The 72089-nt window shown below is 40.9% G+C and overlaps 5 protein-coding genes across 5 annotated transcripts; 2 read left to right on the top strand and 3 right to left on the bottom strand.

The window, feature by feature from the left end:
* Positions 1 to 18798: 18798 nt before the first annotated feature.
* Positions 18799 to 20521, top strand: LOC147858793 (uncharacterized). The gene is made up of 2 exons (XM_087325685.1): positions 18799 to 20062; positions 20207 to 20521. Exons 1-2 carry the CDS (start codon positions 19640 to 19642, stop codon positions 20519 to 20521), a joined length of 738 nt encoding a protein of 245 aa, XP_087181811.1. The 5' UTR covers positions 18799 to 19639.
* A 7828-nt stretch (positions 20522 to 28349) lies between these two features.
* On the bottom strand, positions 28350 to 29931 carry LOC147858794 (uncharacterized). The gene has a single exon (XM_087325322.1). It carries the CDS (start codon positions 29680 to 29682, stop codon positions 28960 to 28962), a length of 723 nt encoding a protein of 240 aa, XP_087181448.1. The 5' UTR covers positions 29683 to 29931; the 3' UTR covers positions 28350 to 28959.
* Positions 29932 to 38997: 9066 nt separating this feature from the next.
* Positions 38998 to 41087, bottom strand: LOC147858795 (uncharacterized). Its single transcript, XM_087326004.1, has one exon. It carries the CDS (start codon positions 40912 to 40914, stop codon positions 39376 to 39378), a length of 1539 nt encoding a protein of 512 aa, XP_087182130.1. The 5' UTR covers positions 40915 to 41087; the 3' UTR covers positions 38998 to 39375.
* A 3263-nt stretch (positions 41088 to 44350) lies between these two features.
* LOC147858796 (uncharacterized) lies at positions 44351 to 46239 on the top strand. Its single transcript, XM_087326189.1, has one exon. It carries the CDS (start codon positions 44418 to 44420, stop codon positions 45357 to 45359), a length of 942 nt encoding a protein of 313 aa, XP_087182315.1. The 5' UTR covers positions 44351 to 44417; the 3' UTR covers positions 45360 to 46239.
* A 1024-nt stretch (positions 46240 to 47263) lies between these two features.
* LOC147858797 (FG-GAP repeat-containing protein) lies at positions 47264 to 56292 on the bottom strand. The gene is made up of 13 exons (XM_087325632.1): positions 56138 to 56292; positions 55080 to 55241; positions 52769 to 53020; positions 52568 to 52687; positions 52371 to 52451; positions 51449 to 51556; positions 50585 to 50677; positions 50070 to 50123; positions 49763 to 49966; positions 49114 to 49239; positions 48972 to 49037; positions 48188 to 48475; positions 47264 to 48072 (listed from the first exon to the last, which is right to left on the bottom strand). The coding sequence occupies exons 1-13, from the start codon at positions 56198 to 56200 to the stop codon at positions 47605 to 47607; spliced, it is 2085 nt and encodes a 694-aa protein (XP_087181758.1). The 5' UTR covers positions 56201 to 56292; the 3' UTR covers positions 47264 to 47604.
* Positions 56293 to 72089: the final 15797 nt, after the last annotated feature.

The following is a 72089-nucleotide window of genomic DNA, read 5'->3' on the forward strand; positions in this document are numbered from 1 at the left end:
CTGTGTTAGCTCCTCCAGAGCCGCTCCTCCGGATGGGCCTCTGACCATGTCTTCGATGCCGACCTTGACTCCGGCCAGATTCGGGTCTCTTCCTTACTCCCAGCCAGGACCGAAACCGGCTCCTCGAGCCTCCTCCTCGGGACTGGCCCCGGCCCCGACGTGCTTCCGTCGCTCCAATCGCGTTGTTTGTCGAAACGGTTGCAGACCCGTTTTACCACGGCCTAGTCCGTCGTGAGCCCTTCGTCCATTTCCAATAGGGGACCCACCTTTTCCCTGTCAAGCGCATCCACCGACTTGACAAACAACAGTACTCAACTTGTTTCGAGCACCGTCCGGTCTAGCGTCGACAGCCACGCGAACCGTTTTTCGAACTCCTGGAGGAGCACCGACGTGTTCCTCCCTTTTCTAGGGCTTTCCACCCACGCCATGAAGTCCCACCTCGACAGCCGGAGCGAGTCGTCAAACCCGTACTTCTCGAGGAGCTGCAGCTCGAACTCCTCCCAAGTTTGGCATCCGGCCAGCACCTCGAGCACCTCCGCATGGATGCCCGGCGTCACCACCCGAGGGAATTCGGACAGCCGCCTGTCCACCGGGATATCCCTCATGATCATCTCGGCCTGGTAAGCCTCCAAATAACTTGTGGCGTCTTTCCCTCCGAAACGGCCTATAGAGCCGACGATCGATTCAATGGCTCTATCGAGGGTACCCGTTCCCTCACGAGCGCTCACCAGCCGGTCGACGACCACTGCCATTGCCTCTGCTAGCTCCGATCCCCTCATCTTTCGACTCCTTTGCCGCCCTTTCACGTCGGGTTCACCAAATATGTCGCGTTGTTACATGCGTACGTGTAGAAAGGGGCGGGTCCACGGGGGTCTTGGACCGAGGAGCGAGAGAGAGAGAGACAGAGATAGAGATTCATAGACACGTAGAAGCGAGAAGCGAGAAGGAGAGATATAGAACGTAACACTTAATTACAATGACAAGAGATTACAAACTCCGACGGTTACAACCGACAAGGCGGCGACGGACCCAACACGGGGACCCTACTCACGCACACCGACGACAGTCACACGACTCCTAGAAACAAAAGGGGGAAAAGGAGAGACTCTGCTGGAAGCACATGGGGTGTCCCCGAAGCAGAGGTAGCGAACTCCCGACACCCGCAGAGAATGACGGCTGGCCGAGAAGAGAGAGGCTTCCCACCCAGATCTGCAGCAGCACCCCTCCTCCCTCGCGCGCGATACCCCTTTTTCTCTTGTCCTATTCCCTTTATTCCCTGTCCCTCTGGCAGCGATACGCACAATCCCCCCCCCTAATAAATGCGTGCGGCTTAGTATTTATCTCCACCGATTCGTGTACAAAATACCAAGTCACGCGTCCATCCGTGTAAGGGCCGGTTTATGCGCTTTCTCTCCGTTTCCACCTATGGCCGGTTTTCTTCACGACAGCGGTCCCCAATTTATGTCTCATTTCTGGAAACGCCTCTTCCAGACACTTGGAACTTCTACAAAATTTTCGATAGCCTTCCATCCTGAGATAGATGGACAAACGGAAGGAGTGAATAAGATTCTAGAGCAATATCTTCGATGTATGATAAGTTATTAACAAGATGATTGGATCAAATTTCTTCCAATGGCTGAGTTCGCCTACAACAATACTCTCCACACATCAACTAGTGTAACACCCTTCTTCGCAAACTATGGGTTCCATCCACGCTTTAACATAGCTATCCCGGCTGGTTCTGTGAATCCATCTACTGAAGAACGAGCTTGTCTGATGAAAGAAGTGCACCATGACCTATCCCTTGAACTCTCCATTGCTCAAGAACGACACAAAGAGAAGGCTAAACGACATCGGCGGGATGCACCTAGTTTTAAAGTCAGCGACATGGTCTGGCTATTACAACAACATATTCCGACTACTCGTCCATGCAACAAACTTGATTACAAAAAATTGGGTATGTTCCAAATTGTTGACAAAGTCAACCCCGTAGCTTTTCGTCTTGCTCTTCCATCACACTACCGAATTCACAATGTCTTCCATGCATCTCTTCTTGAGCTCTACCATCCATCCTCAATTCCAGGAAGAAGCATGGAGCCGCCACCCCTTGTGGCATTGGCAACCGGGGATGAGTATGAAGTCAAGACCATTCTAGACTCGCGCAAGAGCCGACGAAATCTCCAGTATTTGGTCTTGTGGAAAGGATATCCCATTTCTGAGGCCACATGGGAGCCTACAAAAAATTTACTCAATGCCCCAGATGTGGTTCATGATTTTCATCTCCGATATCCTCACAAACCTGCACCTTCTTGAAGTTGGCGCTTAAGGGGAGGATAATGTCATGAACATCGAGTCGAATTCAAGCCTTAGGTCCTTGTATATATATATTTCTCCTAGAAAGACTTTAGACTTTAAACCTTTGTATAAAGAGCGGTATGTAAGACCGGGTATGTAAGACTTAGTATGTAAGACTCAATATGTAAGACTTGGCATGCAAGAATCAGTATGCTTAATATTATAGTATGTATGACTTGGCATGAGCATGCTTATCATGCATCACTATATGTATAAAAAGGGTTGATCTCCCTTGTTAATATCAAGGAGATCAACACCAGTCATGGAATAGATATTCGTACTCATTGTCATCAACTTATCTATCTCTCTATCTCATCAACTTACCCATCTCTTTGTCTTCCAATTGTTCATCCGTGACAGTGAGTCCCACACACTCCCTTCCTCTCTGTATTAATCCTCATAATACTTTCTTCCTCTATCTCTAGTACTAAGTCCCTCTTTGTCTTTAGTATTATTCCTGACACAAACTCTTCAGAATCAACTGATTGTTCTAGATTGTCCTCATTAGCATCTTCGGTACATGCAACTGAATTATAGATTTGTTCGAACTATGATACGTCTTCTAAGTCGACAAGGTCCCCTGCTTCTTCATCTATTGATCCATTGGTTCTCTAGATGTCATCTGGAAACCTCTCAGTTTCATTGATATGCTTTGCTCCAACTTCTTGGTCTTGATCAGGATAATCCCAGATACCCTGGATCCTCATTTTGATGAAGTTGAATTGTTCACAATCCTTCTCCAATGCAACACAATTCTCGAACATCTTTAGTGCACATGCTGTAGTAGTGCCTGTCAAAAAACAAAATCATAGTCTATAACTTAATCTAAATTAATGTGATTAAACTTATATAATATACCTGTACAGGACAACAAATAAGAACCTGATCATTTGGGTTTGAGAAGAGCTCGATTAGGCGATTGATTAATCTTTGCCGTTTTTGGTAGGGGTTCACAAGGCTCTTCTTGCAAGATACATGGCGTAGCTTCTTCGTCACAATTGGGCACATGATATAATTGACAACATTTCTTTCATTGATGTGTGCCTGAGCCTTCTTCTCTGTACTTCAATCGTAGCAACCCATGCTAAGATGTTCAATTGCACTAACCATCCGATTGTTCAAAAACATCTTGTAGCTTACCAATGCATATGTTTTGTTGCATGACATCGTGACTTCAAAGAAATAGTGACTGATAATGATTGACCCATGATATGAATATTACGATCCTCCACAATGGTGCAAAGGGTCAACCCTGCCAAGTCTTTCACCATCTTCTCTATGTGGGGATATTTGTATGGCACATCATTGTACATGGATCTTGTGAACCGGAATCCATACGGTATGTCAACAATAAGTATATCACCCACTTCCCCATTAAATACACCATAATATAGTTGTCGGAAAGGGTTGGCTCTATGCAAAAACTTTTAACAGGCTCTAAATCCTCTAGCACTTCTAACTCCTTTCCTTTAGTCATTCTCTTTTCATAGTTTGCACATTCCAAGTGCGTATACGCCTTCATTAGTGTTGTCTACTTTTTTTGAGTGAGGTGGTTTCTACAATTATCGATTTTATTCCGGAAATACCACGATAAACAAAGATTCCATTAAAAGTATAAAGACACATACCCATTCTCTAAATACAATGAAGAACTCTTCCAAAGCCTTATATGATGATGATGTTATTGGGCATGCATGTTCTACTTCTTCCCATGTTGGCAGGTTCAATTTCTTCATCATCAATTCTTGCTAAAAAAGGTACAAAATATGAGGCTAGCCATCAAAGCAAACAACAAGTCAATCAAAGAACAACATATAACTTACTTTTGCAACTTGGTAACCATCTCATCTAAGCTAAACTCTTTGGTGGCCACTCGAGAAAGTATAGATATTAACAATATGTTATCTTTAATGCCTTGGAGCAACCACCAAGGTAGTAGCTTCATATCTTCTGGCAACTCTTCAATAACCAAGTCACTTTTTCGTGACTTCAACTTCATCTCCACCCGCGGATCTAACTTCACCTTTTTGGCTCGTTGACCTTTCACTTCTTTATGCTCATGTTCACGAAGAACCGGCCGATCATTGTAGCAGCAACTTGCACAATTTGCATCACAAAAGCTTTTTGATATGATCAATATCTACTAAATGCTCTCCTCCAATGACCAAGTCATCCACATATATTATGATAAATACATGTCCTCTAGATTCGCTCTGGATGAACAGAGAATTGTCAGACTTTGACATTTTAAAGCCGATTTGGTGAAGATATTATGTTATCTTCGAGTGTCAAGCTCTAGGTGCCTGCTTGAGGCCGTAGAGAGGCTTTTTGAGTCAATAGACAGCAGTCGGATGCGTACTCGACTTGAATCCGGGTGGTTGTACCATGTACACCTCTTCTAACTCGGCTTAAGAAGAAAGGCATTTTTGACATCCATATGATGGAGGCGCCACCCTTTTTCTGTTGCAAGCGTGATCACGGTCCGGATGGTTTTCACCCTACCACCGGGGCAAAGGTGTTGGGATTACGGTCCCTCCGGATGGGATGGTCGGATGTCCGGATCCGGGTGATGAAGACCCCGGCTACGGAGCCGGATGATGAAGACCCCGACTACGGAGCCGGATGATGAAGACCCCGGCTACGGAGCTGGATGACGAATGTACCCGGAGAGAGAGATCCGGATGCGGGGACATATTTGTGAATATGTTTGCCAAGGGCCCTTGAGGCTATATTTGTAAATAGCCCGAAAGTCATATGTGTATAAATATGACTTAGGGCAAACAGTTTTGTGTTGTTACTCATTTTTCTGGTTTTCCACTCAAGGGGAGCTAAGTGAGCAGCCGAGAGAGAGAGAGAGAGAGAGAGAGAGAGAGAGAGAGAGAGAGAGATAGACGAAGAGGTCGTTGCCTATGTGTGTTACCGCCGCCTGTGGCGAAGACAGTGAGCTCAAGGTTGTTGCCTTGTAGCTTCACCATTGTACATCTCTGTTTATAGTGATAGTTGGAGTTTGAGGACTCCCGTGGTTTTTCCCATTTAGGGTTTTCCACGTAAAACATCCTGTGTACTCTTCTCTCTATTGTCTTCGTGCATTTTGTATTTCCTGTTTTTCTGTGAGTTGATCCTATTCCTCGGTGGTGGCCGAGCACTGTGTTCAACAAAAGGTCTCTTCATAATCGACCCCATGTGTCTACGCATACCCTTTCGCAACAAAGCGGTCCTTATACCGATTGACGGTGTCGTCGGCATTATGCTTCACCTTGAATATCCACGGACATCCGATTGCCATTTGGTGGGGTGAAGAGGGGAAAAGATCCCATGTATCATTTTTAGAGAATTCTTGCATCTCCTCATTCATCACTTCGACCTCTCGCGGGTCCTTAGCAGCTTCGGAAAAAATATCAGCTCCCGGACTGTCACCACCTTCATCATGAATGCATAATGATATGCTATGTAGTCGTTGTAGCCGAATCAGTTGATCACGTTCTTCTCTCGGGTGGATCGACAGAGTTGTTCACTCATCTTCGTGAACACTTTCTTGGCTCCTAGTGTCCTTATGATAGTTACATCCAATCCACCATACTCATTCTTGAGTGACTGAGCTGATTCGTTTCCATTTGAGTCTTTGTACTCAGGCATTCTGGCCTTCCCTTTGTCTATTTTTGGACTTTGGCCACGACGTACTTGGGTCGCTTGGAGGCTCATGTGGTTCACTTAACCTATGTTACCATACGGGATGTACGGGACATGTAGAGTGTGATGAGCAAGGGTCGAATCCTATAATGTTGTTAATGTATGTGTGTAGATGTGCACGAGTGAAATTGAGAGTGTGAGTAGATACGTATGTGAACACATGCACACACGTGTGCATGTGGATAAATATGAGGAGGAGTGAGTGAGTGACTAGTGTGAATGGCCAAGGGGTCTTACACCTTTATGTATCTACCCCTCTTGTAACTATTTAAACCCCTCTGGGGGAATGAATGAAGGACACAAGGAACACATTTCTCTCTCAATCTCTCAATCTCTCTCTCTCCCTCTCTCTCTCTTCCTTCTCCTTTACGTCAAACCCCTTGGGAGGGGGCTGGAGCCATTCTAGGCACCACCCCCCACCCCTCAATGCTTGTCAACATCTTCATGATCTCTCTCACCATCATACCATTGATCATCTTCATTATTACACCATGTCTATCTTCATCATCAATCATCATCATTATCATTATTATTAACCCTAACCCTAAAACTTATAACACTATTTTGGCGACCACTAAGGTGACCCCCCTTTGGAGACGAAGTCGAAGACTTATACGCGACAGAGACATGGCAACGATGAAATGTGCGATAATGGTGATGATGTGCGAGAAATCAAATGGACGATGTGTGGGAAATGGTGATGGTGATTGGAAGTCGTCGAGGAATGCTAGCACGGTGATGTTGTGCGAGAGGAAGTCACAAAATGATACGCGATGGAAGTATGTGCAAGAGAACCCCAAATGGAACCAACGAGAGTGTGAGAATGACAATGACGTATGTGCGAGTGTGCGGTTAACAACAACATGCGTGTGTAGGAAAGCGTGGTGCGAGAGACAACAAAAAAGACAAAGATGAACAATGACACGACCGGACAGATAGCGACGGAGAAGGAACCGGCATAGAAACTTGGTATACAAGTAACATAGAGGGAACCGGTGCCAACACGACCAGAAAGAGAAGGCCACCAGGAGACTACGGAGGAAGACGTAGTGTGTGGAGAGAATGCCAGTAGGAAATGCTTAGAATGCATAGGAGATGGTTCCAAAAGAAGCAACGCGGAGATAGCCGAGACCGGAATTTGGAAAAGAAAGCCAAGGGGAAGAAATACATACGACCCGGAGACAGGAACCAGTGGAGTCCGCTCTGGAAAAAACGACCAAACCAATTAAAATCAAGCTGCACCGACAAGACAGGGACATAGACGACCTAGTTAGGGTGAACACAGGAACCACGAACGAAGAGGTGGAAGAAGAACCAGCCGAAACCCTCCAACATCAGCCAAGGAAGCACGACACAGAGTAGCAGGGGAAAGAATCGGGTCCGACACAGGACAATACCCTGAAGACCTGTTCAGTAGTGGTAGAATCCAGGACAAAGGAAGAGCCGGGAATAAGACCAGAAGCGATGACAGAGGTTCCTTAGGAACCGGTTACACAAAGTCGGACCTCACTGGGTCTTCAAGAGCAGCATCACGAGGAACACTGTCCGGAGCGGACACTAGAACCACCGACCCAATGGCTCAGGGAGGAGCATGAACCAAGACCGGAGCTAGTGTAGCAGTTTGCTGCGCTAACACAACACGGAACATGCCGCCAATGGTTAAAATGGCTTGGAGAGCAAGTAGCCGGGGTGGCCGATCGAATGGAGGATGAATAACGGTAGGCCATAAGTCAGGAGAAACGGTTGCTAGCCACAACCGAAGAATTAGAGAAGGCCCGAGCATAGATCCAGAGCCTAGAAGAAGAGTTAAAAAGGGCCAAGGAATACGCGATCGTCATGGCCAACATGAGCCAAACTACAAGTGCAGTAATGGAACCGGTGCAACCGGCTAATCTACAGAAGGAAACTCCGAAAACAGAGGCACAGCCGGTGGGGAGTATAGCCCCGGAGAAAGATGCAAAGCAAGAAAAGGAAATGTTAAACTTAAGGGAAGCGCTCCCAACTCAAGAAGCATTGTAGGAAAGAGAGAGAGCACAAAAGTAGACAACCGAAGAGGAGAAGCGGAGACTAGAGGAAAATCTCCGGAAAAGTCACGCAAATAACAACAGGCTGAAGGAGGAAAGAGAAAAATTGTTGCAGGAAAAGGTTAAGCTCCAAAGAATGGCGGAAACGGTGTCGTAGTGTAATTCGCACACTACGTGAAAAATTACATTTTTGGTTTCTCCGGATAGGATATGGAGTACCTAGTGAGAACCGGAAGGAAGAATCGATGAGGACTGAAACCGGTAAGGAGACCGGCAAGAGCCGGATGAAGAAGGCCGGTGAGAGTCAGTGAGAAACGGATGAAGAGGACCGGTAAGAAGAATCCGGTAAGAACCGGATAAAGAAAACCGGCGAGAACCGGATGAAGCAGAACCGGCAAGAGCCAGATGAAGAAGGCCGGTGAGAGTCTCTCACCAGATGAAGAGACATATTTGTAAATAGAAGAAAGTATAAATTATATATTACATGCATAGGGCAAGAATCGAACCTTGCACCTCCATGTTAATAATGTTAAGCCTTATCATTATACTAGCGTATTATGAATTTTAAAGTTATACTAAACTTTATCCCATGTAAAATTTCTAGACATGCATGGTACAAAAAGTTATTCATGCATAGACACTCGAGTTAAAAGAAAAGATGAGATAGAAAGCTAATCATGCACATGCAGTGTGCATGAAAACTAAAGATAGGAAAAGCATGATGCTTGCATGTGATAAACTTAGACTCTTCCAACACTATATAAGGAAGAGAGAAAGATGTATAGAGGTTGTTGATTATTTTACAAGGATTTTGATCAATCTAATATATTCGTGGGATTCACGATTTTTTTCCATCTATTTCTCTCTTACATTCTAAGTATCAATTAATACACTATACTCGTGGGATTCACAAGGTTCATATCTTCTTTCAAATATTTCTCTTTCTTGCAATCGATTCATAAGGAGCCTTATCTCATATCCGTCTTTCTCCTAGTCCAAAACCTCAGCAGTTCCCACCCGACTCACGCAACGATCTGGAGTCGAAAGGCACAACAACGGAAATAGAGCGGCTTAAGGAAAAAACCTGGCAGCAAAAGGATCAGGAGGATCGGGCACGCTCTCAAATCAGCCGACGCCTTAAGCAAAAAACGGAGGATTTCGAAAAATTGCACCGGGACAACAAGCATCTAGACGCAGAACACAAGAAGCTTGGGTCAGAATTTGACCGGCAACAAGAAAAGATGAAAGAAATCCGAACGGAGATGGCCAAGTTAATAGAGGAGTTGGTGAAGGAACACACCTAGGCGGTTGCTACGACAAAGGCACTGGTAGAAGTGGCGAAGGAAAGAACGAAGTTGAACCGAAAGCACTATGAAGAAACGAAACGGGCAAAATTGGCCTTGGATAGGGTCCAAACCACCTACCAAAACCAATTGCTGAACTATGAAGTGCAAGCTCAGGCTACCGATGCTCTCATCAAGAAAATGAAGGACGAAAAGAAGGTTCTCAAGGACAGTATCAAGCTCGGTATGGAACGAATACGGATGATAATCACGACATGGAAGAACCGAACAAAGGCAAATATCGACGATTGCTCGATGACTGTGTGGATGCCATGGTCACAACAGGCAGCAAAATTACAAGTGCTCCGAGCAGATGCGGAGAACCGGAAAAAAATAGGGACAATTTCTACAAGTTGGACGAAGAAAGTATAGTCACCATCCGGGAGGAATTGTTGGACGACTTCTTCTCCTTGGCTGAATCCCACCTTGAAGTTGTTCGGAGGATGATGGAAAGGCTTGAGGATGATAAACTCGGAACACAACTTCAGTTCGAGCGATACGAATGGGAGCGCCGGCGGTTGGAAGCCAAAAAACGGAAGGCGGCAATAAATATAAGTGATGAGGAACCACAACCGCAACAGGAGGGGCTGCTAAATGAAGTCGGAAGGGAACAACCAAGGGAAGCCGGTGTGGATTAGAACAAGGTGGTCGGGTTGGAGCAACAAGCAGGTACCAAAAAGAGTGTGAATGTCAAAACTGACGCAAGAATGGAGATGCCTCTACCGAAAGAAGCTAGAGAGCAACAACAACAATAGAATGAAGAACCACTCGAACAGGTGCAACAGGAGCAACAATAGCAAGAAGAGCAACAATAGAATGAAGAACCACCAAAGCATATTGGACATACTCGACGAAGATTGAGCCATATTTGAACCATCTCATCATCCTCCATGTTGACGCTTATTGAGCTGAGTGAGTCACAAAGCTCCTTGATCTTCAAGGTGTATCTTGTGATGGACATATCTCTTTGTTGGATATTATTCAACTCTTGGCGGAGTTGACGCTTTCTTGCGGTTGTATTGGCTGCGAAAATCTTCCTTAGATTCTCCCATGCTTCCTTTGGCGTCTCGGCTTCTCGAATGTAACCATGGTCATGAACACATGTTTCCAAGCAATACATCACTCGGCTTGCAGCTGTCATGAAGTAAGAAAGCTTCGCATTAAAAGTCTACAATAAGATAAATACGTAATTAAAATAAAATAAATTTTGATAATATTAACAACACACTATGATAATATTATACATTATATGTAGTGGCAAATAAATAAATAAATAAATAAATAAATGTTACATTACATGGACGAGAGAGGACTTAAGCCAATAAACTCCACCTTATGACACTCAAACCTTACCATTTAGCCTATCATATACGTTGTTTTATTTGAAGTATTATTTTCTAAACCATGTAATATACTACATGCACACCATATAGCATATCGCATGAACCAACAACCCCAACATTATGGCATTTAAACCTTACCATTTAGCCTATACTTATAACATATATAAAACATATGTGTAGTAGTATTGTATGGTTTAAACCATGAAATGTACAACATGTGCACCATATAGCACACATGCAAGAGCCTCTCTGCATGTGCACCATATAGCACACATGCAAGGGCCTCTCTACATGTGCGCCACATGGCCCACATGTAGAACCATCTCTTCCCTATAAAAAGAGAAGGGAGTATGGTCACAAGGGAATTTGAAAAGAATTGAAATCGAAGAACTATATTGTATGATATATCAAGAGAATCAAATAGAATTATATTACATAAGAGATACCATAAATTAGAGGAAGAAGGAAAGAAGTTTAACACATAAGAGAAGCTTTAGCTTGGTGGTTGTGGTGCTCAACTCTCAACAAAAGGGAGGTGGTTCGAGTCTTATCTTCATCGAAATATTGAAGTGAAGATTGTTGTGGCCTATTCTTATCAAGAAAGAGAAGAGCAATTACCTTATGAGACAAAGTTCGACGATTTAATGACGCTCGCAATCACTTTTGTAACTCTTTCATCAAATAATTATAAATTTCTTTTATTCCTTCACATATCATTCTATATCCTATCTTATCATATCTTGTTGATCTCTATTTACTCTATCTCTACTCTTTCGTCTCTTCCGTCCATAATCCCAGTGATTCCTTCATCACTTTCACGATATCTTTTGTCTATGTAACATTACGCTTCTAGGCGAGCCACGCCACGACACCGCTTGCTCCCATGTTAAGTAGTCGGCGTCTTTCGGGTCGGATAGATTTTTTTGTGCTCCTTTGATGTAGCTCCAATATCCTTGACCAACAAGGTATTGGTGCATCTTGTACTCCCAAGATGCAAAGTTGTTTCTAACTTCTCGCTAGGGAGAAGTCTCCCCATTTGAGTATTCATTATGTCGATGACACTTTCTTTCTTCTTTTCCTCATCTTTTGAACACGAACTATATAGCGACACTACGATAGTGGATATCCGGATTTGTTGTCGGCGTATCGAACACACAACACGAGTGGATGGGCTAGATCGAGCTACCAAATTGCTCTAATACCATGTAAAGATTCGGGTATGATTTTGTGCAGCGGAAGAGATATGTGTTATGTGTATACATGAGAGGAAAGAGAGGAAAGAAAAGAAAACGCAAGATAGATAAGAGAGAAAAAATGAAGTAATCAAGAAGAAGATTAACAAGGAGAATATCAATTATAAAATGTAGCATTACAAGGAGTCACAACCGACACTATATGAAGTAGGAGGAGGGTGCTTTATATAAAGTCATCCTCTCTCTTCATTAACTCACTACAACATCCACTCTCTCTTTAGAACCTTGAGGAATGTGAAGATTAATTAGTCATGGGGAATATGGAACTCATTAGTTATGTGTCATAGAATATGATTCTATAATACATAATTAATGTGTAGAGAGTAGTGGTGTGACTTTTAACCTTTGAATGCTCATAGATTCTCAAAGGGTGCGTTCACACACAAGGCTAGGTTGAGCTTGATTCTCAACAAAAACATACAACTTAACAAAAAATTACATGTAAACATATATTCTTCACATAAACTCACACAAAAACAAATGCATACACATAAACACAAACACCCATTCATACATACATGTTTGCATATGAATGTTCATTCATACACACACTCACGTTGTCGTGAAGATTTTCGGCAACGGTGAGAAAATAGGGTAGGGCGAATAAAACAGGGATGTGCAATGATTTGCACATGCACATGAGAAAATGTATTTTATATATATATATATATATATATATAACATAGAGAGTTCATTAATCATTATGTTGTCCTAGATAATATATATCAAAGTATCCACTTCCACATGAGATCATTTGAGTTCAATTGACACAACCCTCCCTCCTTGACAATAGAAGCATAATTTGTTCCATCAGTCCAAAACAATCATCGATACCGCGAAACCCTTACATATACTGGTTATGATTTAGTGAGTTCTAACATTTTAGTCCAAACTTTGTTATTGGTCAGCTCTCACAAATGTGAAAAAGGTCAAGGCAAAAGAATGGTATTAAAAAGAAAAACAAATATACAACAGTTAAACATGTAGATATTGATAGTTATGTGATCAATTTAGGAAACTAGCATACATATTATTTTTCATTCACTACAAAATGAGCAACCATGCAAGATAATTAATCCTTAGCACCCCCATAATAATAAAAACAATAGAGGCTAACCATGAGACAATCTATTAAGAATGTCATGCTCTTGCAATAATCGAAAGATGCATTCTTTTCCTTCTCCTTGCAAAGAAGAAAGCCACCTTACTAAAATAGAAACATGGCGAGAAATGATTTCCATGATCTAATGTTGGTATGACACATATGCCTTATATCCTTGTACACACAGTCTTTGTTGTCATCGGCATTCCTCTGCTTTCCCAAGTTTACCCCTCAAGTTGTTGTCAATGGAGGTATGAAGCTATGGAAGAAACCATGTGTAATTGCCATTGCTTCCCACATGATAATACAAGTTTCCTTTCATTTACTCATCTAGGTCTCAAGCATAAGCCGTTCACATTTGACATTTTCCAATTAATCTTATTGTATTTCGTTGTCGATTTAAGGACTTTCATATAAATATATTAGATAAAAAAACAAAGAATGGCAGCCCAAACCTACAATATATCCATCATACATCTTGAATTTCCAATAGAAATCGATCTTCTTGCACACAATGTTCATGATTTTGTATATTATGTGTGCAACAGAAATTTTCCTAATGCAACATAAATGTTACCGCCATCACATCCACCAAAGATGTCTTTCCATCATTTTGACCCAATTAAGGAAAGCTCCATTTCCTGCTGGAAGAAAATGCTACAATTATCCAATAAAACTCTCTCTCTCTCTCTCTCTCTCTCTCTCTCTCTCTCTCTCTCTCTCTCTCTCTCTCTCTCAAAGGTTTTGCAATATCCCAAAGGTCAAAAGTAGAATAAGCCATTAAGTATAACGTTTCAAGGCTCTACAACAGTAACCTCTACTTCCACTCCAGGTTCAATTGTGATGGAGGTAATCTATTTAACAACCTCAAAAGAAATATGGAGGTCAATTACTCTTTTATGCACTCAGAGCTCAAACCTGCCAAAAATATCTGTTCCTTCACCACAAGGAGACTTGTGAGTTGTAATGTGAAGCACCTTGGTAAGCATTCTGATAGGTCTTTCATTTTAAGCATCTTTTCCTTGGCAACATGAACCAAATCAACACAAACTTGTTCTAAAATTTTAATACTCATTGAAGAAAGAGTGATAGGAATCTTGTGTAATGCCTCATGTGGTTCTTAAAAACCCAACTTTCCAGGCTTCACAACTGATGGCATAGTCATTACCATTCAGTATAATCGATCCCCCGAGACAGACACCAATAAGGTCGCTTGTTGAGTGGCGGAAAGAGAAGCTATTTTTGCCGAGATCTCTCTCTCTCTCTCTCTCTCTCTCTCTTCGGTTTTGGTCTTTCTTGAAGTGTTAGGTTCTTTAGTTTCCCTCTCTTGGGGGATTTAAGGTTTGTGGTTGATTAGGTTCTTTGTTCATTAAGGTTTCTTGAGCAAAAACGCTCTTAGGGTCCGGTAGTCTCTCTGGGTTTCTTGAGCTCAAACCGCGAGCCCAAGAGGTTCCCGACATGAGGCTTGTCTGTGGATGTTCATAGTGTCTTTTGTCACTAATATAGTCCAATCGTGATGTCCTCGAATCTTTGTTGATTGTTTTGTCATTCTTTCTCTCTCTCTATCGGATTCTCTATATGTGCATGTGTTCCCTTCACTCTGTTGGATATTGCCATGGTCAAATATTTTCATTTTCCTAATGCTAAGATATGCATGATGTTGGATAATCATATATGTATCTCTCTTACATCTAATTGTAACTATTGACATCCCCCTTTTCTGTTGACTTCGTCTCCTCTTCTATAGAGGGACTTAGAGGTGATGGTCATACCATCTCCATCATATGCAAGTATAACATTGATGTTGTATTGGCCACATTAAGTACTTGCTTACAAGTCATTGACTTTGGTTTTTAAGAATATTCCTTAACACTCATCAATTACATCATAGTTTATTCCTCAACTACATCGTAATGATTGGCAATTAATTTTGTAATTACAAATCCATCGGATTGTCAACAACGAACTACTCCATAATTTAAGCATGAAATGGTCTATAATGCCGATAAGTTCAATTCTATGCATTGAGCTAAAAGTTTGCATTCCATGACCAACAAATCCACTCCATCTCGAGGCCAATGTTCTAATGACCAACAAATTCACTCCATCTCGACTCCTTGACACCAATGGCTTGTATATTTTCACCCATGATACACCAAAAATCTAGTAGATGTCCTAAAAGACGTAGTTTGTCCAAGGAAGTGACGACTATTTTCCTCCTGGATGTGGAGCTTACATTCACAAGTTTCCTTACATTCTTTGAAGAAAGATCACAATCATGATTTTAATATATCAAGGACAAATCATCGACTCAAGACATAATGTGACAAAAGCCATCCTAGTGGAGGCTAATACCTCTAGATCTAACCAATTGCATGCAAACTCTCTTCCATGTAAGTTCTCCATTTCCCATCTCCTCGAGATGAGAGCAAAGAAGAATTACGTCACTAAGGACCCACTCGAAGTACCTCACTTGATGCAATTACCCACAGATCCATCAACTGCCACCATCAACACCTCACAAATGAAGGAATGGCTTGGAGAATTGCCCAATTTCTTTAAATATGGATGATTTGTGCTTCCCATTCTCCTTTTCCTACAAACAATTGTTCTCATTGTATGCCCTTTTGACTCAATAACGAGGTTATGTATCATCATTTCACACTCCATGTCCCAAATGTGGGGTGACACGCCATCTACTTCATTGATGTCGCCTATCGTAGGTTTTGTAGTTGCAAAGATAATCTAAGAGGCAACCAAACTTGTTTAGCTATAACATGAAATTTGGACAACATCAATGGAGGAAGGTCATTCAAAAAGGAATGAAAATTGAGTCCATTCTTACCATTGCGACATTCATTGTCATCCTTACCAAAAGCAAGATCATAGTCATAGTCTAATCATGCTAGAGGAAAGGGGATCCCCATCCACCCTTATAAGCCAAAGATTGTTCCTCTAAACCCCAAACAACAACTTTAACCACCCATCAATAAGACAATATTGTCACAAGAGGAATTATTGGGGAGCATATCCTCTTCTATGCTCATGACCACCTCACTATCAATGTGGAGCCATCAATACCAAAAAATGTGGGGGTAGACCACAATGGAGCTCATATAGATCTACACAAAGGAACTTGATCACCAACTCTAAGTGCAGCCAACAAAACCTCAAGCTTGTATTGCCTACATATTGCCCTCCACACATTTTATGTGTGGTCCCATCCTTGGTGACCCTAGGTTTACATTGTGTACCGTTTTCTTCCACCATAGAGTTTGTGGTAAATTTTGAAGAGCATCTAACCTAAATCAAAATCTTCATTCTTTTAGGTGAAAAAGTGAACACTTGAATATGCAAGACACTATGTAGTATTTTTCTTTGGCATAAACTTAATAGAATGTGTCACGTGTATCTTAAAAGAACTCTTCTGACCACATCGATTAAATCGAAAAAGAATGAAATTTATGAAGATATGGTTCAATTCTCATAAAACTAGCACAATATGATTTCGGGTGTATGGAGATATGTGTTTCTTTCTATGTGATATGTCTACACTTAATCTTCTCTTATTTTGCCTTAATGTTATCGTTACCTAATAAAACATGAGAGAGAAGTATTCGATCAAATAAGGTTTCGGAATTACTTTTCAACAAAAAAGCATAATTAATCATCTTTAAAGAAAAATCGAGGTGCAAAGTATGCATTTTAAATATCGTAGAAACAAAGTGTTATAGCTACCTACATAACACAAGCTTATAAAGGATTCATATATGAGTAAGACACAAAGAGTATGTAAAGATGTCACAAGTGCATAGAGACAAGTGACTTAGTATGAATGCAACACACAAACATTTTCAAGAGATGAGTGTAATTCCATAACTCATAGATAGATAGATATATTAGGGAAAAGTACCAGGATACCCCTGGAAGTTCTTCTATTTACCAGAATGCCCCTGGAAGTTCCAAATTTACCAAACTACCCCTATGTCTAAAAAATTACACTTTATAAAGTAATTATACACTCAAATCTTTGGTAAATAGGGCTAGTTCGGGTTCATTTCTTCCATCTTTGGTAAATAGGGCTTGTAGATTTGAGTGTATAATTACTTTATAAAGTGTAATTTTTTGGACATAGGGGTAGTTTGGTAAATTTGGAACTTCCAGGGGCATTCTGGTAAATAGACGAACTTCCAAGGGTATCCTGGTACTTTTCCCTATATTTTACTAACACCCACGAAGATCGAATATGAACTAATAATGGAGACAACTAAGGACAATCATTTATGTAAGACATACAGACAAAGGGCAAGGGTGCTCACTTGATATGAATATTGATCACTCGGTGAGAAGTGACTATGCAAATGTACCCCTCTCTGTCTAGATTCCTCTCTAAATGAGGCCTTTTTGCAACGCCAATGTATCATGACATCGAAAAATGTGGCGGCTCATGCTTCGCATATTATACTACATATGGTGCACCTAACTACAAAAACCATATTTTTCACTAAACAAGGAAACCGGACACATCAATACATGTTCGAGCCCATCTTGTTGTTTTCCATTTGACTTAGCTCTGACACATTGCGATGTGAGATGGGGCATTGGGGCACATGTGATGAGAGTAGTCAGCTATGCACAATTTGCCCAAGAACAAAACAATGTGCACTCTCCATTCCAACATTCATTGGTAATGTTCTTGAACATCTTCGAGAGTCGCTACTCACTTTCATATATATTACGTGAAATGTAATATTTTTTGTGTCATTGGCCATACATGACCTTGGAAGACGATGATAATAAGATATATATATATATATATATATTATATAGGTATGTATATAAAGCAAAAAAATTGCATGCACCTTAGCTTGTGTCAATCCATGACTTGAAGCATACATTCCAAGTCTAGTTTCATGTTTTTGGTGGTAACTGTTGAATGTTGAGACATTCGATGTGTCGTCAGTGTGGTTGCGTGACCTTAACAATCATAGTGGCTGATGCAATTGTTCTCGGCCCGGGACATCGAATCGCTAATAATTATAGGAGTGATTCATGTGGTGGTTCATCCTCGTACTAGGGCTACGAACGTACACAGATGAACTAACCCATTACCGACATGATGACCCACAATTGTGGTGGCGAATTGTGGGGGGATGAAGTGACGGATCTTGAGTGCTAGCTAGCGAGGCAAACTGTGATTCGAAGGGATGTCTGAAGGAATTGAATGGATTGTTGTCATGGTTTTCATGATTGAGAGAATGTTTGGTTATTGGGTTTGTTGGTTGGTTCTTGTTGGCAAGTGTTGGGGGATCATATTGATGGAGTAAGCAATGGGCTTCCCATTCATTCAATCATAGCGCTCTCTCTCTCTCTCTCTCTCTCTCTCTCTCTCTCTCTCTCTATATATATATATATATATATATCATATATGTATGCATATCTATATATGTATGTATGTATGTATGTATATGTATATGTATATTTATACGTATATGTATATGTATATATAACTATATAAAGGGATGGATCATTACATAGAAGTGATAGAACACACACATAATACATGTATACAAACATATATGTTTATATATATACTTAACCATGGCTTAATCACATCATCCCACTGCTTAATCCCATGATTAAGATTCAATCTATGGCAGCCTAATCCTGTGACCATTCCATTGGTTAGTCCCACTATTAAGGCTCAACCCCTGGACTTAATCGCATCGATCCATTTGTTAAACCACATCATTAAGGCTTAACCCATACATCATTAAGCCCCATCCAGGGGCCTAATCACGCATCATTAACAGCCCTAATCCCAAATGATGCCTTCATGTTACATCGTTAAGCAGTAATGGCGGGCAAGAAGAAGGCCCGATCAAGCAGCGGCAGCTCATGGTTCCTTGCGACTAGTGCAATATTAAAGAAGGCTTTCTCAGCGCCCATAATCACAACTAATCCTAACCCCACCAGTAATCAGACCAACCCCACTAATCATCACACTAATCACTCTTGTAATCATTCTGATCGCACTAATCCACAGTTCCATAATCAGCCCTGTGGCGCCCCAGAGATTAAGGGATTTAGTGGTGATGGTGATGATCAACAGGTACTTCCTCCTTGATCCATCTTTCATTAATCCATTTGCAATATTGATCACCTCAGCCATTAATCACGATCAGAAGATCAGTTAATCCTCACTATCATCATCATCATCATCATATCACTAATTATCATCAGAAGAGATTCACACATCATTAATGCCTATAATTGTGATGATTATTCGCTGCAGAAATACGTTAAACCCACATCGTCAGACTCCAAACGAAATCGATGGATCTTCCGCTTCTATCGATCGTCCTCATCATCACAGAACCAGAACCAGAACCAGAGTCAGGATCATAATCCTAATCCTAATCCTAAACTTAGCAGAAACGGTAATAAAGAATTACCACCACCACCACTGTTGATTGGCGATGATGAAGATCAGAAGATTAGCTCCAAATATGGTGGATCACGGCAACAAATGCAGCAAAGACAGCAGCAACAGAACCAGGCGATGGTGGCGGTTGCGGCGGCGGCGGCAGAGGCGGCGGTAGCAGCTGCAGAAGCGGCTGCGCATGTCGTGAACCTCACCACGCCCAACCTGCGCCACCGCCATAGCCAAACCCGATCTCAGAATGACATAGAAACCCCGAAATCACCTGCTTATCGCCATAGCCATAGCCAGATTCATCAGATTCATCGTAATTCCTTCAACATTAAGGCTACATCTAAAATGATCGATCATAGCAGTTACAACAATCAAGCCCGCAGCAGTGAAAAATCATCATCTATTATGAGTCAGACATGCGAAGCTCGATCGGTAGCAGAGGCCACTGCATCCGCCACAATCACCGCCGCCGCCGCCGCCGCCATCCGAATCCAGGCAGCATTCAGAGGATTTCTGGTATGGTTCCAAAAATAATTCATGGCTGAAAGAGGCCATCTTTGATTGTAGGGTTTTAGGGTTGAATCCGTTTCCAAATTACATAGGTATAATCAAACATGTCCTTTAATTATTTCTGCCAAAACAAAAAAAAAAAATCGGTAGGTTAGGAGAGATATGCGGGCCTTGATACGACAGAGGCGATTGGCGCGGTGGCGAACCGACAGGCGGCGGGCGGCTGATTTGAGCGATCTGTCTGCTGAGCGGCAGGCATCGGCGGCCCTGCGCTGCGTGCAGGCGTTGATGAGGACGAATGCGGCGGCGGAGGCAGCAGGAAGAGGAGGAGGGTGGAGGAGAAACCCTAATCTGCCACCGCTGGCAGCGATCGATCGCTCCATGAATAGCAGTAGTACTCATCAATCGTATGGTTCCCACAGCAGTGATCATCGGGTAAAGCATTTTGCGATCATTCAGATCTGAAAACACCTTCTGCTGTAAAATTCTGTGTCCAGATCGATTCTGCGTCGGTCTGATTTGTGTCGCCTGCAGAGGAGGAGCGGCGATCGGAAGGAGGAGGAGGAAGAAGAGGTGGAGGAGGAGGAGGAGGAGGAGGAGGAGGAGGAGGAGCGGCTGCGTGGTGGGCGCCAGGAATGGGATGATCGGATGCAGACATTGGAGCAGATCAAAGCGAGGGAGAAGGCGAAGCGAGAGGCGGCGATGAAGAGAGAGAGGGCGATGGCGTATGCGTTCTCTTCGCAGCAGGTAATTCTGTTCTCAAATCACAGAGGTTTAGGGTTAGTTAGGTTAGGGTTTAAGGTTTAGGGTTTAGGGTTTAAGGTTTAGGGTTTAGGGTATAGGGTTTAAGCAGAGGATGAACTTGGAAAAACATTTGCAGCAGAGGAAGGAGGAGGGGGATGGATGGGACGGCGGCGGGATGAGGGGCATGGGCTGGAATTGGCTGGAGCGATGGATGGCCACGCGTCCATGGGATGGTCGCCGCCGCCGCCGCCGCCGCCATTCACCGGCGGCGGCGCCGCCTATACCGGCCGGCCGTTGGTCGGCGCCGGTGACTCCACGACAAGGAATCCCGCCGCCGCCACAAGGGAAGCCATTAGCGCACGTGGCTCCTCTACCGCCGCCGCGAGGGAAACCATTAGCGCACGTGACTCCTCCGCCGCCGCCGCCGCCGCGGGGGAAAACATTAGCGCACTTGACTCCTCCTCCTCCGCCGCCGCACCAAATTAGGGGCTTTTCCCACGACGCCGGCGGTGCTCCTGTATATAGCTCCCTCCATCACGCCGCCGCCGCCATCCCGAGCTACATGGCGCCCACCGAGTCGGCGCGTGCCAAGCTCCGGCCGGACACGACCCACGAGCTTCTCCTATATCGGTGGCGCTGCCGCCCGGCGTCCACACGGGCCTCGAGCGTCCATTCCGAAGACCCGATCTGCCCTTCGCCCGCCACTACTACTACTACTACTAGACCCAAATCTCGCGATGCCTTCGTGTACCTGTCCGACAAGAACTCCGACACAAATTCCGACTCTCTTGTGGTCTCGGACTTCTACCGCCGCGGACGCCGACACCACCACCACCACCACAAGCACTACTACTAGTACTAGTAGTACATGGCACCTTTGGCGCATAGTGTCCTTAGGACACCACCAAGGAAGAGAAGGGTGTGTCTTTTTAAATTTTTTCAAACAAAAACCTCTAGCTCAAAAGGTTTTTGAACCGTTAAGTCATGGTTCCTAACGGTTCGGTTCGGTTCGAGCCGAAACTTGTCCCATCCATCGCTAGACACAATATATTAGATTGACCTACTCAAATGCCCCCCCCCCCCCCCCTTCCACCATATGTGCCAGGCCATCACGCGCAAGTTTTCGAAAGGTCCAAAAGTCTTGTTTAGACGTAGATGTATCTCTTCTTGAGTGGGAGTTTAGCGGGAGGGTGCCTTGTTTTGGTTTCACATTGCATCCAACGGACACATTGGGGGGGGGCCTTTCCTTTCGGGCGCAAGCCACATTGCAACCTTCACCTCGTGAGACTTCTCTCAACGTGCACCTTGGGGATGTCTCTTTGCTCCCATTCCATTTGGCCAAGTCGTAAATAATGTCCATGACTCGTCCTGGGTTTCAAAATCGTATGTAGGCAGGCAACAACACCACAACCACATGCTCCCCCCCCCGTACATCCATATGCTTCAACCACTTGGTATTCGGAGTAAGATATCATCACTTGGCATTTAGCCTTCCACATTCGATCCCATTATGTTAGATTTCTAACGCCCCTAACATATACTTGTAAGTTGTATATATATCCGCAAATGACTACTTCTTTGTATTTTCAAAGAGTACTCTCGTATGGAAACCATTTATCCAATGGAAAAGTCGATGATCAAGAGTTCCTATAAGATCATGTATTGCTCTTATGAACCTCCTGAAGCCCACGTGATATCCTTATCTTTGTATTCGTTGAGATATTATGTGACTCAAACGACAATTCTTATATAACGACTTCTCGCTTTCTCCTCCGCGTAAAGGATATTGTTGTCGGCAACCTAGTACAATAATTGTTTCATGTGTAAGCTTTGCTACTTGATCCATTCTTTAGATGTTGCCAAATAATGGAATATTTATTTTAAAATTTCAGCGTATCCTTTAGACGTTGCAGATGCCACAATTGTGATTATACTATTGGACATGTATTTCATTGCCCATTCTAATTCATTTAGGACCTATCAAATCAGTACGAATTTCTAATTTGAACATAAACTATACTGTCAATTTCCATACAATTTCAAGTCTATCCTTGGACTTGCGGTCAATTTTCTATCCCAACAATTTTGGCACCTTGCACAATCACAATTTCGTCATGGATTTAATTACGCCGATAAACGACAAATATTGGGAACTAAACTTTTTTTTTATCCTTGAGGCTCTTTCTATAACCCCCTCTTATCTTGTGATATCAAAGCTAGTAGTTACCACCTACCTCGTATACATATTGGAATCCTTTCAATTGGAAAAGCAAGATTATGTACACTTTTATTATTATTATTAATGTTAGTTGCATTTTCATTTAACCTTGTGATATATACCTTGATATCGAAGCTTCCACTTGGTGTGCTTTACATTATGCATACCTCACATGTACAAATATCATGAAACTTACCACATTTATCTTCCAAACTTACACATGGATCATCTAGGAATGTGATTTCTCTCGCTATTCGTATTTTATTAATAGAGGGAGAACTTTAATGTCAAAAACCATTGATGTTTCATAAGTATATCTAAATGGTGGCACACCCTAGTATAGTAATGCATGAGTGTTCAAATTATCACAATATTAGAAACCATTGATGTTTCATCAAGTATATCTAAATGGTGGCAAACCCTAGTATAGTAATGCATGAGAGTTCAAATTATCACAATATTTGCATCGTGTTACTTGATGTCTCTATTAGTCCCTTTTCATGTTGAGTTCTTTTTAATATCGTTTCCCACTTGTGAGGCTTTATTGAACTCATCGACAATGCAATTTAGGTTCAACCCCAAATGATACCTCTATAAGAAATTGGTGTGACACTTGTAACAATATTGTGAGGACATACTATCTCCAAGCAAAACATCACTCTCTATGTGTGTGGGGGATGCTTTTGAGTTCATGGTAACATACAACTTGGTAATGAGACAACAAGCGCTTTCCAAGACATTTATGTTTTTCATACACAAGCTCCCACGTTAACCGTGCTTGTGGTTCATAAATTGGGAAGGGCCACCCTTTGGCTACGAGTTTGAGATTTGTGTAAGTGTGTCTTCCTCTAATTGAGTATGGGGTACATGTGCTCATGAACAAGTTGACAAGAGAGAAAGCCCTTGGTAACTTAAAACATGTTTGAGATTTGGAATCCTCCAAATACTTAAGTGAAATTGGAACTTTGTTGGTGTTGACAATAGGTTAGAATGTTCTTGAAGCTACGACTCCTTCACTCTCGATGGACAACCAACATAGAAACTCGCTAGCCCAAGTGTTACGAGCATAGCCATATGGTATTATAAGTTGTAGTTCTCTAAGCTTAAGGGTTAGTACGTGTGGGCTAATTCAATATGAATGAAGGGTAAGGTTTGAGTTATTCTCATGGTAAGGGACAACTTTTGAGTACGTTATCACTTGAACACTTCTGATAAAGTAGTCAGATGTGAAATAGATAGGGGCTTAGGGTTTGAACATATGTATAAAAGAAGGCTAGCCTACTTTCATGAAGGGGGAGACTTTGATACCGGGGCAAAGCTCTAGTTGCATGTGTGTGTTCATCCTCATTCAAACCCAAGGTACGATCCATGTCAAAACTCAGTTGTATGGGATGTTGGTGGGGGACTCGTATCAATCTCTCACAACCAGTAGTCTTTTATTTTGCATAAAAATGATACTAATTTGGTCTTAAGAGATCGCCCTTTCTTGCTTATTCTCTTTTTTATTTTGCTTAACATTCATGAAGACTCTTACACGAGGGGTATATGTAAAATTTGTACTATCACCAACTTTCTTGCTAGTAATTTATATTATTGTTGGAAACCCTTGATACGAGTGTAAAATCTTAAGTTACAAGTACAACTTTCATGGATTTTAAACGTACACAAGGGAAATGAACTTTGGATCGAGCATATCTTACACTATACTGTTTGATGATGCGCACATGTACGTTGTGCCTGTCAATCACAAGGTAGAACGATATGAAATGATCATTATCTATCACAACATCCTTATAGATCTTATTTCTTTTCTTGTTATAACTTAATATGACTTGACTTTTGAGCTGCATCATGAAATGAGTGACTTCAACGAAATCCAATCAAGTTGTCACACTCAATGTCATATTTTATGTTACTTTCTTTTAGTTGGATGTCAATTTTGATGGTAATGAAAGGACAATACAACCACCCAAAATTTGATGTTCACATTGCATACTATTGATCAATTATAGGGAAAAACACATACCAAATTATCTACGCAGATTTTTCTTTCTACATCTCCAAATAAGCCTCAAGTTTGGTATTTCCTCAAAAGTCCTTTGCCAAGCCTCGAAAATACATTAAAGGTGATGCCTTGACCATATAATTCCTCAGATAGCAGATATAATTGAGTGGAGGAGGATAAGCTAACCATATAACTGCTCAAATAACACATATGATTGCTCTCGAAAACATTGGGACAATTTAGAGTTGCCCCTAAGTTAAACCAAGCTAATTAACTTTAGGAGTAGTTAATATACAAATGAAACTCTTTTAGTTCTAAAATATAAATACAAAACCCTAATTAGAAATTAAGAGTTAACATATAAAACCTTCTTTTTATCAAAAGATAGGTGGTTTGAATATTCCTAATTAACATTTAACTCCTAACGTTGTTATTGATTGGATGACCTAGAATTTCATGGTTACCCCATCATTGGATATCAAGATTATTGAACTAGATTCTAACTTGAACTACAAGGTTGTAAAGCACAATCTCTTGATCATCGTCCATATAAAAATGATATGAAATCCAAATCAACATACAAAATAAGTTATTTCAAGTAAAAAAAAAGTGTGACCTAGGTTTTATAGAGAAATTCACTATTATTTGGTCGACAAGTTTGTATTCTTTTGGTTGAGGTATACAACAATTCTTGATCCTTTAATATTTTTGTTACTCGAGAATATAGTTCCTAACAATGTCCATTTGCCACCTTTGCATGCATTTTATGGGGAGGAATGGCGGTAGATATCAATTGTCTTATGTTATGGTGTGAAATCAAACATCATGCCTAAGCTAGAATATTGGAATTTAGAGTGTTGTGCATATGTAAGAAGAGTGGGAACAAATGGAATGATCTTAAGGAACCGTCACGTGTAGCAGTGTTTTGAGGTGGGGGTTGAAAGCAACACCTTTGGGTGTTATATACAAACCTTCAAGTAATAAGGTGACGTGGTAGTTGAGAGGAGGAAATGTATCCACCCTAATGATCGTATCATCGTTATTGGGAATATTGTCGTAGAAGGTATCTATTTGGTCATAGACCCCTTGGACTTGGCTTCAACAATGTTGAAACCTTGGATTATAAGCGGAGAATATAACAGTTACTAGAACTCGAGAGTTTCATGAGGTTCAAAAGGATTCTCTTCGCCTTCCTAATTGTGATTATTAAACCATCCTAGTAATGCTCTCAATTAATAAATTCAAACTTTCATCTTATAAATGGTAAGGCAAAAATTTGTTTTTGTTTGGATATTATAGTTTTTGAAATATATAGGTTCTATAAGCTACATATTAAAATGGCACAACTTTTGAGTTGTCTAATGGTAAGTTCATACTAATGTGGCCCATTCCACCTGATAATGAGATGAAATTTAGAACGATTACCTCCGGTTTGCATTGAAATGTAAGAAAGATCATAAAGCAATTGCAAATAAAATTCTTACTTGAAACAAAAGTTGACCTATTTATTGTAAACCATTTTACGTCTAAGAATATTCAAATATCTTTGTAGTGACATTGCAATGATTAAGTCATAATCATTGTTTACGTTTTAATAATTAAGTCATAATCATTCTTTATGTTTTAATAATGCCCGACCATCCATATGTTGCAGCCAAATTCTCTTTCTCTGAAATCCACATCACACATGTTCGTCTCTCGTTATGGGATGTCAACAACAATTGTCATAGGTGGAGCAGTAAGGAAAATTGAAGTGTGAGTCAAGCTCTAGAATAATAGTTTATAGCTCCCTACCTTGTATGACACCCTATTATAAAGTTTTAATGAACCTTAATGGTTAATAATTAAATACCTTCATCATCAACTAATTAAAACTTTTGAACTAAACAGTTATTTGAATTCCTATAGATTATAATGGAGGACATATCTTCTTCACCAACTAATTAGGAGTTTTGAACGAAGTGGTTGTACACCCTCACGTACATATGTTCTTTCATGCCCATGTCTTCTTGAGGAGTAATCAGGAGGAGTATGTCTATCTACCCAATGTAGATCACAAAATTACTAGTTTACATTGCAAAAATGGATGCCTTTCCATAGAATAGTAAAGAGAAAAAGGTTTGCAAGTTGTTGTCTTGCAAAGTGTCCTTCTAATAAAGAAGATTCTTTAGATTCACATTTCGGAGCTAAAACAAGTTTTTGTTTATAAGATTGTTTTGTTTTATTCATCTTTTGCTATAGTCCATCTACCTAATTTCAAGGCCTTATTAAACAAGGAAAGCTGATAGAAACTTGTGAACCGTAATTGCTCATGCTCATGTTTTTGAGTTCTCTTCTACAAAATGTTATGATTTGGCATGTAAGCTTGAAAAATGTTATGAACATTCATGGAATGTAAGCCCTCCAATCCTTAGATTGAGTGAAAATAGTAGTTCAAATCATTTGTAGTGTTTTGTGCCAAAGATATCAAAGATTAGACGTTTGTTCCTTTGCCCAACCAACTTTCGCCCACATTAAAACTACATGGGTCCCTAGGGGAGCCAATAACATTTCATAAAGGTGAATTATGATTAGAACAAAACTTCATCCACGTAGTATCATTCTGTTTCAAAACATAACACGCTTATAAACTCCAAACTTTTTTCTTGTAATTATATGATCCCATTCGTTTCTTCCTTTCACTTTGTATGAATTTTTTTATTATTTCGACAACCATGCAAGAGTCAAGGTGTCACCAAGTTATGTAAATGTAGACTAAAGGTTATACAACATGATTTAAGGTCAATAAGTCACCTAGGTTATGTAAATGTAGACTAAAGGTTTGGGGTGCTATATCCTCTCCTTCATTTTCTAGCCTCTTGTCATTTACCATGATGGCAAAGAAAGTATCTCATACAACAAACACAATTTTGGCAATATTTAGCCTACCAAGTGTGTCTTCATAGTCCTTGGTTTTCAACACTTTTCTTATGAATTTAGAATAGAAATGATGGTCTTATCCGTTTTGACATTTGTTACATTGTATGGTAAAAATGAATGTGCAAGGGTATAACAAAGTAGAATGCATACCTTGTTGAAATGCTTGACTTGGTAATTGACATTTGTTACATTGTATGATAACAATGAATGTGCAAGGGTATAACTAAGTAGAATGCATACCTTGTTGAAATGCTTGACTTGGTAATAGCCCTGATTTATAAAAAATAACATGTCATCCAAGAAGACTCACACCATAAGTTTAGGCACAACTTACACTATAAATTTAGGCAGAGTTCCTACAATTTAACGCATAAAATAAAAATAAAATTCAAAATTTGTACAAGGAATCCATGGTATAGTAGAGATCTATGGAGAAGAAAAAGTTGTACAATTTAGTTAGAGACAATCAATTACCATGACCAATGGAACCTAATAGACAATGTGCCCTAATGTAAGCATACAAATCTTGTAACCTTTAGCTTGGCGTGTTCTTTCACCTTGGGTCTCTCATAGAGTTACCAACTAGTGCACATATAAGGTTCTCCCTAGGACCCTATCTAAAACTTGGCAATGGGCGCACTACACTTTCAATGGGGCCATGGTGTGGTTGTGATCTTCGATGATAGGGTGAAATGAGTTATGGGTCGAACAAAAGCAAAAGACGGTAGCAGGTGAAAATGGCTAGAAATCTTACGGCCCCGAACACCTTAATGGATATGAGAATGGCGCATAGTATAATTGAATGTGATCATTGGAAGGCCTAATTAGAGGTGTTTGATTAATATATACATACAACAAAAAGGAGTGGTGAATGGTGTGTGGTGGAGGGCTTAGCTTATAAGTTATGTTATGATGATGAGCATTATCATGGTGTTAAAAAGAAGGATTTGTAGAGGTTTTAGGTCAATTTTAGGTCTATATATATATATATATATATATATATATGTTGTGCATAGATCATGATGGTTGATGATGAATCTGCATGGATGCCATGGATGAATGGATGGAATGAGTACTTTCTTCAATGGTTTGCAACCTTGGAACCCATGTTGTCCTGCAACGATGAAGAACTGCAGATGGACATGGTGGTTGTTGAATCTGCCCTCTTGTGTTCTTGATGCTAGGGGAAGAACCCATCTCTGTTTTCCTGATCCTAGGAGAAGCACCCATCTCTGTTGTCTTGATGATAGGAGAAGAACCCATCTCTGTTTCTCTACGATGAATTGAACCCATCTCCGGTTTCCGACGATGAATCGAACCCATCATCTCCGGTTTCCGATGATGAATCGAACCCATCTCCGGTTTCTTCACATTCCTGCTCATAGCCACTGATGCTGAGTTCCTTGCAAGCCTTGAGCTGATGGCCTGCTTTTGTAAGCTTCTAGAGCTTGGTAGCAACAGATAGAGTTTACCAAGGCTTAACTCTTCATGTTGTAGAAGGATTGAGAGTGGATGGATTCCTGGTTTTAGAGAATCTAATGAGCAAATGAAATGGTGGGGGTGATCTACTAACACTTGGATGGCCTTAATGGGCACCTTAAACCTCAAAACACTCCCATCCACTAGCAACACCTTTGCAACATTATTATTACCACATGCCCCATAACCTAATCTTCTATCCCTTGTATTATTCGATACCGACCTTTCATGTAAGCTAACGCAAGACGAGAAATTGCCCATATGTGTTGTATGCCTTGTAAAGGAATGCTCTACTATGGAGTAGATAAGCTAGTAATGGATCGAGAGAGCTTATAGAGTCCTCTTGTAAGAGCAATGGAGAAAGAGATCAGAGGTTTGGGGTTATGATAAATTGTATAATCTTCCTCCTGATGTGGGTGGATAGATAGATGGAGAGGGATTTGTAATTGGAATGAGGGGGCTTAGGATTAACAATAAATATATACTACCATTACGAAAACTTAATGTACCTAATGAGCAATGTAGGGATAGAATATAAGAGTATAAAAATAAGTGAATTTGTAAAGGGAAAAAGGGATGAAGGAATAGTGAGAGAGAGTGAGTGCACCACACTTCAAAGGGATGATCCCCCAAGTAGGGTAAGGGTAAGGTTGGGACCCATCACTTCTTTTGTGGTTATTGAACCCATCACGTTCCACTATTGTCCCTCTTTTACAAGACCTTCCCTTGTGATTGAGCATTCTTGTCTCTTGGACTCCCTTACGTCGCGTAAACAACCACATGGGCATGGATATGGACATCACGATTCCAATCATGCCTAGAACATGATTCTTAGATCTCCCTCCCTCTCCATTTCTCTCAGCCTAGAGGCTAGCCTCTTGGCATGAAATGATGGGGTCATGTTACATGTAGAGTATTAAGAAGAAAATCTTTCTCCTTTCTCTCGTGAATGTGAATGATAGTTTTGAAATGGAAGACTTACCCTTTAAAACACATTGGAATGGTGGAGTCGGTTGTAGAAATAAGACGAATAAATGGTCTCTTTTTTGCTTTGTTTAACATGATTGTGTGTGTTCGAAATAGAAGACTTTAGATAGGAAGACAACAAGTTTTTGGGTCCTCATGTTGTCCTCTCACCTTTAAGAAAAGACATTTGGATTCAAAATTACATCCATGATGTTTTGTATCGTGCCATGGGCCATGTAGGATGAAAATAGTTTGTAAAGTGTCCTTACTTTCATATTCTCTAACACTAGTGAGAGAGAGTTGGGTAGTTATGTATAGTGTAAGAGTGCGTAAGGGAGGAAGATTTGTGAACAACCCTTTGAACAATTAAACAAGTATGATGCGCATGTGAATCTAGCAACACATAAACATAATTTTACTTTAATTTACACAAAAGAGAGACTTATGTGGGTTAACATATGTCCCTTACCCAATGTTTCCTTCAAAACTAGATGCATATGTAGCAATTTGGTGAACAATCGTCATGATCATGTGATGTTAAGGGATGTTGGAATGGTCCTCATTGTTTTCCATTCTCTTAGTTGTATAAGCAAATTAGTGTGTGATTATCTATTACATGTAGAATGAGTGAGTGAGAGATAGTATCTTTTCAAATAAGGTGATTTTTTGTCCTCAAATAAATTACAAATTTGATTAAAGAGTATGACAAGACTGTGAACCTTACATGTAAAATGTGAGAAATATGCTCGTCAAATATATGAAATGGACTCCTCATGCAATGAAATAAACTTTTGTCATTCCTTACCTAGATTTTGTTATTCCTACTCTATGAAATATGCCTATCACATTAGGGAGGGCAATCAAGAGCTCGATCATTGTGTCATTTATAGGACCACAATCTTCATTACCGAGTAGTGGCACCATGTCCTTTTCTTTGAGGGTGTCACCCATATTTATTCCATTCACATAGGGCGGCATAAGACAATGATCTATTTGTCATGTGTAATATGACTATTTGTGTAATGTGGTGTCCCTTTTGTTTAATGTTGCTGTCCATATGTATTTATCTTGGTCACGTTAAGGGGAACGCGACACAAAATTGTAATCTTGATTAGCAACATTGCCATGTGATGTCCTTTTTTGTTGATGGTGGCACCTATAGTTATTACAAGATCCACATTAAGGAGGATTGATTGTGGAATGCTCTTATGTGTTTTTTTTTTCCATTCATTGCATTGTAACCATGCCATTTTCTTTGAAAGATATTCAAGCGCCACCCATATTTATCTAATCCATGTTATGGATGGAAATCTTAAGTCAAAGAATATCATTAACATGATTATTATATGTTTATTTTGTCAAGGTGATTCGAAGCATATTTATCCCAAGACTCAACAAAACTCGTGCATATTTCTTTCATATTGCACCCATATTTATCACACTCATGTTAGAGAGAATTGCAATTGTGCCATTATCATGTCCTTTTTATTTCCACTCACATTAGAGGGGATCGTAGATGTAGACTTGCTACAATGTCCTTTATTGTCAATGCAACTCCCAAACTTATCCCATTCACTTTATGCCTACGAGAAGCTATGGCCTTGATGAAGATCAAGAGCATGATTCAGATCTTGATTATCAATGTAGGACCACCAATATTTATCCATTCAAATAATGGTGGGAAGACAAAAACTTGCATAATCACACTCTTGATTGCCAAGTTGATGGTAATGTGTATAAACCTTGAGTATTTGGTCTATGTCAAGAATGCCATGTACCTATGAATCCATTTATGTGCTTGTACACCGAAGTCTATAAAGCTGTACACGAGCCATTTGAACTTTCTCCTTAGCCACTAGCCTAATATGAAAGGACAAATCATTTCATTTGAGTAGCCAACCACTTTCTATGGATAATGCTAAATCGAATCATCATGTGTGACATATATTTTGTGTCGTGCCATTCACAAAGCTCTTTAAGAAGAATGTACATGAGATAGAGCATACCTAGGGCATGGCAATACAATATACGAGATAATCTTGCCACTACAAAAGCTTGATGAACTTTTAATCTAAAGTAAGTCTAACATGGTGCTAACTTACCATATTTGTAAGATGTGTAAAACGAATAATGATATGCAATTTAGCTTTTATGCTTGTGCTTCCAATTTATAAGTTTATATACAAGTAAATAGGCTTGGATTGCATTCCATTCAATTTTGTACACATTTATGTTGGTTTAATTCTCTATGAGATTATCCCATGGATTTGACGTGCACCATAAAATTTCGTGGGAAGTGTGACGTCTAATTTTGATAGTTTGATTGTCAAGTTTTTTTATTTGCTAGTGAGGCTTTCCTCAAGACAAGTTGTGTGTGAACAAAAGAAAGTCTCATGCACAAGATTGTGTTGAAAGACAACATTGATAAGGAGAAAACCACCTCTTACTCCACACTCAAAAGACTCTTCCCACATGAATACAATCTATTTAAATACAAACTGAGATAGGCATTCATATGCATTGCTAACACTACTTTAGTTTACCCTAGTAGAAAAGGGAGATAAAAACATATGTCATGACTCATGACCGCACTATATATAGAGAATCAAACTCTTGTTTTACCTAGACTAGATCTCGAGGACCTCATTGCTTCAAGCGTTGTGTGTGAAATAAGGGCTTCGAAAGCTTCAATCAAGATCTTGACCTTGGTATTCCCATCGGGATTCAACTTATGCACAAGTCTTGTTATTGCATGATTGAGCATCCACTCGTGTGCATCTTTTGTGTCTTGAGTTTGTTGTTTCCGGAGGGTGACAAGCTTGGGGTTAGGGAGAGCGGGTGTGCCCAGGTCTAGGGGGGTGATCGTGTTGAGGTTTGGAAGGGCTGTGATTGTGGATTCACATCGTGGGGCAAACATTGTTGATGCTCGAGGGGCGACTAGAGCCACCTTGCAGGGGAGGGTAGGTGGTAGTGCATCATCACTATCATTATGATGGACAAGTTCCATGCTCGGGGCCGTGTCACTTGATACCCAATCAAGTCTTGCAAAGTTCGGGAGGGCAATCTTGGCTTGGTCAAGGGGAAGGGCTGGTGTCAGGTTCACACTAAGGTTTGGTGTCCACTCATCATGAGGGGTGACCAATATTTTTGCCGGTTTTTGGATGGCCGTGTCCTTGTCCCCATTCTTGACCATAACATCTAGAATCGCCTTGTCCGGGCCTGAGGGTCCAATGGGCCTAACATGATCCCCGACTAGAGGTTTTCCTTCATTATCATGCTCAACATGGAGAGATTGGTCAAGCTCAAGTTCACTCACAATTGACACTACTTCCTCATGATCCCCCCCAACAAGAGCCCTAATTGCTTCAGGATCAACACTATTCCCATCAAAAGCCATGGCCATTGCTTCTTCCTTGTGAGAGTGATCATCATCCACACACAAGGATATTCCCCCATCAATAGAAGCTTCAAATCCATGGCCATCACTCTTAGCAGAGCTTGATAGACCCCCATTGCTAGACATGGTAGAAGTAGTAGAATCCTCTGTTAAGGTAGTGAGTGATTCAGCCTTCTTCTTCTTCTTCTTCTTCTCCTCCATAGGCTTGCTGATATAGCTTGGCTTGGGACCATGGTGAGCAATGAGTTGTTGATTCTTTCCAGAGAGGAGGTATTTCTTGGGAGCCATGGAAGCTAGAATGTACTCAGGATTGCTAGCAGAGCATGTGGGGTTCTTGCACACAACTAGCCTCATAGAAGCAGCAGAGACTCTTCCATCATTACCAATGAAGCAAACTGCTCCTTTGCTGCAGGCTCTGCACAGGGAGGGAGGAACAGGGGATTTGTTGATGGATATGTTGTTGGAATCCTTCTGAGCAAGTAGAGGAATTCTCTTCCTCTTCTCTACACTTGGAAGAACTTTCTCTATTATTAGCTCTTCATCCTTCATCTTCATCTTCATCTTCTTCATGCCATTCACCAATGCTTCCTTGTCAACTGAACCAAGTTGCTTGGGCATGGTTTGTCTCTAACTTTGATGCTTCAAGGCAAAAGATTAGTTCAATGGTTTAAGTAGACCAATGAGGATATGTATTCAAGAACCCACGAGGGACATTTGGTTGTCTCGTCTCCTCATGTTTCTTTGTCTCCTGGATGAGGATGTGAGTTAGTTTCCGAGGGCATTAAAATGTCATCCTCATCGTTGGGTAGGTGTGGTTTCAAACCACCCGCTAAAGGTGTCTCTCCTATGCGGCTCCAACCTTTGTCCACCATGAAAAGCGAGAATCGTAAAGGATCATCGAAATTATCAAATTGTTACTCAGATCTTGAATCGTATCATTTGAATATGAACTGTCCCACCCCGTTTGTGTGATTTTGCTTGACAACATAACACTACTTTAAAGCTCATTGTCACGTATGAACCAAAAAAGCCTAGATATGTGTTTGTGAATGTGATTCACATGTAGAGCACAATTCATTTCATTGGGGTTGTTATTAAACCCTTCTTTTCATCGTGATGTAACTCCAAGATCTCGACTACAATCATTAGTCCACCATGTTTTTACGTCGTCCTTGTTCATTCGCAGTGGGTGATCTGAGTTTTTATACGAATTCTTTGTAATAAATTCCTACCAATTGTTGTTTTGAATGTTGTGCCATGATTATTAGCATTCATCATCTAAGGAAAATAACAAAAGAAGATATTAGGTGAAGAATGGTTGAGGTCGCATGCAAATAGACTTTGTATATTCCATACATTTTATAATTATTGCCACCCGAATATGTGAATTAGTGACAAATTTAACATTAATATTATGTTGATATTCTAGCCCAAGGCACATATTTGAGTTCATACTTTAACATATTGTGTTGTATTAGTTTTTCATAGGTAATAAGACAAAAATGTTATGCAAGATGATGAACAAGCTTCTATGGATCCCCAAGATTGGAAGTTAAAACTTTTATGGTAGCTTGAGGCACCCTTTACGTGCTCACTTATGGATATTTATTTCGTAACTTAATTAAAGTCCTAGGTAATTTTCTTTCCACGAGCATTCATGTTGTGAACAACCTGTGTAACTTTGCATTTTAGATAAGACTCAATGTACGAAATGGTTATCTTATAATTGTAGTAGGCTAAGGGCAATAATTGTGCATGTACAAATGGAGGAATTTAATATTGTGATCGGTTCTTGTGTGTTTTCAAATCTTAAACTTGTCCTTAACCTCTTGAAATTTTTAGCATTTGTATAAAAAACACTAAAAAAGAGTAATGGGAGATGGAAAAAAATTTGACACCCAAACCTAAAGGTGCCACTTAATAGTCATCATACAAACATGTTAAAAGGATTAATTAGAGGCATGCATATGGATGGACCTAAGTGGGAGAGGTGGATTTGATTGCAAGCATGGGGCAATTCATGTAGTAAGGATCCTAAGGAAGAGCTTTGATGATCTTTGCCATGTGGGTTTTGTGAAATGCTTTTTCTCTTGTCAATTATTGTTGTAGATAGTGTTCCACCACCTCATCCCACATAACTTAAAGAATACGATTGTACGCTAATCTATCAACTAGTGTGGTTTTAAAACCTTTTAACTCAATTGTAAAAAGTCAAGCACTTTTCACTTTAAGTTTTATGGGAAATAATGCTTCTTGTCCAAAAGAGATACATGGAAATCATTATTTTGGACGCTTTTCCCTAATTAGGTTAGCTCTAGGCCAATAATCAACTTGGTGACATTAATCAGCGAAATGTGAAAACCAATGGGAATTTTCATATGCATTGTTTAAAACATATGACAGTGGTGGGTATTAATATAATGTCATCACCAATGAGTGTAGAATCATATGGGGATATTGAATGTCTATCCTAAGGTTGTGGAGTCATGGCACATATAATCATAAAGACTTTTAAAGGTTGCATGCATTGTACATTTATAATATATCAAATGGTGGGCCCCTCCCATTTGATCTGAAATAGATAAATGATAGTTTTAATGTTGATGGCTTTAAGTTTTTATCATCTTCAAGTATGTTTATTCACTTGCATTTTCAGAATCTTATTCTCTACGAGTTGAGCAAGACCACACAAACAGACAATATGTTGTAGTACTCGAGGGTTAGATCATACCACACTATCCAAGGGCACCCCGATCACCTTATTGTTGTAGCATCCCCCCGTGAGGTTAAGGCAACTCTGAACAATGTTGTAAATCTTTACCAATGGTGCCAAATGTGTGACGGCTTTGGTTACTTCACCAAGGTAACACCTTACTCCTGGTATATTCTTCATGCGAACCACTATGAGTTCATTGTCTCGAGTAGCTCCATCATCTACCCTCTTGAATTTGAGAATACCCAAAGTAGCTGTCAACTACTCTTGAGCTACTAGTACTAACATGTACACTAAATACGTATGGAAAGGTGAAACGCTCCCTCTGAATCATGTAGTTCATCAATTAACACTCAACACAAGGCACATGAGACTTAACTATACATATTCAATACACCAACAAAAGAATTGACAAGCAAGAAATCACCAGAATGTTTGAGTCTCAATTATTCGTGCCGTGCTTAATTCAATGTTAGTGCTCCTTCTCACCTACTCAAATTTGGTCTATGAACATACCAGAAGAGCTCACCATGGAAATGGCAAAAAATGGTAACTTTTAGGACCAACATTGGCAAAATTCTTGGCTACACTACTACTCTATTTGGATGATGCACCTTTTTCCTCATGTGATATTGACATTATGCAACCTTTAATTGACTAGAAGATTGTTGTATATGCTCACCCCCTCTCTTACTTTTGTTATCGTAAATTTCTAGCTTCTCACGTAAATTAAATGGGAACTCCTTCATAGATAATGCACACAACTCATTTATTATTCCTTGATTTCCCTTGTATTATCTATATTAGAATCACATTTAGCTAGGATGCTCATTTCTCGTTATTGCCTATTTAGATGAACTCAATTTCTTACATACTTCACTAACACGAATTATTCTGATTGGTGATTGAACTATTATCAAGAGGTATCCTCTTGCTTTTGGCTACCCACATACCTTTGTATAGCAATGAATTCTTTCAACAAGATTGTTTGGAATTCTTGTGTAATTTTGGCATGATAATCAAACCCTTTAATATGTGCTGAAACTTGTATAAGTTTCAAGAGTCCCAAGTAAAACCAAAAAACGAGTTCTTTATTTAGCTTGGATTATTTAGCTTGGATACAAAACTATTGTCCTTTCTTACTTAAATTCATTCAACAAAATATTAACACCATTGATATAAAATGATAAGGTGTTGATCAAACTTAAACATAAATCACGATGCAAAAACATGACAAATGCAGAAAAGAAACTTGTGGCACTCAAAATTAAGGGTTGCTATGAATATTAACCCAAGTCATTGAACAAATATTGAATCCATGGTCATAGAAGATCATGACAAATACAGAATGAATGTAGAGTATCATGAACAACTAAATGAGGAGTCTTTATCTAGCTTGGATACAAAACCATTGTCCTTTCTTACTTAAATTCATTCAACAAAATATTAGCACCATTGATATAAAATGATAAGGTGTTGATCAAACTCAAACATAAATCACGATGCAAAAACATGACAAATGCAGGCACTCAAAATTAAGGGTTGCTATGAATATTAACCCAAGTCATTGAACAAATATTGAATCCATGGTCATAGAAGACCATGACAAATACAGAATGAATGTAGAGTATCATGAACAACTAAATGAGGAGTCTTCTCAAACGATGCATAACACAAATATGGATCTAAGGCCCCAATAACAAGGCAAAGATGAGCTGCTCATAGGGCAAGATTTTCCTCATGTTATCAATGTTGAAGCTTATAAAACTTTCAAGTTTAGGTAATGTCTATCATCAAAGAGAGAGAAACAAAAGAACTAGATCATTCATTAAACATCATAATCAAAATCCAGAATCACTGTTATCTACCTTCAAGTTTTCATCCATGTGCTTTATTTTCCAGGTTTCACTTTCCATTGTGGTTTTACTAGTAGAATTAAACGGCATGTAAGCATGTCCATGCATAAATGTTTTAAAACTTTTGGATCATGCGTGCTTTTTATTAACATACAGTAACATTGTCTTGTGTCAGGCACATCCCATCAATTTTTGTTGTGGTATCTCAATTTTTCTGACCCTAATATAATGCATTTTCGAGCATTCAGGTCACATTCTTTACATAATTCAACATTGTCCAAACCATCAAACAAGTTTCCCACCATTTTTTTATTGAACTCGATTAGGCCTCTCCATATTTCTAATGTCTCTGAACATAATGTCACACATTTTCAAGCATCCAGGTCACATTCTTTTCACAATTAAACACCATCCAAATAATCAACAAGTTTCCCAGCATTTTTGCTTGAAACAGTTGAATGATGTATCCAACCTATTATACAACAATCTAAACTTCATTGCGACAATCTATACACGTCATAAAACTTTGCAAAATGATTGTGGCACACATATTTTCTTCATGGTGATGTTGAGCTTTGAAATGACACTCAGCATCGATTCGTGAAAGTAGAAGTGAAACTTTTAAACTTTTCAAAAAGTGTTCTAAGTTGAATATTTTGACTTCACAATTAGAGTATATACAAATAGACTACCAAGCTTGCTATGCTGGTTTTTATACAAAACCTCCAGTACAGCTTTCTCCAAGTACTGTATGTAACTCAGACTATACAAAACAATGATATGTGCAAAAGCTCTCCTCAAACTTTGTCACCTCTATTCGAATAAGTAAGTTGGTTGACGAACACACCTGTTGACTTGACATAGACCTCCCATTATAGCAACAAAAGGATATGCAAATCATTATTATATCTTGATCCATGAATTTCATGCATCTTGATAGAACATTCCATTCTTTCCATCTACATGGATCATCCCCCAATCCCAACATTACTACTTTTCCCTTAGGCTCTCTCTTGATTTAGTTAAAGATGCAATCCAATATGGCACCTTTGAAACTTTTGTAATTTACCATCGCTACATTCAGCCATCCCAATACCTGATCTTCCAGATTTGTCGACACCCTGGTAATAAAGGCGCCATTCTTCACCGTCCATATGCACCAAACAAGGGTGATGTATTGTCCCACTATCCCATGCATTCTCTTTCTCTGCCACACTGAACACAGGACTATTGGAACATCTTTCCCATTTTGACAACCCATCTTTGGATTGAGCGAGACCAAAACTAATACTTCCATCCATAGCAACACCTTCATAAATCATAAGGTAGCCATTACCATCAGGGTGAGGTACTACTTGTGGGCATTTCACACCAAATTCATCAAATGTACCAGGAAGCCCACCGCCGAGGAGCTTCCCATATTTAACCCATTTCATCCCATCACGCGATCTCGCAAAGCCAGTACTGAAGCAACCCGATTTGATATCAAATGCATGATAGTACATCCTAAGATCATCCGGACCAGAGTAAACCACATGGGGAGCAGCAATAAACAAAGAGTCCCATTTCCCTTCCCCACCATCAAAGAGAGCGCCACTATGGTGTTCACCTTCAATCCTTGCCCAAGCCCGCCCATCATGGCTCATGGCAAGTCCAGGACGGGTTCTATGCACTGTGACACTCTCATCATTGTATAGAAATTCAACTTGATTAGGTGGAAGACTAATAGGCTTTGATATCTCAATTGTCTCAGAGCTTCCACCAGTGTAGTACATCCAATACACACCTGCTGTAACCCGGCCCTTCAAGCTCGAAAGTACAAGAACATCAGAGGGCCTTGTGACCTCAGTATCAAATGCCCACCAGTTATCGCTACAATCTAGAACTTTTCCGACATCTTCACTACTTGGTCCACTGTTATCCACTAAGCCATTACCTCGTTTCCAATGTACTCCATTAGAAGAGACGGCAAGGCCCATAACCTCATTCTTGAGGTTTCCTCCACTAGCACTATACCACATTATCCATCTTTCTTCATTATCACTCAGATATCTTCTCACAACCGGGGGCCCAATTCTACCACTGTCCCAGGCTTCAAGTTCAGGACTTGGCCCGAGGACACAACCTTCCATATCTATTTTCACATTCGCATTCACATCTAAATTCGCGTCTTTATCAGAAACTTTTGCATCCACATCTGCATTTTTGCCAACAAGTTTCACAGATCTAGATGAATCAATAGACCTGGTTTCCAGCCCTTGAGATGATGCTTTCCCACTCTGATCATCTTCTAGGATCTCAGCTTGATCTTCCCCGTTTTCCTTCTTCTTCTTTTCATCAGATCGATGTTGGTTCGAATCGAGTGCCCGAAAAGATGCAAACCTCTGCTTCTGCTTCTTCTTCAGGGTAGAAGGATGGGGAGCGGATTTCTTGAACCGAAGACCTGTCGATCCATGGAAGGCATCCGTGGGATGGGGACAAAAGCTTCGCGAGTTCCAGGTGGGTCTGGCGGTATGGCGATGAGAGCAAGACAGCGAAGAGAAGCTATGCAAGATCTCCATCGATCGATCGAGAGAGAAAGAGAGAAGAAGAAGAAGAAGAAGAAGAATTGCTTACCCGATGTGATTTGGGCGAGAGGAAAGAGCAGTTTGCTGTGTTTCTATGTCGAGAAGAAAGGAGAAGAAGCGTGTAGAAGAAAGAAAGATGGGGCTACCCTGTTTCCACCATTAGAAAACTTGACCACATGTTCCACGAGAAAGAGAGAAAGAGAGAGAAGAAGAAGAAGAAGAAGAAGAAGAAGAGAAGAAGTCATTTTGTCCCCTTCATTGGGGGTGTACTCCTTTGTGTACACATAAGTATAGGTCAAGGTCCCGCGACTGTTTCGGGGGTCTGTCTAGTGTCAAGGTCTCGCTGGTTCTAGCTCATGGTTTGTCTTAATGCTCCAGGTCTAGGTCCAGCAAGGTGTTTCTGCGTCTGTCTGGGGTCAAGGTCTCGCTTGTTCTAGCTCACGGTTTGGCTTAATGCTCCAGGTCTAGGTCCGGTTTTAGGTCTAGGCCCAACTTCATGCTTCGGGTCTAGATCTAGGTCAAGGTTTAGGTCAAGGTCTGGTTCTAGGTCTAGGCCCAATTTAATGCTTCGAGTCTAGGTCTCGGGTCAAGGCTTGGTTCTAAGACTAGGCCCAACTTAATGCTTCGGGTCTAGGTGTGGGTGTCAAGGTATGGTTGGTTCTAGGTCTAGGTCCATGTCTCGCTTAATGCTTTAGGGTTTGGGTTTGGGTTTGGCTCTAGGTTTGGGTCAAGTTCTGGCTGGCTTTGAGTCAAGTTTTTGCTTAATGCCTTTGGTTCTGGGTTTGAGTCTCGGTTTGGCTAGTTCTAGGTGTGGGTGTCAGGTTCTAGGTCTAGGTCTAGGTCTAGCTTAATGTTTCTAGGTTTGGGTTTGGCTCTAGGTCTACGTCAAGTTTTGGCTGGCTTTGAGTCAAGGTTTGGCTTAATGCCTTTGGCTCTGGGTTTGAGTCTAGGTTTGGACAGTTCTAGGTCAAGGTATAGCTTAATGCATGCCTCATTGTTTCCCTCCTCATAATCACTCCTATACCACCAACCACATACTTGTTTGGATCTCGTATTTTAAAGTCGGTAATGTGTTCTACCTTTTCCTTCGAGAGGACACGAGCCTTCACCAGAGCCTTTTGCATCTTAGCCTCGCCCTTTAAACCTTGTCAGTTTGTCGATGCATTCCCAAGCTATGTGTGTATTTTATTTGCAGTACGCATGATGAGGTTAGGACTAGTCAAAAAGTCTACATGAAATGAGTTAAAAACCTTATAGGATATTGACGGGCTTTGGCTTTGGATTCCGATGGTAGTTTTTGCCTCACTCTAAATGTTTGTCTATAAATATCTATATGTTAGAAACAAGTTTAGGTAGGTGTATTCATGTTACATCATGGCCATTCGAACTCAATCAAGTCTTAAAACATGTGAGGTATGAATTAGAAACGTGTTATTATTAATAAAAAGTTGAAGTTATCGAATGTGTGTGCTTCAAAATAAAAGATTGACATCATGTGAATGAAATTCAGCTTGTAAAATATACTTGGGATTCGGGAAAGTATGTTTTAAACTCTAAGAAACAAAATCACATTGTTGACTTTGTAATGCCTCTAGTTACTATGCTTCATTGTCTCAATTATATTAATGGAATTAAAATAGTGATTCTTTTTTGACAATTCGTTTACGACCTTCGGAGGATTAATAATAATCGAAAAATATCGTGCTGTGTCACCCCAATTTGTCTATGGCTTGATGAAGGGTGGCTTCTTGACGTAATCATGTGTGCATTAACGGATGCAATTGGAAAATGGGCATACACCGTAGTCTAGACAAAACCTATGGTATGGAATACATAATCTTTGGTTCAATTTAAAGGATCAGCTACCCTTTTGCACTTCTTCTTCCCTTTTCTCTATACACTCATGGAGGCAGTGATCGACTATGCCTAGAAGTTCACAAACCATTTAGATCTTTTTATGCTAATGCTTCTATGCATAGTATGGGATGCACACATACTGAGTTTTCATATGCCATATAATTTTTGCATCCAATTTGAATGGACAAAGGTAGTCTATGAGTAAGCAAAGCAAATTATGGAGTAATGATTGAAGTTTATCCATACGCTAAAGATGTGATACAAAGGTAAACATGCATGACATAATTATTGTACATCAACATGATCAAACAATTTGGTGAATATAGGGAACAATGGGGCTTGATAGAATGGTGAGAATTGCAAATCTACCCTTCTTTGCTCTCTTCCCTTGAGAATTACAAGCAAGGATGTCATATTAATCACAAAACATAATTGCTTGTGGGGTTGACAAGTAATTAATGTGATATCTACCTAAGCGTTTATCACCTTAACAATATAGGATGTCATATTGTGCATGATGCCATATTACTCCATTCTTTAAGTAACCACTAGGACATCATCCTGCTTCTTACAAAACCATGAAGCCATGTGGCCACAAAAATATAAGATGCGAACACCAAGAGGCCTTGCTATGCCTAACAATAGGCAAGTAGTAGGGTATCATATTACACAGAAACAAAGCGGCCTATTGCAAGTATGTCACAATCACGGACAATTGAGCAAATAGAACTTGGGGAGTGACGAAGCACGTGCGGGTGAGGGAGGTTTGGTTTCACTGGGGTGGTGATAATGAAGGGTAGTGAGTTTGTCATAATGGCCGAGTTTCGACGATGAAGCAAAGCACAACAGTGGAGATGTGGAGTGAAAGCAAAAAAGAATTGAGACAAGAGAGATGGGGGTGTGTGGAGATGGTGCCGCCAAGAGTACACCGAGCAAGACAGGGAGACAGACAAGGACATGGACACGGTCACAACAAACATAGATATACAGACATAGAAACAAGCACGGACAAAGACACAGACAAGGATGGTCACGGTCATAGACCAGGGAGACAACGAATGCTTGATATGGACACAACAGATTCTAATACATACACGAACACAGACACAGACACAGACAAAAGGACATGGTCATGGACACAGACACGGAGACAACGGACACAGATGTGGACACAACGAATTCAGACATAGATACGAACATGGACACGTACACAGATACAGACACGATCACGGACACAAACACGGAGACAACAGACACTGATGTGGACACAACGGATTCGTACACAGACACGAACATGGACACGTGCACAGATACGGGGACACGGGGGGTGATGACATGTGTCACATACACAAACATGTGACACATGACACACACACACAGATGGCATTTGGATGATGTAGAGTTTTATCCTTATCCTTTGAAAAGAAACAAAAGTCTCTTTGTTTCTTCTTCTTCTTCTTCTTCTTCTTCTTCTCTGTCTCTCATGTTTGTTGGCTTTTGTGTGTTTTTTTTTGGGGAGATTCCTTGTCTTTTTTCTTCTTCCTCCTCCTCTGTTTTCTCTCTCTCTCTCTCTCTCTCTCTCTCTCTCTCTCTCTCTCTCTCTCCTCTGTTTCTGCAACAGTGAAAGCCCATCGATCGCCATGGGACCTTCCCAGAAGGGCTTCCACAATGATGAAGAAGACGAAGCAGCTTCGGGAGAAGAACTAGAACTAGACGGCGACGAAGAAGGAGGCCCCGGCATGAGGAGAGAGCTCTCTGTCGAAGACCTCTTTGCTCCCCTCAACAGACTCGATGTTACGCGGGTTTCATCCCCCTCGGCGCAACATAGAAGGGCTCGATCTAGGGCTAGTTCTGATCGTACAGAGATGCAGAGGAAATACTCTCCTGAAGCAACCATCGCCAGATCATCTGTGCTGTCTGTGTCGACCCCTCCGTCTAACTTGTCTGCTAACAACATAATGGCCTCTATACCTGAAGAGTCAGGTTTAGGGATTTCAGAAAGATTCAATGACCATGGTGTGAATGGGCAAGATCAAGTTCAGACAGCGGCAGAGAGGAATCGAATTCACTCACAAGCAGACAGGGACCGAATTCACAGATGGTCGGATCCTTTGGTAGCTGCGCCAGGCGATGATCCTTTTCACACCCAGCCAGATGAAGACTCGTCTCGCTCCCTGCTAGATCCAAAGGGTATCCAAAGCCCCGAAGTGTTACACAATTCAACCTCTGATGACGACCGACACACTGGTAACTTCGATGACAGGAAACAGAGGAGGATGTTATCTAATCGGGAATCAGCACGTCGCTCCCGACTCCGTAAGCAACAACATTTGGACGAGTTACGGGGCCATGTGGCCCAACTCAGGTCTGAAAATGGCCAAATGCTCACTCGCTTCAACTTGGCTTCACAACATTTGACTCACATCTCGGAAGAGAATCGACAGCTCAGGTCAGAAGCCATGAACCTTAGCCATCAGCTCCAACGCCTTCACCATATTGTCGTCTCACATCGCAACAGCGCCAATGATATATTTCAAGCAGGAAGTAACAGTAAAAATAAGTTGGGGGCAAGTGGTAATTAATGATGGTGTTAAATCACAACCATCTGTGTGAAGTGCAGTATTTGTTCTCCTCCTTTTTCCGGTGTTTGCTGGCTTTTGACATATCTCTGATGCTGTGTAGCACGTCTATGTTTAGCTGGGATTCAGAATGTTTGCCATCACATCACATGATTGTTGTATACATTTGATTAATCATATGATGGCCATTTATGTGGTCATCATTTGATCGATACTCAATCACACATTGGCTTGATGTATCCATTGTATCGAAACGTTGATTGATCAAACACATGATGTCCATTGATGTATGATTGACAACATGATGGCCACTGATGTGTCCAGTTGATACAATTGATAACTTGATGGCCGGCTATTGATATATGATCAACGAAGTTGGCCATTGATGTATCCATTTGATTTGATCACTAACTTGATGGCCATCAGTGTATCTATCCTTGCCAACTTGGTGACATGATTTATCCATTGGATATGGTCAACAACTTGATGATTATTCATGTATCCATATGATGAATCAGCAATATGGTGGCCCTTGATGTTTCTGCTTTGATTTAATCCATAATTTGATGGTCATCGATGCTTACATTTTGATGGTCATCAATGAGTGTTCCGATTGATAACATGATGGCAACAATCAAAACGTAGATTGACAATATCACAGCCACTGATGTATACATTCGGCCAGAATCTCAAATCTCGAAAACATGAATGATTATTTATGTATCTATTCTGTTGATCCAAATTTCATCAGAAGTGGATTTATATAAATACAGATGGGCATGGATATCCAAAGCTTTGTACATAACATTTAGTCTGATCAAATGTATACTAGAAACTAAAAGTATTTCGTTTCTGCAATGAGTGATGTATACGATGTGTTTTCTGACAGTATTAGAAGACATCCATTTTTTATATGGTAAATCCTGTTATATACTTTCTTTCAACTGGAAATTTGAACCCTTGAAATTGTGAATTTCTTGTGTGTACATTCTTTTAAATATTCATGTTTTCATTCTTAGGACTCCAATACCTAGGAAAATCTTGTTACACTCTTGTAGAATGATTTGCATTTGTGTCACATTCAGCTTTATAATCTATGGTGGACATGTGCATCGAAGTCGTAAGCCACAAGGAATGTTCTAATACAATTGCATTTTGTTTTTCATATACAGAACTTTTCGTATGTTTCTCACCTTATGCTCTATACAAGCCGTACACGAGCCGCTGAAATCATTGACCATATTTTTGGGTACCATGCCTCTCATTTCAAATCAAGAAATTACTATGCATTCCCAAACAATACCTTTATTATGTTCTCATTTAAAGTCGAGCATCATATCAATGAAATTACTTTTGCCCTCAAATGTTCCAATTACGTTAACTCTATTTTGTTCCATTAACTTTCAACTATGCGTCAATGAACTCTATTCAATGCTCAAGCAGCGTCTTGTCTATTGAAGTGGCATCAAGAAGCCATCAGTACATATTATCCTAAAATCATGTCCCAGAACAGGAGGAAGTCATATAATCTATAAATAAAACCTTGAAATTGATTATATCATTTGTGCACACACATAACTTGTCAAGCCCACACAAACATATTTACATAATAAGTTCACTCAGGAAAGCAGCAATACAAAGAGAGAGTGTCCCCTTGAGGATAACCTTGAATTGGAAAGTTTAAATCATTGCTACATCTATAAGAGAATCCAAACCATATGTTATTGGAATCATAATCCAAACCATTAGTATTAAATCACATTCAAAACCTGAACTTTTAAAGAACTATTGATCCTTATTTTTGTATTATTCACTATGTGGATAAGATGACTAGTCAAACTTACACAAGCCCATACTACAGGAGAATTTCAAAACAAAGAGAAAATATCTTTGAGAAGGTGAGCACATAAAAGAACAAAGTTTGCATATTTCCTTACATTTATCAAAATTGTCTATCTCCGTTCTTAGGTGGGACATCCCTTCCAGTACATGTGTAAGCTAAACTCACATTTCAAAGCTAATCACAAGCAAAATAAAAATAATCATATGCTGCAGTATTTAAAACACTAAGCTTTCACCAAAGATCACCTTAGATTTAATGCTGCACATCATCTTGCTGCAGCAATTTCATGTCATTATCTTACAGTCTCATCTGTCTCAAGGTTGAATGAATCTCACGAATACGAGCACATAAAACCATTAACATTGTCCTATCTCAAAGCTACAAAACACACTTAAAAGTGGTCTATTACCTGCCAGGAACCCTTTTCTTTACTTCTGAAAGGCTAAAATGCTGCGTGATCAAGATCACACACATAACGACAATGAGGCAAGCAACAAGAGAGCTGAAAAGAAGTGCCCCGGGTTGTTGCGTTTGTACGAACCCATAGACACCGACTGAGGTAACAAGGATAAGGTCATTGAATCCATCTCCAGAAAAATCAGCAACAACAAGTGTGTGTGTGGGTGGAAATGGAAGAAATAAGTTGCTTAGCTGACTTCCAGTAGGGGATATTACAACAGCTTCTTGCTCACCAGCCACAAGAATGACATCTGGCAGACCATGCACTCTCAACGGCATTACAGCTAACGTCGGTATAATTGTTTCGACTGTAACACCTGCTTGGACTGGAGGATTTGACCAGGTAGCTTGTGTCACGATCTGCCATCGGATACTTGCATCATGCCCATGAGGACCCAGACTGTATGATGTAACCTGCAAGTTAATGTTCTAGTTTCAAAAGTTGCATAAATGCAAACAAAGTCCTATTCTGAAAGTGTCCTGGACAATTGGGGTCCTGGAGTATTTTGCTGAAGAATAAAATATTCACCTCGCCACGGTTTGTAAGAAAAATCATGTCTCCATGACTTCCTCTGTGATGCTTTTTTCCATCGTATGTTGGAAATAATACTGGTGGTACGACTTCTAAAGGAAGAGAGTTCCCTCGCCTTGAATAATCATTATACTGGAACCCACCAAAGGGATAGTGTCGGCAGATAGATGCATTGAAAATTTGTTCCTTGACAGGCACTCCCGATGTTACAATAGCTGTGCAAGGCCTTATGGCTTCCATCGATCCAGCTGGAACAAATCTTTCTGCTCCAACACCACCTACTGCCTACAAAATTATAGTATCTTATGTAAAAAGTAGTTTTCAACATTCTTCTTAAGGTTACTTCCCTCTGTAGAGAGTAATGAACCGTGTAATGCTTGTATTTATCATAACCACCTTAGCCCTTTTATAGAGAAGTGTATATCTTAAACTGGACAGACTGTTGTGAATCAACCTTTTTTCACAAATAGGAAAAGAACATTTCAGACATGCACCTACCTCAATAAGTTGCATTCTGTACTTTTGTAATATCTCTTTCCGATCTTTTTTCTACTCTAAATTATATAAATAAATCTATCACCTACTCTCAAAATTTCCACTCAATCTATTTCAAAAGGATGATTGCAATCGAGAAGGTTTAATACTCTGATAGATGAAAGTAAACAAAATTTCATAGTTCAATATTCTCACATCTGTCAGCAGACGTATATAAAATACAAAAACTTGGAAATTATCCACACTGATACAGATTTAACAAAATAAACTCTGAAATTACTCAGACCTGTACATGATCAAGCACCCCATCCCCATTTACATCTGCATGCAGACCTCCAGCTTCAAGATGAAGCTGTAAACAGAGAAAGCCCTGAATTTAGTCATCCAGCTTAGATGTGTCATAAAATTAGCTATTACAGAATATTTACCTTGCAAACAGTTCGTCCTGAAGCCAAATGGATAGCTTCAATGCCTTCCTTGAGATGTGCCACCAACACATTGGGTACCCACCAAAGGTTGGTTTGATTGGTAATTGTGGGAAGATATAATGTTCGCTAGAAAACATGTACAGTAAAATGATGATCAGAGCTATTTTCTTAGCTTGGTTTTATAAGATTACATGCTCTTATAATGAATGTACATGCATAAAAGAGGAGATCTGTTGGGACAATTGCCAAGCTTTAGATAGTTTAAGATGAAAACCAATAGGATGAAATAAATATTTGATAGGAGAAATTGCACAATAAACTGTATGCAAGTTGTAGGATTGTATGTTTGAACTTTGTACAGTGAAGTTGTATACAGACATTATTAAGACCTTGAGCTTATGAATAAAGCAAAGATAAAACTATATCAAGTTTAAGTATCAAAAGAGCACAATACCCTTCTGATTTTTTTTATGGCATGGCATGGCCAAAAAAGCTCAACAAAATAATTGGATCAAAAGTTTTCTAGATGGGAGAGAAACAAAGTCAGCACTGGTGCTCAAGTTCATGGGGGGAGATGCCTACTATATCGACTATAATAGTGAAGTAATCCAGTTAATTTCTTCCGCTTATTTTATGCAGAAGATATTACCTTCATTGGCTTTGTGTTTGATGCAAGGTCTGCTGCTTTACCAATGATATTTGCAAGCTTATTTCCAACATCTTTCCCTGGCTTTTGTACACCATCAGACTTGTGAATTCCTGATGATGATTTACTTCCAGGAAGCTTTTTATGAATCTTCCGTTTGTGCTTGCGAAAATGAGCCAATGTAAATTTAGTATCTTCCCTCCTCTCCTGTATGATATATAATACAAAGTTCATACAGCCAGAATAAACAGTGAAAATAACTGAAACAGAACCTTTGACAACAATGTGCACAAGAATCTAAGAAGCATACCCATCGATGAGGCATAACACCCAGGATGGATTCACGGAACTCCCTGCACTCTACCTGCACTGCACAAAAGTTAGCTGAAACAAATAGGACCTTCTGAAAACAATTATCTCATATCTGATTTTTATAATTTGAAAATAGACATTAGCACACTTGACTCTATATCAACCCATCTATTTAGTTTAAGAACTTAGACACTTGACTCTCTATCAAGTAGCTAAGTCCGTTTTCTCATGGAGGATATAATTTTCAAGTCAACCTTTGGGTTTAGATTGGAAGTTCCCTAAAAATGCAATGTAGAACAAATGCAAGGTAGCAAGTTACAACAGAAAAGCCTTCTTCCATCATTCATAATAGAGAATAATAATATGTACTCATTTCTCTAATAAATGTAGACAAAATGAGGTCATCTCATAACCTCTCCTGCAATACTGGCATCCAGTATTAAAATACAAAGAACATAATGTGAACCTTCAATTTTCACATGAATTCTAGAATTTGTGAAACAGCTTACTCACTTCACCCTTCTGCCGGCTATTCATGCTGTTTGCATCTAGTTTGTAGTTGTGCTGTGGAATAAGATTTATTTCATTTGAGGGTCTCTTAAAATCCTGCATAACAATGTCCATAAGACAGGAAGAAAATAAAATAAGGAGCATGATAGCAAGAAGCATGAAATAAAAAGCATAACCAATCATAACATTTATCAATATTAACAAGGACAATATATACAAATTTGCATTCTGAAATGTTGAGCATGGATTAATCATTGAAACAGGGTGCATTGTCAAAGCAATAAAGATTTAAATCACTTGATGAAAGTTGCAACCAGGAGTATGCCATAGTTTTTCTACATTCAACCATACAGCAAATGCATAGAGAATTATGGATAGACCCCCTGAAATATGACTCAACAAGTGAATTTACCATCATCTGACTGAAATAAAAATCATCAAGAGAGTTTATCACAAACATCAACAGAAGCACAAACAGTACAGATAATGAATTACTTCAGACCTAACAAGAAGCCAGACAACTATTCTCAACATATAATCAAATATATAAATATAACATACAGGATTCCTAACCCCTAAGCAAAACACTCTCCTAGATTTTGTTGGTGTCTAGGCCTTGATGGAATCTCTACAGCTACCTTTCATAGACTAAGAGTCAAGCAAAACAAGCTTGCATCATGTGTGTACTCTCTAATTCTGACTATAAATCTAAACATAAAGAAAAGAAATCCGCATAACCACCCAGAAGAAAAGCATACAAGCAAATACATGAACCAGAAGTACAACCTTCACTTCGTTTGAACCCTTAAATTTGCAAGATTACTGCTCCTTCACACAGTGTAGGAAGAAAAAAAAAACGAAGCATACCTGGCTTTTATGAGTCCATCGCTGAATACCAGTTTTACCAGCAAAAGCATAGTAGTGCATGTGTTTTCCCTTCCCACCACCTTGACCAGAGGACAGATCTTCATTAGCCTAAACAAAAATGGCAAAAAATTAAATGGAAGTAAGAAAATTTTGACACATCATATCATCATTTCCTTAACTTTGATTAAACAGATGTCATCTAAGGCCACCAAATTTCAATGAAAAAGCAAATCTGACTAAAACCTGTTTCTTCTTACCAACAAGAATATGGTATCATTTATATCTTTATTATCCCCATTTGGGCTTAATGGGGATACTTTGAAAGTAAGAAAATTTGTAGTTGTGCTGAACAACTTTAGAGAATCATCCTGGAGGTTCTGCACGCAGGAACATTGCAATGTAGCATTATCACTATGGGAATAGTAGGCTGCCATACTAACAATGGCCTCATGTTCCGCTATGAGGACTTAACAAGTTCAGTCTAAATTTTTTGTATTAGCCTCTGATACACCCTCCAGGTTTCAATTGTCACATTGTTTCATCATCCAGGGGGTGTGAAAAACAATGTGTACCCACTTCTTATTGACTGGTAGCCTTATTCTTATGATGCATAATTAGAAGTTCCCCACTTCTTATTTGTGATGTTATTTTGCTGGCATGTCAGCATGGATAAGATCTTGTAATCAATGAGTAACAAACTCCCTTGTGTTGCACTCATATAGATGCAACCTAAAAATGCCACGATTACCACATTCATCCCAGAATACATCACAATATATAGAGGCATTACATCTTTCCATAATGCCAACTTGAAATTGAAATGATCTCACGAAGACGATCCTTGCTCTCATTAAACATTGCAATGCCAAGAGACATAACACTAGAGCAGTCTTTTTTGCTTTTGGATGAGTCTAATACAAACCTCTGAGTCTTCAGCTGATTGGCGGTGCCGCTCTGCTTTCCGCTGAGCCAGTAATTCTTCCTGAAATTGATCAAGGAATAACTGAAAGAAAAAACAAACAAAAACCAAGTACTATCCAATCAATAATGATCCACAGTACCACAGAGATGATGACAATAGCACTAAGCTTTAAATTCTTTCAAAATGTTAAAGAAAACCTGTGGTTGGACTTCCACACTTCCACCCACAATGACAAGTCCCACATCTCCATGTCTTAGTGTGTAGTTTGTTATGAGAATGGTAGCTTCTTTATGTCGTGCTTGAGTTGGAAAATCCTCCTGGAAAGAGAAAGCGCCCCATGTCATTAACAAATCTGGAAACTAGTAACGCTGATCTAAGGCATACAGAATGGAAATTACCGATAAATCTGCTTCCCACAGCTTCTTCAAATTATGGTCATAGCAAATTACATTCCATCCTGCTGTTAGAACTACCAAAACTTGCTTAGCAATGTCATTTTGCCTGTAAGATCGTTGGATGGAGCCTGCTGCCATTGCAACAGGAAATCTCCCAGCTGCTATTCTCACTTTCTCTGGTAAAAGTGATACCTTTGCAAGAATACGTGACTCACTGAAGCCATCGTCAGTGACTTTATGGTGTGGCTCAACAACCTGTGAAATCATGAACATTCAACATTGTATTACGAATCTATAACAGAAAATCACTACCAACCATTAAAGCAAAATAGCAGTACATGGTATGAGCAACAGTTTTTACATTGGTTTCAAGTGTTATGGACATTCAAGAATCAGGTGTTACTTAACATGTTTTGTACAAATTGTACAGAGGCTCGAATGCAATGGTTTGCTATCTTATCATCTTCCTTTCTTCTCTTTTCTAAAAGATAAGTTGAATAACAAGCAGGACGGTCTTAAATTGTGATAAGGATAAAATGATCTTCAACTATGGTATGGATAAGCTTCCAATTATGGACATGTCTTTCTGTACCAGCCATTCTGATATTAAACATGTCACCTCATCCTCGAGCACCCCAACAAGCATTCATCGGATCCATCTGAAACAATACATTATCACTTCTTTTGTTTCGACTTTTCACCCTGCATTCAATCTTGATAGCCCTGCCTCTGTTTGAAAATCAAGACTGCATAGTTATATCGCATCTATTTTACACTTCTCTCATAGTTTCCTTCCCATTACTAAGAATGATTCTCCTCACACCAGGATAGATTGATCCCACATGATCCGTTTTATCTAATGTGTACACATAATGAAACCCAGAAGATCCTAGCTCCTCAGGCTGATCCCAGAAAAAGTAGCTACAGTTGTTTTCAAAACCTAAAGATTTCCATGACCTTCATGATTGGGAATTTGATTCAAATTATAAAATGCATGGAAATGTAATCTATACGGCCCAAGTCAGCGATTGTAATCTCATATTTAAATCTTCAATGTGTTAACCTGTTCTTCAAGTTTGCAAACTAATTGTATACAAGAAGACCTCCCCTCCCATTTGTATCATATAATTATTTAACATGGAAGCCTTTGTATCCTTACACTGAGTGCCTATCCAATGTTCTTTCATATCCATGTTAAGGGAACATTCACATATAATTATTCATATATGAACTCCATTAATGTCCTGTTTGGCAATACCATTTATGTTTTTGTTCTCCTTTTGAGCATCCTATCTCATATCTTGCATGTGAGTTAGGCAGTGTAATTGTATGGTCTTGTTGAGTGAGAGCAGGGAACATGTGTATATTTGAGCTATTATTGGAACCTCTTTCACACAAACTGCATGATTTCAACCTAGGAGATGCGTAATTCTTTTTTTTTCATGTTAGGAATGTTACTCACCAGTATTCTATATAAAATGTTCAGTTGTGATGGATGTTGATTTCTTACATGCTTTCATTCATGTTCCAGAGAATCGTACACCCTTTTACACCCACACCAACCCTTAAAGTCACAATTGCAATATTGACTAGAAATGTGTCTTGACTCCGTTCTCTTTGAGGCAAAACAGATTGTGATACTATTACTCAATATCTTCCTCACAACATTCACCTTTGACAGTACAATCTCCGGAGATTCCAATGTAGAATGATGAAAAGAATAGAAATCAAAATGCCTATCAGAACCTCATACCTACCAAAGGTTATAGCTTCTAATATTAACTCATGAAGACAAGTATCAAAACAAAAATGAGTATCTAGTCATAAGTAGTCGATACCAGTCATGTTAGATGTCTGATCACTGGAACTGAATCATTTTCATCTGACGATCTCGATCATGGGTGATTCAATATGAAAAGCCCTCTGATGCCATGTGATGATGATCTTTAATATATGAGACATATTTAAATTCTAAGTATCCAAATTTACATAATTATAACCCAATATTACCATTGATTAAACTTGGAACCTTAACTAGGAACCACAACAGATGTTTCAAATGTGTCATTAACAGGTTTTGACAGCAAGCCTTGTTATATTGTTGCATAAATCATTTCAGTGCATTTTATTATATGGTATGACAATTAGATCACACAAATTTCCACCGATAATATAAATTCCAAATTCTTTCTTTGACCTTTTAGTGCGCATCACAGTAATGATAAGTATATGGTGTGGACGTACATGTAACTCAACTTAATACGTGATATATACCATCAATGTTACTCAAGAAGTTTTATTAGGAACCACTTACATGGATTTCTGCATCAGGGGTAGCAATTAGAACCTCTCTACGCCCATCTCCGTTGAGGTCTGTTACCAAAGGTGGTGGAAGACGTTCTGCTTCATGTTTAAATGGAATTGAATCTTCAATTGGATGATACCATGCCTCCTTGAATGAAAAATTCCCTTGGTTCTGTTTGTAGTTCAAATAAAAGTTTATAAACAAATAGCAGGCAACTTAGCATTATAAATATTAGTGTGGTTGTTGCAAATGGATGTCTCAAGCACACATTGAAATTTTTATCTCTGTTAGCAACACGTAAAGAATGATGTGCGATCCATTTCAAGATTTTTTCTATAAAGCAATGATCATTCCATGGTTTGTATCATTCAGCCTATGCTTTTCTTAGCTTCAAAATCTATGCGTCGTTACTTGCCATTATATATGAGTTACAATGATGAAAGCTTACATCACTAGAATCTGAAAGCAATTTCAATTACATAATATCCTCACTAAAAGCTGTCATTATAGAGCATTTGAACCATATGTAATGACATTAACCAATTAAAGATGTTTTTTATGGGTCTGGAAAAGATTCAAAGTAGCTTAGAAAATCTGAACATGACATCATTTCATCGAAAATGTATAATTTGTTATTATTTTGAAAATATGGCATTGGAAATTTTCATTGAAGGACAAAGTATGATATAAATACATCATTTTTCTATTAGATTCCATTAATTGTGTGGTATTTTTTACATAATTTTCCTACTATTTCACGCATGAAAAGGAAATACGATGACAAATTACCAACAAAAAAGTCTCAACTAGTGAAGGTAATTTTTCCTAAAATAATTAGTAAAATAACCCACCTAACCTATTTTCTTAATGATCAGAGACTTTTCCCTGTATCTCTTTACAGTCTTCAATAAATTTTAACTCGTATCATGGTGTAAATTTCATCCATGCAGTTTACAGAGAGAGAGAGAGAGAGACGTATAAAGTCAGAATCTTGCGTATAAAACAATAATGCTAGAAAATGAAAGAGCAAATTAAATTGACGAATGTTTTCTGGCATTTTTGCTGACCTGAAGAGAGAAGAAGATCGCAAAAGCACAGAGGAGGAGGATGCCGAGGTCCCTTTTCCGCATCTCTTCTGGGAATATGAAGAAGAAGAAGAAGAAGACGAAATCAGGAGCAACTGATGCAGGAGCAGCAGCAGAGATCTCTCAGCTGTGCGATGCAGATTATATATACATATATGTATATGTAAAATGTATGTACTGTTTGGACCTGGGTTTTCATTCTTTCTCAAAATGCCCCTGTAATTTCACTATTTCCCCAAATGCCCCTGGAATTTTCATTATTTTCTGCCAAATGCCCCTGGGTTTCTCATTATTATCTCTCCACATGCCCCTGAGATCTCGGTGTGAGTTCTCGTTATATCGACATGGGGTCAAAAAAAAACAAAGGTTTTCATCAATTTGACCACCCGAAGTGAGACCTCGCCAAAGATCCTACCATGTCCCAAACGTTGAGATCTCCATGTGGTTGCCCGCCCACAAACCAACGCGTTCTTCGATCAGGTTGCCATATCAAAAGGAGAGAAGGGATGGGGAGTGGGACTCGTAAATCGCAGCCTAACGCTATCCACACACCCCCACCCGCTACACCAAAAAAACAAAACTAAAAGCAAAAAGCAAGGAGAAGGAAGTCTTTGCTTGGCTTAAACCAACTTTTGGGAATTTCCCAAAATGCCCTTCTATCTATCTATCGATCTAGTTAGTTAGCTAGCTAACTAGCTAACTAATTATCTATTTATCTCATCGGTATACCTCCACAACTTCAAGTTGATAATAGACACGTTTGTGCTTCCCCTTCTTCACTTTCAACATTAGGTTAATGAATCTCTTACTCATCAATAGACCAACTCAAAGTAAAAACAGGTGAATAGATCCCATACCAAACGATATTAGGATGATTAGTACCTTGTAATGTATCTTATTAAGTAGCTAGTTGGCCTCGTATTTATATATGGATGTAACAATTGGCAATGGTTCGGTTTGAGAGGGTCCAAACAAAATTGTTTAAAATTTTTAAAACCTGAATCGAACCGAACCGAACCACGAAACCGGTAAACCGAATTGTTAAACCATTAAACTGTAAAAACTGTGGTTTCGTGGTTCGGTTTTGGTTTTCAACATAGGTCAAAATTTTAATTTTAAATTTATAATATTTCCTTTTTAAAATTTTTTAAGATGTTCCTAAAATTTGAAAAACAAGGTCTAAAAATGAAAATATTATTTAAAAACAATTTAAATAAAAAAAAACGTTAAACCGTTTAAACCGCGGTTACTCCTGAAAAGGAAACCGAACTGTAGAAACCGTTACTCCTGAAAAGGAAACCGAACCGTTGTCGATTGTTATATGGATCTCTCCAAGCCCTTTTGAATGTGTGCTTTATTTGTTTTCAAGATCATGATAGTGCATGCCTTATCCTTCCCTCTATCCAACCATGTTAGTCCCTTTCTAACTTAAGCAAACATACCTTTTACTTATGTTTTCTAAATATTAGTGACCTAGGCTCACCTACATTATGTGTTTGTTTGCTCAAGAGAGTAATTAACTATGTGCAAAAACAAGTGAGCTCGGGAGTACTATTGTAGTATTGTGAGTAACAAACAAATGTTGTGAACAACAAATAGGCTAATAACCATACTAGATGAGAACGGATAAATATTAGGTTTGGAAAACCATTTGTTGCCTACCAAAAGGAAGGATGTAACAAGTAATCAAAGGGTATGATGTATGCACATATGCATCAAAATGTTCTGATGGTTGTTTGCACAAATGTCATGGATAATTAGTAAGAGTAGAAAGGAGATAGGAGATAAGGAATGTGAGACAAGAGACAATATATTGAGAGAAAAAGAATGCACTTATTATTCCGTAACTAGTGTTGTTCACCTTGATTGGGATCGAGATGAACAACAAATTGGTGTTGTTTATACGTTCTCTTGAGAAAAACATGTAGGCAAAGAATATTCCAAAAAGATGCATGCCAGCCTAGACCTTTCTAGAATTTTCCAAAGATTTTAAGAATGACAACTATTCTAAATGTACATGTACTATTTTGTCATAACCATATGATTATTGAGATGCATTGATTATGAGCCTTGGTTATGACATGGGAGGTTGGGGGTTTGATTATTGTCTGTGACATTATCCTCCCTTGAATGACAACCTCCAAAACTTCGTCTCGGCTTGGGTGTATAATTTTGATGAAAATCACAAACTACATCAACAAAATTCTTTAAATTCTTGGTCAGCTCCCATGTTGTTTCTGAGATGGGGTACTCTTTCCACAAAACAAGGTATTGAAGTTGTCGATGAAGGAGGTGAAAGTCAAGTATCCTATCGGCCTAATACTCCTCCCATATGGATAATTCGATTGGTGGGGAGGAGAAGGGTGACATCGTAGAATTTGAGATGGATGGTGAGGTTCAAGAAGGGATACATGGAAGACATTATGAATCCTAAAATCTAAACAGAGTTCTAAGTGGACATCGATTGGGTTTATTTTCTTGATGATTTGGAAATGTTCAGACTTCTTGTAGTTCAACTTCGTGTAGGAGTGACTAGTGGTAATATTTTGGCGTAGGAGCCAAACCAAATCTCCAAATTTAAAGGTAGGGGTATCTAATCGATAGCAACCTGATCCTTATATCGTTTGCCACTAAGGATGAGCTTGAAGGATAGGTTTCGATGTATGTCCTCCCAGTTATAGGCTTGTTCTTATGCCAAGGGGCTTACAGAGTTGGATGGGATGGAAATGTTGAAGTGAGGGTGTACACCATAGTTTTCAAAGAATGAGGTAACTTTGGTCGACCCACGTAATGAGTTGTTGTAAGCAAACTCTATCATTGGGACTATCCAAACCAAATCTTCGACTTCAAAGACGGGGGTATCTGATTGATGATGGTTGACTTAATCTTTTGTTGACAAGCCGGTAGCTCAAATAGGAATCGACCCGGTGTCGTGAAGGATTCCGACCATAGGAAGAAAACGGAGCCGGATGCGTGTGAACGGGGGTGTGCATTGGTGCACGCAAAATTTATCTTCATGTACAAACATGAGTAAATAACTTAGTATTAGTGGAGTGTTGAGGAATGCTACGTAGAAGAGATTTGATAGGTACTTTAAGACCACACGGATGGAGAATAATAAAAGGGATTGATGGGAGAAAATCGGGGAAGATCTCTGATAGAAATCGGCTGTCTTTATGCATGATGTAACGGCCTCCACTTGGGCTATAAAAGGGGAGGTTTTGAACTGTGTTGGGCATCCATCAATTGGAGAATGAAGTGATGTGGGTTTGAGTGTCAAGCTCTGTTGTTCCCGTTGTTTCTGTTCTGTGTGGTTTTATGTAAGAAGGTGGAAGCCTCTACTCGTGTAAGAAACCCATGTGCTCCCGACCAGAGGTCCGCCGTTCTGCGTTATGTGTGAGTAGAGCTCGAGGGTTTGTCTTCAGCCATGTCCGGATGTAATTTTTCTTGCTTTTCTTTTGTTAATCATTATTTGCCGGTCTTATCCTTGTGTTCAAGCATCCCCTCGTTGTCTCTGTTCGTCTCGTGTTCGTTGTGCCCGAGCCTGTGTGCTCGTCCGTTGAGCTTCAACAACTGATCTAGAGTAGTATACGTCTCTGAGCCCGTGAGCTCACCGTCCTACATCCAACATCTGATCTGGATCGGATTGTTGAGGTATTAGTCCCTCTGGATGGGGACCGCTTGAATGGGATCGGAGGATCCAGAGGAGGAAGCCAGATTGGATGGATTCGGAAGGATATTTGGAAACCGGAAGGAGTTCGGCCGGATCTGGTATGAACCATTGTCGTGAGGAATTTCGGCTACTAGGAGAAAAGGTGTCTTGAGAGCGCGTGAACGGGGCGTGCATTGATGCACTCGACATGTCTTTGTATAATCATGTGTAAATAAGTTAGTGTTCGTTTGTTGGGAGTCGAACTCAACTTCCCATAGTAATAGGTTTCACACTAGCTCATGGACATACCAGGCTAGTTTTGTAAATAGTAGAAAGGGAACTTACCCTAGCTTAGTTGGTATTTAAACCAACCCCTTGTAACTTAGTTACTGTTGGAAGTATTTGGGTTAATGTAATATACAATCTTTCATCTCTGTCTCAAGCTCTCTCTCTCTCTCTCTCTCTCTCTCTCTCTCTCTCTCTCTTTTGCCTTACGTACACACACACACACTCACTCAATTATCTTCCACTTCATTAAACCACTAGCTCTGTTTATTTACATGGTATCAGAGCGTGTGGTTACTTAATCGAATCTATTCAACTGTGTTGTGGTACACGCCGACGATCAACAGAACCGACTCATCAATAGAGAAGAAATCGACATAATGAACACTCAAATGGGAAGCGCTCTTCCTACCGAGAAGCTTGATAGAACGAACTTCACATCTTGGGAATACAAGATGCATCAATACCTTGTCAGACAAGGTTACTGGAGCTACATTGAAGGAGCTCATGAAACTCAACCTAACCCAACACACAACGACTATCCCGCTTGGGAGTAGGCCACAAGCTGTGTTGTATTGCCTTGCATCATGCGTTCATGATCATATGCTTGGCTATATTCGAGATTCGAAAACACCAAAAGAAGCTTGAGAAAACCTCCAAAAAAAAATTGTGGCCAACACGGCTGCACGAAAGCTCCAACTTTGATAGGAGCTAAACAACATGCAACATGGGGACATGTCGGTCACATGTTATACCTTAAAGATCAAGGAGTTGTGCGATGCCCTCGGTTCGATTAATGTTGTAATAGACGATGACGCCTCAACGGCTTAGCCCCTCGATTGGGCTTGATTAGATCGGCCATCCTTGCAAGGGAGAATCCTCCTTCATTTTTCGATCTCCAATCAATATTGTTGGTTGAGGAAAATCACGCCCTACAAAGGAGCAATGCACTAGAGGGTCATATGATCTACTCCCAGTCAGACGATAAAAGAAATTTCGGTCGTGGAAATAGAGGTTGATTCGAACAAGGCTGTAATGGTCGGCAGACTCAAGAGTGTAACTCTCACCAATGGCAAGCGGATAGGAACGGTCCTAGAGAGTTCGACAAAAGGGGGAGTCATCACGCCGGACCAAGCAATCACAATACCCCAATCGAATGCGGGTACTGTGGAAAACACGACCACTATGAAGAAGAGTGCTAGAAAAAGGTACGAGACTCGGCTTCAACTAGTCGACAACTCACGAACTACCCATTGAATCCCTACTATGACAATCGTAGTGGAATGTTTACAAATTACGCCACGAATTCCGACTACGGAGACAGTGGCGGAATGTTCGTAATGAGGCACGAAGCACACTCGATGTCAGCACAGGCCTCAACTAGTGCCTCTGCCTCAAATAACGTATGGTTTGTTGACTCGGGAGCATCCAACCACATGACGTCTCATGAAGATTGGTTTGGGGAATTACAAAAACCTGAACGCGGATATGTCGAGACAGGCGATGACACGACTCATTCAATACAGCATATCGGGAACGTCCCATTCAGAAACAATGGCAAACAAACCTATCTCAAGAACGTACTGCATGTCCCTACCATCACGAAAAACCTGGTCTCAGTCGGCCAGATTGTCGAACAAGGAATGCAAGTATGATTCAACAATGATGGGTGCTTTATCGAAAGAGGAGATCAAGTCGTAGCTCACGATCGTCATGAAGGCCGTATGTTTATCCTCGAATCGAACGAGGTAAAGTTAGCCATGTTCGCAAAGGACCTTAAAGTCGAAACCGACATAAATCTGTGGCACAAGAGAATTGACCACATCAATCTCCAAAAACTCCAGAACATGCAATCGAAAGGAGTCGTAATCAAACTCCCGAATTTTACCGCGAAGGAGATTACTGGCATATGCGAAGCGTGCTAGTTCGGAAAGCAACGCCGATATCCATTCCTGAAAGAGCGGAATGTGAGTAAAGGGACCATGGATGTTGTACATTCAGATGTATGGGGATTGGTGTCGTGAGGATTTTCGGCCATGGTGAGAAAACCCAAGCGGGAGGAATAAAACAAGATGTGCAACATTGCACGTGAACTTAGGAAAGTTGTAACATAGGAATAATAGACAAATGTAAGGAGGATAAGGAGGAAAAGTAAGATGTAAAGGTATAAAGGTGATGTGCACTTTGTAGAGTAGAGTGAGGCACATGAAGTATGGGTGTAGGGAGTAGTGGGCATTGAGTATGTCGGTGAGAGGAGAGGGAGTTAAGACCCATCAATCTCACCTCCTAAGATTGAGGTCAAATACTCTCCTTTGAAAGAAAGGGGATTTGACCACTCCTTTTTGTAATGTGCCTCACCCCTTACTACTATAGAAGGGAGTGAGGGGTCACTTTTGAGGGGCTTCCACTTTTTGGGTTTCTTTGGGTTGCCATTAGGGTTTCGGAATTTTGGCTTTTAGGATCTCGTTTTAGGGGTTTCATTGGTTTTCTTCTTCTTCTTTTCCCCTATCCGGTTAGGGTTTCTTCTAGTGGTTTGATTTGGCCTATGCGGCCATGGTTGTAATCGTATAGTGGATTCTTAATATAGTTTGTTGATGTTTCTTGTCTCTATGTTCTCTACCATGCTAACCTCTTATTCTTTCTCCTTTCCTCTTGAGCCAAAAGGTTGTAAAGGTTAAACTCCCAAGCTTCTCTCCCTTCTCTTACTCCCTAGTCCAAGACCCCCGTGGTCCCGCCCCTTTTCGATATTACGTTACGTTCATCGACGACTTCTCCAGGAACACCTGGATCTACTCGATGAAACAAAAGAGCGAAGTGTTCGGATACTTCTAGATATTCAAAGCCAAAGTCGAAAAAGCTACGGATCGGCATGTACGCTGTCTTCGATCGGATGGACGCAAAGAATACTTTTTGGATGAGTTTACGGCGTAGCTGAGCGTAAAAACCGACACATAGTAGAAGTTGCACGGGCTATGATGAATGAGAAGAACCTGCCGAAATCGTATTGAGCATAAGCGGCAAACATGACTGTATACCTCATGAATAGGTGCACAACCTCGGGAGTACATGACGTAACTCCTCATGAGAAGTTCTTTGGAAATAAGCTAGACTTATCACATGTTCACATTTTCGACGCAATCGCCTACGTGCATATTCCCGACGATACACGACAAAAGCTCGACCCGAAGTCGGAGAAATGTATCCTCGTAGGATACTCACTTGAACAGAAGGGGTACAAATGCTACAACCCATCTACCCGAAAAGCTCGCGTAAGTCGAGATGTTGTCTTCGATGAATAGGCATCCTAGTATGCACCAGAGAATACTTCGACTCCAACTCCGCTCGACGCGGATGGCACCGAAATAGAAGTAGAAGACGAAGATTGGCTCACATGCATGTTCAAAGAAATCCTGATTACGACATGACTTAGTGGACCACGGGAGCCCTCGAGTGCCCAAAGCACATTTCGACCGAGTCTGAAACTCAACAAAGGGAAGGCCAAGATGTCCGAATACGAAGATCCAATCGACAACACGTCGACTGACTCCTTCGATAGTGAGTTCGAAGGCCTGGACATCCTAATCATCTGGACAGATGGAGCAAAGAAAGCCTTAGTATTCGCAAACGAGAAACTCCGTCGATCGACCCGTGACGCCGAGCGGCAATAAAGTCGGGACGAACGATCCCATGTATCACGAGATTTATCCCACATAGTCACGTGACCCTCACTTTGTTTTATAAAAGGGAGGGAGCGCTTCTTTTACAAGGGTTCCCACCCGTTGGGTCCCAAATAGTTGTGTCCCTCATTTTGAGGTTCCGATTACTGTTAATGAATTTCTGTGTATAACGTCTTTGTCTATGCTCTGTTAGGGTTCCATCTTGGTGTGTGTGTTGTCTCAATTCTTTGTTAGGGTTTCATCTTGGAGTGTGTGTTGTCTCTGTTTTCTGTTAGGGTTTTGGTGTCTTCTGAGTGTGTGCGTAGGTGGTGTGTTCGGTTATGGCAAGTGGCGTGCAGACTGTCTGTGCTTTCCTCGAGTTCCTGCTCGTTGGCTCTCAGCACTCCGCTGTCCGGCATGTCTGCGAGTGTGTGTGTAGGTGCTGGCTTCTGCCGCTTATGCAGAGCCTGCACGCTAAGTGGTTCGTTAATAGGTCTCCCTCCTTGGCGCGCAAGACCCCACTCGGTTCAGCGAGCTTGTGCGCTCCTTGAAGGCGGCTTGGCACAGGAGGCGGTCGTTCTGGAAGAGGCGTGCCCTGTACGAGGGTCCCGTTGCGCGGACAAGCCTGAGAGCTCCCTGACCGGCCCTAGTGTGCGGGCTCCCTCTTCCCCTCCGTGTGGAACTAGTATCACAACGAGCGGTGTGTGTGTAGGCGTGTGTGTCTCTGGTTAGTGTAGGGTCCGAGAGTGGGTGCGTGTGTGGTCGCCGGTGTAGAGGTGCCGGTGGTAACTGGGTGTGTATATGGACGTGTGCGTGTGTGTGGGCGCGGTTAATCGGGCCGCATCCTGTGCCTGTTTTGGGCCCCTTGTACAAACGGGCGAAAGGGGCGGCAAGGACGAGGGTGTGCTCTCTCGCTTCTCGTGCGGTTACCGGTCGCGTCTAGAGAGTATCCGGGATCGAACCGGCCGGCAACGCGCCAAGCTCCGGAAGATTCGGGTCCCCGACAACTACTCCCCTCTTGGTCCATGACCTTGGTGGTCTCGTCCGGATCCGACATGTGAGCGCAGATAACTGCGACACTGTGAAAAGAACCTCGTAAGCCGTTTCGTGATGAAGGTAGCATCAGTACGGGAGCTGGAGACGCTTTTCGAAGTTGTAAAGGATTCGCGCTGGGTTGATGCGATGAATGAGGAAATGGAATTGTTATGCAAAAACGAGACATGGGATCTCGTCCCTCACACGCCGCACAAGAAAGCGATTGGCTGTCAATGAATTTACAAAGTGAAACACAATGCCGACGACAATATAAATCACTTCAAAGCACGGCTCGTTGCGAAAGGATACGCGCAAACGAATGGCGTAGACTACGAAGAAACCTTTGCCCCGATGGCAAAGATGACAACTGTGCGGACCGTAATTGCAATCGCGGTAGCAAAGGGGTGGCACCTCCACCAGATGGATGTCAAGAATGCCTTTCTTCAAGGCGAATTAGAAGAGGTGTACACGATCCAACCACCCGGTTTTGAATTGTGCAATCATTCGAACGCCATGTGCCGACTCAAGAAGCCTCTCTACGGCCTCAAACAAGCACCACGTTTGTGGCACTCAAAGATCACACAATATCTTCATCAGATTGGATTTCGAATGTCAAAATCTGATACTTCTCTGTACATCTGAAACGAGTTGGATAGCTTGATTGTCATTATCCTTTACGTGGATGATTTGGTCATCGAAGGAACGGATCTCGCTGAGATTAACAAGTTCAAATCACTTCGCTCCGGAAGATTCGAAATGAAAGACTTGCACGAGCTCCATTACTTCCAAGGCATTGTTGTAATTCGGACCCCATTCAGAATAATGATCTCTTAATGGCACTACGTTCTCAACTTGCTCTACAAGTTCAGAATGACCTGATGCAAACCTATGTCCTGACAGGAACACACGCTCCCTAAGCACAACGCTCGGCCACAACCGAGGCTAGGATCAAACACAGAAAACGGATAATGAACGCACGACACAGTGAAGAGAAGAGTACACAGGATGTTTACGTGGAAAACCCAAACTAGGGAAAAACCACAGCAGCCCACAGGCTGCAAACTATCACTATGTTACAATGTACAACAGTAAAGCACCGAAGCAACGACCTCGAGCTTTCTATCTTCGCCACAGGCGGCGGTTACAACAGAGGCAACGACCTCTTCCTCTCTCTCTCTCTCTGTACACAATTACGCGCTCTAATCTTGCACCAACAAGAATAGCAACAACAATCATCTATATTTCTAAGTTTGCCCTAAGTCATATTTATACTAATATGACTTTTCGGCTATTTACAAATATAGCCCCGATGGCCTCTCAGGAAACATATTTACGAATATGTCCCTTCATTCGGTGAGCACTCCTCACCGGGCCTACATCATCCGACGCTTGCCGGGTACTCCTCATCTGGTTCTCACCGGGCCTTCACCATCCGGCTCTTGCTGGGTACTCTTCATCCGGTTCTCACCGGGTCTTCACCATTCAGCTCTTGCCGGGTACTCTTCATCCGGTTCTCACCGGGTCTTCACCATCCGACTTTTGCCGGGTACTCTTCATCCAGTTCTCACCGGGTCTTCCATAGCCGGGTACTCCACATCCGGTTCTCACCGGGTCTTCACCATCCGGCTCTTACCGGGTACTCTTCATCCGGTTCTCACCGGGTCTTCCGTAGCCTGGTACTCCACATCCGGATTCGGCCGAGGCCTATCGGCCTCAGCCGATTTTGCTCAACGACACTGTTCTTCTCACTTCCCATCTGGAGGGACCTGTTTCGTAACATGTCCACCCCTCTCGATCGTAATCTCAAGATGGATGCCGATTCCGGCACAGCCACGTGCGAGTCAACTCAGTATCGTCAATTGATCGGTAGCTTAATCTATCTCACCATTACGCAACCTGATCTCAGTTATTCGATCCGCCTACTTAGCCAATTCATGCAGAATCCGCGAAACTTTCATCTCGATTGCGCTAAGAGGATACTCCGGTATGTTAGTACTACGATGGATTACGGCATTATGTATAACTCAAATATGACCATTCGACTCGAAGGATACACAAACGCGGACTGGGCAGGATACAAAGCAGATAGACAATCCACATCCGGATTCGTCTTCTCCCTCGGCAGCAAAGCGATCTCTTGGAGTAGTAAGAAGTAGCCGATAGTTGCACTATCGAGCATGAAAGCCGAATACAAGGGGGCGGCAGTCACCGCAGGTGAAGCCGTATGGCTCAAGCCCATACTAAAGGATTTGGGTGTTCCCATTACGGATCCAATTTGCCTCTTCTATGACAACTTGAGCAACATCTACCTCGCTTGGAACCCAATTTTTCATGCACATACTAAGCATATAGAAGTGCACTACCACTTCATCTGCGAGCACATACAGGCCAGAGAAATCGATCCACAACATATTAGTATGCATCTCCAGGTTGTTGATATTTTTACGAAGGTCATAGGAGTTGACAAGCTCAGGAAATTCACATCAGATCTTGGTCTCACGACATCCACATTGTCGAGCTTGAGGGGGAGTACTGCGAGCGACATGTGCACAATACGCAATTTATTGAGCACGCAACATGCAACGATACGTAAGTAAGCAACACGTAGTTAATCGAACCGAGCATGAAGCCGAAAAGTCGAGCAATCCAGTTCGAGGATTACGAACGCTAGAAGCCGATTCTGAAGACCGAACCAAAACAACTTTTCGACAGATGGAAGTTGTGTTTGAAGGGGCATGTTGAGAGTCGAACTCAACTTCCCATAACAATAGGTTTCACACTAGCTCATGGACATACCAGGCTAGTTTTGTAAATAGTAGAAAGGGCACTTACCCTAGCTTTGTTGGTATTTAAACCAACCCCTTGTAACTTAGTTACTGTTGGAAGTATTTTGGTTAATGTAATATACAGTCTCTCATCTCTATCTCAAACTCTCTCTCTCTCTCTCTCTCTCTCTCTCTCTCTCTCTCTCTCTCTCTCTCTCTCTCTCTCTCTCTGTTTTGCCTTACGTACACACACACACACACACTCATATATCTTCCGCTGCATTACACCTCCAACTCCGTTTATTTACATAGTTTAAGTGTTGAGGAATACTAGATAGGAGTGATTCGATAGGTACTTTAAGGCCACACGCATAGAGAATAATAATAATAATTGATGGAGGAAATCGAGGTAAATCTTTGTCTGAAAGCCGATGGCTTTATGGGTGATGTAACGGCCTTCCCTTGCTCTATAAAAGGGGAGGTTCGAGACTGTTTTGAGGATCCACAATTTTGGAGGAGGAAGTGTTGTTGGATTGAGTGCCGAGCTCTCTCTCTCTCTCTCATGCTCTGTACTATTTCGAGGAAGAAGGCAAAGCCTCTGCTCACGCAGGAAGCCCGTGAGCTCCTGATCAGAGATTCATCCTTCCATTTCCCTGTGTGTGCGTAGCTTTGTTGCCGGATGTGCCCAGTTATACTATTTTTTACTCTCTTTTAATCATTAGTGTTAATGAGTTCTTCTTGTGTTGGGTATTTCCGATTGTCCCTACCTGGTACGTGTTTGCTGCATCTCGAGCTCGTGTTCTTATCCCCGTTCTGTTTCTGTTGTGTGCGCATTCGAATCCGTGAGCTTGAGAGCTCACTGATGTTGTCCGGCATCATGACCGGGACAATACACTTCTGCAGGCCCGTGTGCTAACCGGCTGGGATCCGAAGTCGTTCGGAATTGGATACACATCCGGAAACCGATCTGGCGAAGCTATCCGGACTCCAACCTGAACCACCCTTTTCCCTTATCGGCTCCTTGGTCCGAGACCCTGGTGGTCATGTCCCATTTCTACGCATCCACGCAGAATACCGCGACGTGAAGAGAAATAGTTTTGTAAATATGTTTCTTATGGGCCGTTGGGGCCACATTTGTAAATAGCCCATATGTTATATAAGTATAAATATAACTAGGGCAAATGCATATAGTGAGGAGTTATCATATGTATGATAATTTGATTTGAGTGTTGCTGTTGTATAGGCAAAGAGGGAGGGAGAGGAAAGAGAGAACAAAAAGTAAGTTTATGTTCTAATAGCTTGCTAGCGAGGTCACAAAGCTAGAGGTCGGTGCCTCTAAGCTTCACATTGTATTTCTCTATTTCATGTGTTTTGGTTCGGAGTTAGAAAACTCCTGTGGTTTTGCCTCGAGGTTTTCCACTTTAATATCCTATATCAATCTACTTGTTTTGTTTGTTTCTTCCATCGTGTGTTTGAGACTCAGTTGTGGCCGAACACTATTTGTATCAATATGGTATCAAAACATTTTTTGGTTTCAAGCCTAAATTGAAAATGGAAGATCCATTCGGCGGCATGTTCAAGCTCACTAGCTCCAACTACTCAGTGTGGAAGTCGAAGATGAAGGACATGGTGGTGGTAAAAGATCTCTAGTTGCCGGTGCAGTTTGGAGATACAAAACCAGACAAAATAGATGCACCGACCTAGGAGGTGATGCATATGAAGATGATAGCCTACATTCAATGCTTCATCGACATGAGCCTGTACAACAACTTCAACAAAGAGAGTAAGGCTCATGAACTCTGGGAGGAGATAAGCATTATGTTTTAGAACAAGAATGTCATAAATCGAGTCTCAATATTCCAGAAGTTAGTGAAACTCAGATATCATGGCGGCTCCAACATGGTGGAGCACATGAATGCCTTCTAGGGGCTTATAAATCAGATATCAATCAATACGGCTCTAGTTGACGAGGTACTCGTGTTGTTATTGCTCGGTTCCCTCCCGAATAGTTGGGAGATGTTAGTTGTCACTTTGGGCAACGCTGGGTCGGAAGGTAAACACCTATCCCTAGTGAGAGTAAAATCAAGCTTGCTAGATGAAGAGGCTTGTCGGAAAGACAAGGAAGTGATCTCCGACTCAAAAACCCTAGTTACCGGAACCGACACACAACGAGGGAGAGGCTGGAATCGAGGTCCCTAGAACCTGGAAAAGTCGGGGATGAGGTCTAAGTCAAGGGGGAGGCCCACATGCTTCTAGTGTGGGAAGTCGGGGCACTTTTAGAAGAACTGCCGACACTTCCGGAATGAGAAAGGGGGAGACGAAAATCCCGACTCGAAGAAGGGTCTGGATCGGAAAGGAACATCGGCAATCGCGACAAGTGAAGAAGAACTGCTACTTATCACCGAGGAGAGTGAGCTACAACATGTAAGCGACGAAATGACGTGGGTGGTCGACTCCGGAGCGTCGTTGCATTTGACTCCCAAATGTAAGTGCTTCGCATCCTGTAGAGCCGGAGATCACGACTGTGTGAGAATGGGGAATGAAGGTGCATGCCGAATTGTCGGCATAGGAGACGTGTGGCTGACAACGTCAACCGGGTGCAAGTTACTGTTGAAAGATGTCCAACATGTTCTGGAGGTTCGCTTGAACCTGATATTAGCCGGTTGGCTAGATGATGAAGGCTACACTAGGAGCATCTGGAATGGAGTCATGAAGTTCACCAAAGGGACCTTGATCGTGGCTCGAGCCCGAAAGATCAACACCTTGTACTTGATGCATGCCCAGATCTGTTGGGAGGAAGTAAATGTTGCATCCGACACTGTCGGTGAGCTGTGACACAAGAGTTTGTGTCACATGAACCAGAAAGGGATGAGAAGACTTGCCGAGGATAAACTCATTCCGGAGGTGAAAGACGTGCAGCTTGAGAGGTGCACCGATTCTTTGGACGACACGCAGAATCGAATCTCTAGAGCTCGTGCATGCTGATGTATGCCAAGTGGACATGAAGTCACATGCTGGGTCGCAATACTTCGTGACGTTCATAGATGACCAAAGCCGGAAGTTGTGGGTCTCACTGCTAAAGACGGAGGATCAGGTATTGACCGTCTTCAAGGAGTTCCATGAAACCAATTGAAAGCTGAAGGCAGTTCGAGCCGACAATGGTGGAGAGTATTGGGGGTAGTTCGAGGAATACTGCCAATCAAAAGGAATATGGCTAGAATTTACTGTGCCCAGGACGCCGGAGTTGAATGGATTGGCCGAAAGGATGAACCAGATAGTGATAGAGAGAGTCCAGAGCATGTTGGCACATGTTAAGCTGCCCAAGACGTTTTGGGTTGAGGCGTTGATGACGACGACCTATGTGATAAACAGATCACCCTTAGTGCCCTTGGACGGAGACACACTACAGAGAGTATGGACCGGTAAAGACGTGTCTTACCGGCATCTGAAAGATGTTTGGTTGTCTTGCTTATGTGCATGTAGCAAAGGACAAGAGAGTGAAATTGGACCCGAAATCCCGACCATGCTTATTCCTTGGATATGACGATGATGAGTTCAACTATCGAGTGTGGGACTTGGTCGACAAGAAGGATTTCGAGAGTTGAGACATAGTCTTCATGGAAGACAAAATCATTGCCGACTAGGAGTCAGAGAAGAAGACAACAGATTCCGGGTTGATCAACAGAGATCGATCAAAGGATACATGGACCTATCTGGTCGGAAACCAGATGACACTCGATGAACCAGCCGGTTCCGGACAAGGAACCGAATTGACTGAAGAAGATTTGAACACCGAAACTGGACAAGATCCCGAACTAGATTCGGATGAAGAACCAGTGTTAGAGAACCAAGGAAGAAGATATCCTCTCAGGTAGAGAAGAGCTCCCCGAAGATTTACGGAAGAAGAGTGTATATTGTTGACCGACGAGGGGGAGCCGGAAAGCTTTGAAGAAGCAACAAAAGACACCCACAACCGAAAGTGGTTGAGTGCCATGCAGGATGAAATGGATTCTCTGCATGAGAACCATACATATGAATTGACGGAGTTGTCGAAAGGAAAGAGTGCGCTCCAGAACAAGTGGGTGTACAAGTTAAAACTGGGAGATGCCGGAAATCCACCAAGATACAAAGTCCGGATCCTGGTGAAGGGATTTCAGAAGAAGAAAGGAGTGGATTTCAACAAGATCTTTACCCCGGTAGTAAAGATGACATCCATTCGAACAATGCTGAGCATAGCGGTAAGCATAGATTGACCCATGCGTGAAATTCATAATATTCGACATTCGTAAAATTCGTAAAATTCGAGAATACAAAATGACCCCACGAATATTACAGAACCATTTGTTTATTTATTTATTATTAAAAAAAATAATTTTATATATTATTAGGCTAAGGTCCCCTTTTTAATGTCAAGAGAGTAAAAAGGGGGGAATTAATGAACCTTTTATTTATTATTTATTTATTTTATTAAAAATAAAACAAATACTTTAAATTTTTTCATCTATTATAAGAATATTATTAGTGTGAGGTCCCCTTTTTAA

This window comes from Azolla caroliniana, unplaced genomic scaffold (assembly GCF_043228905.1).
Source record: "Azolla caroliniana isolate FFs.n. ecotype wild unplaced genomic scaffold, voAzoCaro1.0.p SCAF_10, whole genome shotgun sequence".
NCBI classification, from domain to species: Eukaryota; Viridiplantae; Streptophyta; class Polypodiopsida; order Salviniales; family Salviniaceae; genus Azolla; species Azolla caroliniana.

Excerpts from the sequence above, each read along its gene's own strand:
- LOC147858793 (XM_087325685.1), top strand. The coding sequence starts at position 19,640 with ATGCAGCAAAGACAGCAGCAACAGAACCAGGCGATGGTGGCGGTTGCG. Across the intron at positions 20,063-20,206 it reads CAGCATTCAGAGGATTTCTG|GTTAGGAGAGATATGCGGGC; the intron begins GTATGGTTCCAA and ends AAAAATCGGTAG.
- LOC147858794 (XM_087325322.1), bottom strand. The coding sequence starts at position 29,682 with ATGGGCAATTTCTCGTCTTGCGTTAGCTTACATGAAAGGTCGGTATCG.
- LOC147858795 (XM_087326004.1), bottom strand. The coding sequence starts at position 40,914 with ATGGAGATCTTGCATAGCTTCTCTTCGCTGTCTTGCTCTCATCGCCAT.
- LOC147858796 (XM_087326189.1), top strand. The coding sequence starts at position 44,418 with ATGGGACCTTCCCAGAAGGGCTTCCACAATGATGAAGAAGACGAAGCA.
- LOC147858797 (XM_087325632.1), bottom strand. The coding sequence starts at position 56,200 with ATGCGGAAAAGGGACCTCGGCATCCTCCTCCTCTGTGCTTTTGCGATC. Across the intron at positions 52,452-52,567 it reads GTGTGGAAGTCCAACCACAG|TTATTCCTTGATCAATTTCA; the intron begins GTTTTCTTTAAC and ends TTTTTCTTTCAG. Across the intron at positions 48,476-48,971 it reads GGGTGCTTGATCATGTACAG|GCAGTAGGTGGTGTTGGAGC; the intron begins GTCTGAGTAATT and ends ATAATTTTGTAG.